The 64,185-nt window shown below is 47.6% G+C and overlaps 1 protein-coding gene and 1 long non-coding RNA gene across 6 annotated transcripts; one reads left to right on the forward strand and one right to left on the reverse strand.

Moving 5' to 3' along the window:
• Positions 1–6,148: 6,148 nt before the first annotated feature.
• On the forward strand, positions 6,149–51,720 carry RASSF2 (Ras association domain family member 2). 5 transcript variants are annotated; one of them, XM_017878054.1, is made up of 11 exons: positions 6,149–6,246; positions 29,162–29,252; positions 32,587–32,662; positions 34,669–34,820; positions 38,167–38,255; positions 40,360–40,520; positions 41,274–41,375; positions 42,686–42,737; positions 43,202–43,323; positions 45,134–45,231; positions 47,391–51,720. In XM_017878054.1, exons 2-11 carry the CDS (start codon positions 29,194–29,196, stop codon positions 47,458–47,460), a joined length of 981 nt encoding a protein of 326 aa, XP_017733543.1. In that variant the 5' UTR covers positions 6,149–6,246; positions 29,162–29,193; the 3' UTR covers positions 47,461–51,720. The 5 variants fall into 5 exon arrangements, with proteins under 5 accessions (XP_017733543.1, XP_017733522.1, XP_017733530.1 ...); XM_017878033.1 differs by having other exon boundaries at positions 6,171–6,246; positions 38,167–38,261; XM_017878041.1 differs by lacking the exon at positions 6,149–6,246 and adding an exon at positions 6,272–6,461 and having other exon boundaries at positions 38,167–38,261.
• LOC108533412 (uncharacterized) lies at positions 16,801–34,690 on the reverse strand. The gene is made up of 4 exons (XR_001886724.1): positions 34,603–34,690; positions 21,642–21,855; positions 20,671–20,795; positions 16,801–17,486 (listed from the first exon to the last, which is right to left on the reverse strand). It is a non-coding gene; the product is annotated as an uncharacterized LOC108533412 (long non-coding RNA).
• Positions 51,721–64,185: the final 12,465 nt, after the last annotated feature.

Below are 64,185 nucleotides of genomic sequence, written 5' to 3' on the forward strand. Positions count from 1 at the left end.
GGGCAAGGGCAGGGGCATAGGGCTGGCAGTGGGGACGAATTCCTAGAGGTAACTCGCACAAGCTCATAAGCAAATCCAGGGGACTTCAGACTTGTATCTGCTCAATACCCTGGTCGTGTCAGCCTTGACTGCAGGATTCTGTTAAGTTCTTTAACAGTTCACTATTGCTATAAAACAAACTACGCCAAACCTTAGTGGCTTAAAGTGACAACCATCTATTTTGTTTATGCTTTTTATCAGCTGGCTATTTGGGCTAGACTCAGCGGGGCTCCCTCATGCATTGGTGGTCAGCTCTGGATTTGGGTATGGGACTTGACAGATCTTGGTTGGGCTCTTTCACAGGCCTAGGGCTTTGGCTGGGACATCTGGGCCCACTTGGCTCTGGGCCATGTGGTCTCTTATCCTCCCGCCAGCTAGCTCAGGCTTGTTCAGTGGTAGAGGTAATGTTCCAATAGACAGAGTGGGAGAATGCACGGCTTCTTGAGGCCCAGGCTCTGAAAAGGCACAACATGACTTCTGCCTCCTTCTATTGGCCAAAGCAAGCCACACTGTCTGCCCAAATTCAAGGTGGAGATGTAGACTCCACTTCCTTATTGGAGGAACTGCAGAGTCATATTGCAAACAGCATGTGTGCTGGGAGCCAGTAGTTGTGACCATTTTGGCAATCAAGCTGTCTCTTTCTAGGTCGTGTTGTCAACATAACAAGCTCTTGAAATAGAGAAGCTGAACAGTGGAGGGTTGGCCCCTTAAGTTTCTTGGGTCTCAGAGTACCTGGAAGTTTACAAAACATCCCCTTCAGTTGTGACCTAAAACCCCTTCTTCTTTCCAGGAGCCCCCTACTGTGTGTCCAAGGGACCAGATTGGGAGCAGAGTTGAGTGACAATCTCATTAACCTTCTGTCAACTCAAGCCTTGTTACCATTTGTTTTCTTCTTTCCTTAGAATGCAAATTCTCTCCCAAGAGAGTCTTTTTTCACCTCTCAAGCAGATATTCAACCGGCATGCCATGCTGGTGCACCAGATGTGTGACGAGGTGGCGGCAGCCCAGGAGTAGACCTCACTTAGGCTTCCTTATTTCTCTATATCTCATTGGATCTTCCTCTGTAAATTCTTACCTCCTGGATAGCAGAGGGAAAAAATATCTGAATATTAGTCTGGTAAATGAAGTCTTATGCAATAATCTAAACAGTCCCTCTGGTCTTCTTATGTAAACACTCTCTCAGAGTTCTTCCTTCCTGCCCAGCTCTTTTTAAGATGCATCTTTGGGAGAAGTTGTACCTTACTCTCATGGTGGCAAGTGAGGCTGGTACTCAGGATCACAGGGAGGCCTCTGGGTCCTCCCTGGGCCCCACTGCAGATGGCCTGCTCTGGACCCTCCCTTGACAGCAGAATGCTGGACGTGCTGGTCCCATTCCTGAGTATTGGGCTGGCATCTATTGCTGACGCCTGCAGCGTGTGCAGTTCAGGATCTGGGTGCTCCAGGCTCTTTCGGATCTCTGCTCCCTGATCTTCACTCTGCCTTCGCTGATGCACCCTCTGGGTCTCCATTATGTCCTCCTGCCAGCCCCTGATTTAGGCAGGGTCTCCCTGCCCCTCTTCATCCTAAGGCTCAGAGCAGATGATTTGTGTGTTCTGTGTCGCATCCCCTCTGCCTATGTCTCATCCCAGCAGAGCAGTGGCAGACGGCTCCACAAACAGGAACTCATTCCACCTTAAGGGACAACGGCTACTGTTTCTCTTTTTTCTTTTTTTTTTCTTCTGATGGATTTTTGTTCTGTCCCTCAGACTGGAGTACAGTGGTGTGATCTCGGCTTACTGCCACTGCAACACCCCGCCTCCCAGGTTCAAGCAATTCTCCTGCCACAGCCTCCCGAGTAGCTGGGATTACAAGCATGCGCCACCATGCCTGGCTAATTTTTGTATTTTTAGTAGAGACGGGGTTTCACTATGTTGGCCAGGTTGGTCTTGAATGCCTGACCAGAGTCTGGTGATCTGCCCGCCTCGGCCTTCCAAAGTGCTGGGATTATAGGCATGAGCCACCGCGCCCGGCCGACTCCTGTTTTTCTGCCTCAGATGTTTCTTTTAGGTCAAGTAAGTCCTCACAAACCAGGAGGTAAGAGGAGGCAAGCTCAACTAGTGGAGAATGAGAGGAGTCAGCGGATGAATGCCCCAATCCTCGGCCTTTAACGAGATAATTCTGAGGTGTGTTCTACACACTTCCTTAGACGGTTTCCAGAGAAGTCAAGCCCCAGTTGCCCATAGCAGTAACCTGTCCAATAATGCACCTTCCCCACTCTCCACTTCCTCCTTCCCTCCCTCCTGCTTTCTGGGTCCTCCTCAGTAAATGATCTGCACCCAAGTCCTTGTCTCAGGCTCTGCTCTTGAGGGAGTTCAAACTAAGATAGGCCCTATTAAAACACCTGTGGCTCACACAACTCAGCTTCCTTCTGAAGCCCCCGGTCCTTGGGAGCAGGTGGGAACTTTGGCATCGCGTCTATGCCACACAGGGATTGTGGGTGACCCCAGGAAGCTGAACCCAGGCCCTCCGTCTGTGTAGCCATGGTGGTTCACTGAGCTGACAGGTATGAAGCTGTCTAGGTTGGAGGAGAAGCGAGTGGGCAGCCGGTGTGGTCATTTTTTTTTTTTAGACAGAGTTTTGTTCCTGCTGCCCAGGCTGGAGTGCAATGGTGCCATTTTGGCTCACTGCAACCTCCGCCTCCCAGGTTCAAGCAATTCTCCTGCCTCAGCCTCCCGAGTAGCTGGGATTACAGATGCCCACCACCATGCCCAGCTAATTTTTGTAATTTTATTAGAAATGGGGTTTCACCATGTTGGCCAGGCTGGTCTCGAACTCCTGACCTCAGGTGATTCTCTTGCCTTGGCCTCCCAAAATGTTGGGATTATAGACGTGAGCCACTGCGCCTGGCCTGTAATCCTTGATTCTATCCCCAGAACTCCACTTAACCCACCAACATACCTCTGCTTTAAGGTCAAAGGTCATAAATCGGGGTGATGCAGCATCCAGGACCTTCTGTCTTTGTCCCTTTCCCCAGAATCCACTGGAAACTGAGGAGTGGGCTTTGGGCCTCCCAGTTCTCTGCATAGCCAGCCTCCTTTTCCCAAGCCACACAGGAGAACTCTGATCTAGTAGCAAGATCTGCCTCTCCAGTTGTTATAGGGGGAGACAAAGAAATGTAGAAGCTCCTTTTTCTTTCTCTGGCCATGCTTGTCATTCACACTACTGTTTTGCTGAGGAAAAAAGGCACTTAGCTTTGACACTCCAAACTCATCAGTGGCCTCCTTGTTCTGTAAACCTGTGCTGTCCCAAGCTGGTAGCCTGTGGTTATTGAACACTTGCAACATGGCGAATACCCCCGAGGAACTGATTTTTTTTTTTTTTTTTTAGACGGAGTCTCGCTCTGCCGCCCAGGTTGGAGTGCAGTAGCGCTATCACTGCTCACTGCAAGCTCCACCTCCCGGGTTCACGCCATTCTTCTGCCTCAGTCTCCCCAGTAGCTGAGACTACAGGCGCCCGCCACCATGCCCGGCTAATTTTTTGTATTTTTAGTAGAGATGGAGTTTCACTGTGTTAGCCAGGATGGTCTCCATCTCCTGACCTTGTGATCTGCCCATCTCCGCCTCCCAAAGTGCTGGGATTACAGGCGTGAGCCACCGTGCCCAGCCACAAGTTGTGTTTCTACTGGAGAATTTTAGACAGTTCTAGACAATGCTCGCCTGTTGCTTCCTGGGCCATGAGCCTCTTGGTCTGTCCTCTGGTGGTAGAAACCTATAAGAAAACATGGTCTGGCTGGGAGTGGTGGCTCCTGCCTGTAATCCCAACACTTTAGGAGGCCGAGGTGGGTGGATCACAAGGTCAGGAGTTCCGGGCCAGCCTGGCTAACATGGTGAAACTCTGTCTCTAAAAAAAAAACACAAAAAATTAGCCGGGCATGGTGGTACATGCCTGTAATGCCAGCTACTCAGGAGGCTGAGGCAGGAGAATCTTGAACCTCGGAGGAGGAGGTTGTGGTGCACCGAGATCATACTGTTGCACTCCAGCCTGGGCAACAAAAGCAAAACTGCATCTCAAAAAAAAAAAAAAAAAAAAGAAAAAAAAAAAAAAAAAAAAAGAAAAAAAAAAAAAAAAAAAAAGAAAACAAGGAAAAAAAAAAGAAAATATGGTTTAAGGGTAGACTTTAATTATTAGTTTAATATATGCAAAATATTATCCCTGTTCAAATGTGTTGCTCTATTCTGCCTTGACGGATGAAGGATGAAGGGCTATTCCTTTCTCTCCTGTGGCTTTGGTAGGCAGAAATTGATGAATGGAAACATGTTTTCTGTTGTCATGCACTAATGAATCCATCCATCAATCAATTTATTCACTAAGATGGAGAATCTAAGTAGAGACAAGTGTGTTCACGGCTTGGCAAGATGGCTTATGCTTGTAATCCCAGCACTTTGGAAGGCTGAAGGGGAGGATTGCTTGAGGCCAGGAGTTTAAGACTAGCCTGGGCAACACAGTGAGACCCCATCTCTACGAAAGATAGAAAAATTAGCTGGGCATGGTGGCACATGTCTGTAGTTCCAGCTACTCGGGAGGCTGGAGGGTCTCTTGAGCCCAGGAGATTGAGGCTGCAGTGAGCTATGATCATGCCACTGCACTCCAGCTTGGGTGACAGAGTGACACCCCATCTCAAATTACAAAACAAAACAAAAACAAAAGTAATGGGTTTAGTTTTAAATAGGGCCTAGGTTCAGGATTTCTGGCAGCCCAGTTTGGACAACCTGAGCTCATCCCCAGCCCCACCATCACAGGAGGGTGAGCTGCTCTTTTGGGAGATTAGATTAGAGAATAAGGGATTCCAGCAGCATCTGTCTGATTTCCTGAGCAGCAGAGCTCCAAGCCCCAGTGACAGAAGTCATGCCCACCCTTCACCAAGTGTCTGGGGTGCAGGGAGGGCCAGTCTGTGATGAAGGAGAAGAAAGAACCCCTCAGGGAAGACTTTCTGGTTACTGGAAGCCCTTTAGGCTCTGGATTTGCCTCTTATACTGACCTCTCCATGCAGTTCTGACACTGAGATTAGATGAGATTATCTAGAAACCACTGCATCTGTAAATGCATTCCCCTAAGTTTATTTCTATTACCTGCAAAGGAAAGAAGCTTAACTAATAGAGTAGTGGGTCCAGATGGGGAAACTTAATGGGAGAGATTTAACTTATTTAATTTATAGTGTTTATAGCTCAAGAAGAAAGAATCAGAAGATACATACATATTTTTTCTACAAATAAAGCGATCAGTGGCCTCCGTTTTCAGGGTAGCTGACACAGTTCTCAGCACCACCCTACAGCTGCATTTTGGGTTCAACAGACTTTTGTGGCTGGCCTGGGAAGCAGATCACCATTTATAACATTGTTTCTAAGGGAGACACATTCCAAGATCCAAACAATGAATTTAGCAAAGAATGCTTGGCTTCCAGGCTGGATGAGCTGGTCTGGTTGTACCTTGGGGGTTGGCCTGAGGCTCCCTTCCCCTTTGGTCCGCAGACACTGCAGGGTTGGGGGTAGGCACGTGAGGGGGAGAGCTCTGAGGAGATAGGGAACCTGCAGCCGGGCTGCTCAAGGGCCTCCTGTGTGCTGGGGGCGCCAGGAGGTCCAGGGATGGAAAAGGAGGAGGTGAGAAATGGACAAAGAAACTTGGCCTCCTTGGCATTGCTGTCACGTCTGGCCGGCCCGCCAAGTCGAAGGGGCCTGTTTAGCCCCCGTCCGGCTCAAACTCTTTTGGAATAAGCTGGGGTGTTAAAAAAAAAAAAAAAAAATCCCACAGCCTCTGCCTGGGGAACCCGGGCCGCTGGAGGTGGGCTTGGTGGGGCAGCGTGTCTGTTCCCTGGGAGTGGCTGTCACAGCGCCGGGTGAACCAAGCAGCTTGGGCTAAGTCTCCATCCCTCTTGGAGAGGGCAGCAGCAAGGAGGTGAGGGGAGCCAGCTCATCCTCCCCAACCCTGCACTCCCACCCCCTCCCCACCCCCAGCCCGGAAGAATCGCTGGCGGCGGGAGCCTGGACGAGCTGGCGGGGAAGGGGACGCAGCCACAGCATTGTCTGGGAGGGAGGGGAGAAGCTCCGCCCCTAGAGGGGAGGGGAGAAGAGGAGGGGGCGGGAGACAAGGGGAGGAAGAAAGGCAAGGCGAAGGGGTGGGGAGTGATATGAAGATCGAGAGAAAAGAGGGGACAGCGGACTAGCAGACTCGGTAGGGGCTGAAAAAGGCCAAGGGGCGGGAGGGAAGGAGAGGAAGGAGGAGGGGAGCGAGGAGGGCGGGGCGCCCGGTCCCTAATCGCGCGGCCACCGCCTGCCCAGCCTGGCTGGATTTGAGCCCGGCCCCCCGATCGCTGGCCGAGGCGCCCCCACTTTCCAACTCCACGATTCCCGCCGCGCGGGCGCGATGCAGCTGGCCCGGGGGTGCAGGCAAGGCGCGGGGCGCGGGCCGGGGCGCGGGCGCGGGGGCGCGGGGCGCGGGGCACTGGGAGCGAGGCACTGGCGCGGGATGCCGGGCGCAAGGTGCAGGGCGCGGGCCGCTCTCTTTCTGCGTCCCCCCACCTCGCCAAAGTTTTTCCACGATGGTCCCTATCCCGGCTGGGTCAGCCCCTTAGTCCTCGCCTGCTTCTTGTCTCCTCTTTCCTCCCCCAGCAGCGGAGCTCCCGGGGCGCGCCGACTCCCCTTCCTCGCCCCCGCGGGGCCGTGTAGGCGCAGAGCCCCAGTCGGCCTGCCTTGTGTCCGAAGAAAGTTGTGGCTTGGAGCTTGTCCTCCTTCTCAGACCCCTGGGGGTGTCCTTACTTCTTTTCGAGCCCGCGATGGGAAGGCGCTCCCACCCCATCCCCGGGGTCTCTGAGACTTCCTGGCGAGGTGGGGCGGCGTGGCAGGTGCAGGGCTCGGGAGGCCCTGACAGACCCAGAGAGTGCCCGACCCCAATCCGCCGCCGTCTTCTAGGCAGATTTCCCCGAGGCGGGTCCTAGTCCCCAGCTCCGGGAGGCGGCGCACTTCAGAAGGGCACAGGGTGAGCGGGGCCCTTGGCCTCCGGGCACTTCCCCTTTGCTGTCTCCCCGCCCTCCTTCGGAGCTGGTGCCTGAGGTCGCTGGGGACCTCAGCCTGGTGTCTTCTCTCGCCCCAAGCGAGGCAGGTGCCGTGGGCGGCCCCGGCTACTTCTGCATTTCCAGCGCTTACTTTGCATTCAGCCCTAAGTCGGAGAGTTCTGGGGACAGCCGAGAGTGCCAGTGGCCTCACAGGGAGACTGAGGGTTCTGTTTCACCTCTGGGGCGCTGCGTGGGTCCGGGCTGTCCACAGCTCCTCTGCTCCTCAGTGACAGGAGAAGCCGAGCACGAGGCCTCTCATCACTGCGTGCACTCTATTTCCCAGGTGTCCGGAATCCCTGCGCCTAGAACGTGTTTTTCGGGAGAGCAGAGGCTGTGTCTAGGGCAGGCTGGGGTTATAGTAAGTACCTTGTAAATGATGAATGAATGTATGAACCCATCAGCTGACAAACAACAATTTGTCCTGGAGGGGGACCCAGTTCCTGCCACAGTTGATCTTAGTACAATGGGAGGAAAGAATTAGAAACAATGACTCTTTTAAACAGCCGGGAAGACAGAGCCAGGGGCCTCCTTTCAGGAACATCTGGATGAGGAATCTGCAGCTAGGCTTATTTTACTAATAAATCCAGATTTACTTACTAGGCACTTTTTCTGCAGGTGATCTGAAGAATTAAAGAAATCTCGCATGGCAAAGATATCGGGTTGTTTGAGGACAGTCAATTTTCAAAAAAACCAAAACACTCGCGTTCAAATGTAGTGTCCCAGGGACACAGTGTGGCATCTACCTGGGTGGTGGCCATTTGGGATCAGAGACCCTTGCGTGGGGGCATTGGGTGTGGGCAGCAGCTGTGTTTTCTCCTCTGGACAGGTCAGCCTGATGCCTAGGGGCTGTGGCAGTCCAGCAGGCCTCACAGGGGTAGAAGAGGGCCTCAAATGATGGCTGAGCTTGGAGAGGGGGTAGTTTTGGAAAGAGTGGGAGTTCTTCCCCTGGGAGAAGGTGGAGGCATAGTGTACAGCCTGCCTGGGCACCTGGAGTGTGGACTGGTACAGCTTGGGATTCCCTCTGCTGGGGAGGCTGGAAGGTGAGTTCCGCTCCTCCTTCAGCAGATGGAAGAGCAGAGGTGGAATATCGGGGAGACACATGGTAAGCCTTGGGGTGCAGCCTAGACATATCCCAAATGCTCCACTCCCCTCATTTTTATGCTGTTGAAATTGGGTTGGAATCATGATGGCCCCTTTGAGAAGCCTGGCTGAGAGGAGACCAGGCATCTGAGGTCCCTTTTCATGCTTTCCTCCAGGGGAAGGGGACTGTGTGCCCTCCGCATCTGGCCAACTGGGGCTGTGCCCGCATCTGCTGTATCTCCAGCCAGCATCATCCCCACTTGCCTGAGCGTGGCCTCACTCTGTCTCTGGTGCTCCACAGCCTACCTCTCTGGGTCTCTACATGGCTTCTGTTTGGAGGTTCAGGTCTTCTCGCCAGTTTGTGTCATCTTAGGAGTCAGTTGGTGTGGTGGACAACCCTATGCCTTGTTTTCAATCCTTTGGATGCTCTGACCCACCTGAGACATCCCAGTTGCTATTGGTTTTGCTTTTACTTCTTGGTCTATTTCCTGGTGCCCCGGAGTCAGGCTTCATGTCTGCGTTCCATGTGTGAGCTGCTTAGGAATGGCTGAGCGACTCGGCTGGAGAGGTGCCCAGGGTGTGCATCTGCTGTCTCAGAGGGCTGGACGACGTTGCTTGCCAGAGAAGGGACCTGTCATCAAAGCACAAAAGAACCTGGGCCTGATTATTGCTTTCAGACCTCTTTAGGATATTTTGGCAGGAAGTGTCCTTACTGAGTGGGAGGTGGGGGCAGAGAGGCAGGCTCAGTTGCCAGAGAGTCTCACAGAGAGGCTGGGAGATAGACTGAGTGACCCCATGAGTAGTCCCAGGACTCATCTCCCCCAGAGCAAGAAACAGGGCAGGTCTCAGCAGTGTGCTTGGAATGGAACAAGATGTTCAGCATCTATCTTCAATCTGTAGTAGCTGAGAGCTGCCACAGCTGGGTTTATAAAGCGAGGGTAGCAATTCCCTCCTGCTACCTCCCTAATACTCTTCACAATGTGGTCCAGTTGTTTACTCCAATGACACACTGTCCTATTTCACTACCTCCCTGTCTACAAGAAGAATTTTTATTTTTTATTTGTATTTATTATTATTTTTTTGACATGGGGTCTCTGTTGCCCAGGCTGGAGTGCAGTGGTGCAATAATGGCTTACTGCAGCCTCAATCTCCCAGGCCCAAACAGTCCTCTCACCTCAGCCTCTTGAGTAGCTGAGATCCCAGGCATATGCCACCATACCCAGTTAAGTTTTTATTTTATTTTTTTAATAGAGATGAAGTCTCGCTATGTTACCCAGGCTGGTCTCAAACACCTGGGCTCAAGCCATCCTCCTGCCTCAGCCTCCACAGCCTACACCTGTAGGATTACAGGTGTGAGCCACTGTGCCTGGCCCAGAAGAATGTATAAATGTCCTCAAGGTGGAGTGAGCTCCCACAGGTCTCACTGCTGGTTTTATTTATTTGGCCTCTTGTGGGTTCCCGTGGACCACGTGGCCGTGTGAAGTGGGTGTTGGGAATGGGGCAGGAAGCACCAGGGAAGGAGGGTGGCACATCCTCTGACTTGGGCTGGGCAGCCAGTGGGTCATTTTTTTTATCATTTCGGGGATGGCAGACTCTAAAATCTGTCATTACAGGTTGATGCAGATGTTTGGGGTGACAGCTTGGGGCTGGGGAACTTCTGCTCAAGGCAGCTGTGGTGGTACTAGAGAGAGACCCTCTCATCCATTCCTGTGGAACAGGCAAAGTGACTTCCAAGAGCTTTTCCTGTTCTGTCAATTGGTGAAAACTGGCAGAGAAATACCTGTGCTTTCTTTGAACATGTCGACCCAAAGTGATTTGGCAAAGTAGATTTACTTCATCAGCCATTGTGCTTTAACCGTCGTTGGCATCCAGTGAAGTGCTCATTTTTATAAATGTCACGAAAAGAGTATTGGATCTGGAGTTTGAATTGCATCTTACCATTTCCTAGCTGTGGGATACTGGATAATGTAATAGATGCTGTCAGCCTCCTGCCCATGTTCCACTGGTCTCAACCAATGACTGATGGGAGAAGGTGTGCAAATACTCCAGATTCCTCGCCTCTCTGTTGGGATAAGTTTGGGGCATGTTCTGTGCTGTCTCTAAGAGTTCCCTTGCAGGACTGAATCCCGACTGCTCATAGTGTTAGCTCGCTCACTTCCTCATCTCACTTTACCACTCCCTTTGTACTTGAACTTGAATTCTTATTTCACGATCTATTTTTGGGTGAAACCGACCTAAGACAGGCTTTAACCTATAGTTAAAAGTCATTAAAAGTTTCAGTTTCAGGCCGGGCATGGTGGCTCACACCTGTAATCCCAGTACTTTGGGAGGCCGAGGAGGGTGGATCACCTGAGTTCGGGAGTTCAAGACCAGCCTGACCAACATGGTGAAACCTCGTCTCTACTGAAAATACAAAAATTAGCCGGGCATGGTGGCGGGCGCCCGTCATCCCAGCTGCTCAGGAGGCTGAGGCAGCAGAATCGCTTGAACCTGGGAGGCAGGGGTTGCAGTGAGCTGAGATCTTGCCATTGTGCTCCAGCCTCAGCAACAAGAACAAAACTTCCTCTCGAAAAAAAAAAAAAAGAAAAAGAAAAGAAAGAAAAGAAAAGAAAAGACTCAGTTTCCCCAACTGTAAGATGGAAATTATAATAACTATCTCACAGCACTATTGTGAGGGTCAAATGAGCTATCATATGTGCTCAGCCTGGCACATAGCAAGCATGTAGAAAACCATTTGCCAACTAGAAGCAGGCTATGATGGATTTGGGAGTGTGTATTATGGTGGAACATAGAGAGTTACGTGCTTGGAGAGAGAGGCTGCTCTTAGGTTAGGTGAGGAAGCTGAGGTCACCTGCACATGGTTTGCATTCCTAGGTTGTGACCAGTGATGTGCTGGTAAATATTTAACACCTGGCTCTTGGTAAGGGTTTTGGGGGAAGCCCTGCTTTGTGGTGTTTTCCAATTTATGTGATATAAATAAATATTCCCACTATGGCTGACTTCACTCTACCAACCTGGTGTCAGTGAACACTCAGTTGGGAAGAGTTGTGCGCCATTGGCACCTGAGAGCCAGTGGGAGCTGGCCCCAGCACACATCTGGCCATGACTAAGTCAGCATGTGACCCCAGTGATTTCAATTTCCAATTGTGTACATAGGAAGGGGAGGATAAGATGTGCACTAGGCATCCAAGACATGGGATATGTTCAAGCGCTGCCCTGAACCGGTTGAACCTCACCCACATGTGAGATACTTCTGGGGTGCATTTAATGATTATAATTATTATTGTTTTTTTGAGATGGAGTCTCACTCTGTTGCCCAGGCTGGAATGCAGTGGCATGATCTTGGCTCACTGCAACCCCTACATCCTGAGTTCAAGCGATTCTCCTGCCTCAGCCTCCCAAGTAGCTGGGACTACAGGTGCATGCCACCACGCCCAGCTAATTTTTGTATTTTTAGTAGATATGGGGTTTCACCATGTTGGCCGGGCTGGTCTTGAACTCCTGACCTCAAGTGACCCACCTGTCTCAGCCTCCCAAAATGCTGTGATTACAGGCATGAGCCACTGCGTCTGGCTAATTATTATTGAAATATTTATGCTGTGAGACTTTCTGACTCTCAGTTTCCCCATCTCCAAGGCAAGGGATTAAATGGTTCCATGTGTCCCTTCTAACCCTTGACCTCTTTCAGAAGAGCCATTGCCTTGTCCTTCTGTCTATACAAGAACAAAACCTTTAAAAACCTTTAATGACAAAAAACCTTTTGTGTGGACTACATATGTGGCACCCACCATGAGACACCCAGCACTGGCCCTTCCTAGAGTCCTTCCTGCTGGGAATTCAGTGGACATTAACCCAGTATAATCCTGCTTGTCTTCTATATCAGTTTCACCTCAGGGCTCCAGCATGGTGTGTCTCCAGAGGAGGACTGGAGAGGTGGGGAGGGAGGGACTGGTTTCTTATGGAATGGACGGTCCCTTCCTTTCTGAATCACTATGCAACATTATAGACACCCGAGTGGAGTCTGCTCATGGTTTGCATTCCTAGGTTATGACCAGTGATGTGCTGGTAAATGTTTAATACCTGGCTCTTTTTAGAAGGAGATCTGGAGAAAAGTCTGTGTAGAGAAAGAGAACTTTCTGTGACAGAATTCAACATCTTGGTATAATTTTACTCTTAATGCTCTGTTGACAACCCTCCCAAACAAGTCCCTGACTCAGCAGTTCCACCCCTAGGAATTCTTCCCCTAGGGATGTAATTGGATAAATGCAGAAAAATATGTATATGGGGATGTCCCTCGCAGCATTATTTATAATAATGACAACACTCCATAGTGACAAATGGAGACCAAATGCCCAACAGTCATACATTAGTTAACCATGGCATATCTATACTTTGGAATACGATGTGGCTACAAAAACATAGGCTGCAGGTGTGTAGCTATTAACATGGAAGAATATGATATATATATTTTTTGAGATGAAGTTTCACTCTTGTTGCCCAGGCTGGAGTGCAATGGTATGATCTTAGCTCACTGCAATCTCCGCCTCCCAGGTTCAAGCAATTCTCCTGCCTTAGCCTCCTGAGTAGCTGGGATTACAGGTGCACCACCACGCCCGGCTAATTTTTTGTATTTTTAGTAGAGATGGGATTTCATCAAGTTGGCCAGGCTGGTTTTGAACTCCTGATCTCAGGTGATCCACCTGCCTTGGTCTCCCAAAGTACTGGCATTACAGGTGTGAGCCACTGGAATATGATATATTTTTAAGAAGCAGGTTACCAAACTGTGTGCTATTTTTACAAACTGTATCACCCATTTATATTAGCATCTGGAAGGATGTATGGTAAAATGTTAATAGTGATTATCTCTGGGTGGTGGAGTTTTGGGAGATTTTGATCTTCATCTTTTTTCATATGTAATAGTTTATTTTTATTTTTTATTGTGATAAAATATGCATACCATAAAATTTACCCTTGTAACCATTTCTGAGTGTACAAATTAGTGGCATTAACTATATTCACAATGTTGTACAACCCATCACCATTATCCATGTCCAGGACTTTTTTGTCATTCCAAACAGAAATTCCGTACCCATTAAACAATAACCCCCTCATTCCTATCTCCTTCCAGTTCCTGGTAGCTTCTAGTCTACTTACTGTCTTTATGAATTTGCCTCTTCTAGCTACCTCATGTAAATGGGATCAAACAATATTTGTCCTTTTGTGGATATTAATCTTTTCATTTATCTATATATATTTTTTGTTTTTGTTTTTGAGACAGGGTCTTACTCTGTTGCCCTTGCTAGAGTGCACTGGTACAGTCATAGCTGACTGCAGCCTCCACCTTCTGGGCTCAAGTCATCCTCCCACCTCACCTCAGCCTCCCAAGTAGCTGGGACTACAGGTGCATGCCACCACACCCAGCTAATTTTTTATTTTTTGTAGAGACAAGATTTTGCCATATTGCCCAAGCTGGTCTTGAACTCCTGCATGCAAGGGATGCTCCTGTCTCGGCCTCCCATATTGCTGGGATCACAGGTGTAAGCCATGGAACCTGACCTGTATTTTAAAAATAAAACAAAAAAATGTTTATTTTACTTATGTAATAGAAAGGAAAGGGAAGCCCTGGCAGACAGTTGTGGTATCTGGCCCCTGGTGATTCCATCTCAAGCTGGGTCATGTGGTCCTGACTATCCTTCCTGGCCCGGGCAGTGTCAGGGTGCTTGCTGCCTCCATCTCAGCCTCACAGGACAAAAGTGGCCAGGGTGCAGGTGTGCAGCACCACTGGCTTGGGAGCTGACCACAGCGTGGCTTGCTGGCTGCTGGCAGCTGGTCCATGGGGCCCAGACCCCCTGCTGCTGAATCTCAGGATTTTCTGTGTGGTGATGGGTTTGGAAGGGTGGGCTCATGATTCGCCACGACTTTGATGGAGCAGCTGCCATGCAGAGAGACAGAGATTCAAACCAGGTAGAAGTGGAGTTGTATGGAGACTAGCTTCCTTGAAGCTCGAGAATGAGGGTCTCTGCCTTTCTATTTCAAGCATCCTTTGTGTGTGCCAAACCCCTGCCCTGTTAAACACCCATCCCAGCGGCTGTAGGGCTGGCTGTTGAATGTTTTGTCCATAGCATGGCATGGGATGCAGGGGGACTTTGGTGGGGTCCACGAGTCCTCAGGTACGCTGGGGAGATGGGTGGTAGCCTCAGACAATCAGTGCCCCTTCCTAAAGTGCCATGTAGGGCCTTACAGCTGATCACACAGACATTTGGGGCAAGGATGGCTCTTTTGTGTACAGTCGGGGCCATGGTGCCACAGAGTGGGGGGCTGGTGAGGCAGTGTGCCCACAGGTCAGCTCAGGAAACTGCGGGACCCAGAACCGGGAAACCAGGTCACATGACTCTCTATTCAGGGGTCACGGGAGTGGGTCAGGTGGCTTTTCTCTGGGACATTTGCTCTGAGGCAAATGCTGTGAGTTCCTTGTTAGGTGAGTTCCCTGAAGTGCCCGCGGCTCCTCCAGTGAGTTGGTAAGAGCAGGAGCCTGGGAGAGCACTCGCGGTCTCTTCACCTGGCCCTGCCTCATGGGCAGCTGCCCTTTGAATCTTAGGCAGTCGTGGGGGTGTACAGAGGTTTGATAGAGCTGCCTCTGTAGGCCGTGTGGAGGAGCAGTTCTGCTTTTCATGGGGCTGACTTTCCTTTAGGGCTGGTCAGCTGTGCCCAGCGTAGACAGAGGAGGGTGTGAATGTGCTCCTGTGGCAAACTTCCCCTGGAAATGGTCTGGAAACCCCCCGATGTGCCATTTCTCCTGGCACTAGGAGGGGTCTGAGATTCGCTGTGAGCGGGGAATTTCCCCACACAGGTTGCTGGGTGCGTTAACTCAAGGTTAAAGGAGGGGGGATGTCAGATGCGCCGCAGTGACTTCTCCCCCCACCACGCCGGAGGGCCTGGGCACACCCAGCACTTCTTTGCTCTTCCCACTCACTGCTTTTCAAGTCCAAGGAACCTGCTGGGATCTGGGGGTGGAGGAGGCCAGTGATCCTAGCTTTTGGGTTTTCAGTCCTATCCCCAGGTGGCAAGTAGAGGAAACCCCAAGATCGCTGCACACAGAGCTCAGAGTCTCAGCCTATAGCACCAAAAAAGGAAGAACGCTGGGGTTCCCTTGAGGAAGGGGATGTGAAGTCAGAGATGAGTCTGAGTGGCCTGTGACTTGGAAACCACTCAGTAAACAGGAAGTGTGGCTACCAAAGAAATCTGAACTTGTAGGAAACAGGGGACCCGGAGCCAGCCCCTCCTTACCTGCTTGGATCAGTCTGTCTCTCTCTCTGCAAAGCTGGGAGAAGAACCCTCAGATAGGCCAGCAGGAGCACTTGGGGACACAGGCCTCGGGTGCTCTCTGCAGGGTGGCCTCCCTTAAATCCCGTAGTTACTGGACAGGAGGAAAGCTTACCTTGCTCTTCCCCAGGTAGACATTAAAACTACCCTATAAACTGGCTTGGCTTTGAGAAATGCAGGCCAGGGAGTATCTCGTCTTATTTGCTTTATTGGGGCCAGTGTTGTCTCCGCCAACTTCCCACTCTCCCTTGGGTTCCACAGCCACAAGGAATTTGTCACTTGGTTGAATTGGAGCCCACGAGGGGCTATGTCTTGGCTGGTTAGCATTCTAGGTCTTTAGTTTCTCTGAGCCAGAGTCTAGTTCTACACATACCAAGCACACACACCATGCATGTGGACACACACATACACACATGCACAGCAATACACCACTCCCCAACCATACCCTCCATACACACACACACACACACACACAGAGAGCAGAGCAATACACCACCCCCCCAACTATACCCTCCATCCACACACTGGACTCTCACTCACACACCGGGAGCTATGCTCACACCCACGCACACACAGCTGCTTCTTTCTGGAGTCTGTGCTTCCTCTACGCTTCCTTTTTTGTCCTGCTTCAGCGCCCTGGCTCTCTGATTAGAGGCTAAGGGCTCTGAGTTTCCTTCTACAACATCCATCCTAAAGGTCAGGCACTTGTGGACGCCGGTGGGGCTTCCCTGTAAACATGTGGCTGCTCCTCTGGCCTGCGAGGCCATTGTCTGGGTGGGCCCAGTGGTGGCCTTCTGGGTCACTCACCTGGCCACCCGCCCACTGGTGTGGAGTTGGAGGCAGGCCTTTCCGGCAGGAGTCCCAGGACTGCTTCCTCCCATCTCTCGCAGTCGCGTCTGGGAACCCAGACTTGGGCAGGGAGGGTTGGGCTGGGCTGCAGTGGGTGGTGGAAGAGCCGGGGCTTTGTAGGCTGACCTGCTTGAAGAAACCCCAGCATGGCCCTTGGTGCATCTCAGTTCCTCCTGTGTCGGTGGGCCAGGCAGGGGCAGCTCCAGGGATGGGAGTGGGGTAGCTTGCCAGGAAGGGCCTGTACCTACCTGTCATTTACCAAGCATCGAGGCTTTTCTGGGAATGGGGTGGGGATGGTCTGTGGGGCCTGTGAGTGGGAGGGGTAGTTCATTGTCCCCTCAGTGTCCCACCCAGTGTGTGCTACGGGACTGAGAGTCGATGGCTCTGTGACTGCAAGTACCCACGTCCTGGACCTGTGGCTCTGGGCCTCTCTCCCTGGCACCTGCAGGGTCTGCTTTTTCCACAGCTTGTCCTCTAGGCTGGTCACTCACTCACCTCCCATCCCCAGGGAGGATCCACAGCCTGCTGTGGGCTGGTAACTGGAGCCAACCTGCTCCTGCTGCTCCATAGCGAGCCTCTCAGATCCAGCGCTCAGCCAGAGAGCCATAGGAGCACTGGGCTTTGTGTCGGCTCTGCCACCTGGGACAAGCCACCTAACCTCTGGGACCTTCTGTTTCCTCGTCTGTAAAATGGCTAAAGTGAAGCCTTCTTCATGAAGTTCTTGGAGGGACTAAGATAAAGCACCTAGAGCCAGCTACCAGCAGCAGCAGCAGCCCTGGGTGCTTATTAGGACTGCACCTTCTCAGACCCCACCCCAGAATTGCTGAATCAGAAACTGGGACAAAGGGACCCGCACTCTGTATTTTAACAAGCCCTCGGAGGGATTCCAATACACACTCAAGAGGGAAAACCACTCCTCCAGAATACAGTTGGGTTGACTGATTTTTGGCTGAAAGCACTTTCTTCCTTACCACCTCAAGAGAAGCTGTAGTCTGTAAGGGTTCCGCTTGGCAGCTGCACCGCCCTGGATTTGAGCCTCAGCTCCGCTCCTTCCTAGCTGTGTGTCTTTGGGCAAGTGGCATTGCTTCTTTGTGCCTCAACTGTTCAACTGCAAAATGAGGATAATAAAGTTTCTTTCTTAATGAGGTTGGTGTAGGGGTTAAAAGAGTCCAAGCAGTGATGGGGCTTCTGTTCCATAATGCAGGAAGGCAGAAGGCAGAGTGGGCCATTTCCTTCTGAGGCAGCCCGCATTTTGCCCATGCCCAGGACAGGCTTGGGTTTGGGATCTGGCATCTCTTACCATCTCTAGGTCTTGGCAGGGCCCCAGCCTGCAGCTCAAGTCTCCTTCCTCATGTGGTGCAATGGGGCTGGGGTTTCCTGTTTGCCATCCACACCGCTTCCTGCCCCACTACGAGGGGTCCGAAGTGCAGAGGGATCAGCACTATCTCCTCTGCCATTGCTTGGTTACAAAGCAGATTCCCTCAGGAGACCTGGCCAGTTGGTCTTTAACAATGTAGTGGAAAACACCGTGTCCAGCAACTTTCTTCTCCAACCCAGGAGATCCAGGGTGTCCTCAGAGGGAGGGGCAGGGCTCAGAGAAGAGGCGTGCACAGGCCCCAAAAGGGGAAGCTACAGGCCCCCAGTGAGCGTTTCCTTTGCATCAGACCTGGGGCCTGGGGCTGGGGTCCGGCTTCTGTGACATGGTGCCCTGGCTTGCAAGAAGGAGCCCTTTGCATCAGCTCAGTGCCTGCACACATGGACCCTGCGGGACGCTCTACACTGTCCACTTTCTCCTTGGAAATATTAGTAGCAGGGAGATGGTGCTAAATACCCAACTCAGTTTGTTTTTAGAAAATTCCACCCCTTCCTTTCTTGAAGGGCTGCTTTGAAATACTTATGGTGATGTCCTCAGTCTACACAGCTCTTTCTCTACAGGTTCCACAGTGGTGCTCAGCCCTGGATGTACACTGGCATGACCTGGGGAGGCTTTGAAAATGCTTCTGCCTGGGCCCCTCCCCTAGAGTCTGATGTAATTGATCTGGGCTGCAATCTGGATGTCAGGATTTTATTTTATTTTATTTTTTAAAGACAGGGGTTCACTCCATCACCCAGACTGGAGTGCAGTGGTACCATCATAGCCCACTGTAACCTCGAACTCCTGTGCTCAAGCGATCCTCCCACCTCAGCCTCCTGAGTAGCTAGGACTACAGGGGTGCACCTCCTGAGTTGCTAGGACCACAGGCATTAACCGTGCCTGGCTAATTTTTTATTTTTTTATTTTTTGTAGAGGCGGGGTCTCACTATGTTGCCCAGGTTGATCTTGAACTCCTGGCCCCAAGCCATCCTTGTGCCATGGTCTCCCAAAGTGCTGCAATTACAGGCAGGAGCCACCATGCCCTCGCTGACATCAGGATTTTTAAAGCAACCCCTTTCTCTACTCCCTCCCTGCCCCTGCTCTGGGAGTTTAATGAGCAGCCAGAGTCAGAATCCCTGTGATGTCGGGTGTCTGTAAGCCACCTCTTCCCACTGCTCCCCATCCTTGGTTTCAGTCAAGGCTTTGGCAAGTGCCCAGCCCTCCCACTGGTCAGGTGGTGGCTCTGTGGGGTTTGCCAGCCCGGGAATTCTCCATGGAAAGCCCTCTCCTCCCCAAGCCTGTTTCAGAGACTGGGGCTGCCTGGATCCTATAGAACAACTGTTGCTCTCCCTCCCTTACCCCCACTGGGAGCTGAGGTGGGGGTGGTTGGGGCGTGGCCCCTGCTCTACAACCAGGAGACAATTCAGAAAACAAAAAGCAAAAGTGACCACCAAAGGGGGCTCTTCCCCTCTCTCACCCTGGACTTTCCTGCCAGGGCTGCCCCTCCCTTGGAGGACTTTCCAATTCATAAATAAGATGAGAGGTGCTGGGTCTCCAGGCTGGAAGTGAAACCATGTAGGGTGAGCCAGGGTCCTGGGGATGCTCTGAGACCAAGGAAAGGTGGCACATTCTCCCGGATCCCTGACCATGGAGCGTTTGGAGGAAGCAAGACCTAAGAGCAGAGGGGATTCTACTATCTTTGTTGGGAGCTCCAGGTGCCTTTCCCACCTCCGAGAGCATCCTGAGGACTTGGTGTGTGCTCTCCTCTCAGGAAGCTGAGCCTGTGAATTTCAAGGGCTTGGCCAGCCCTGCATTTATTCTTGGGGAGGCCTCGTGTGGGAGGCTGGAAACACCTGCGAGTGGGGTCTGTGGGAAGGAAGGGAAAGGATGCTTCGTGCAATTGCTGCAGGGCTTCAACTGGTCCAGAGCTTGGGCGATGCTGACCCTGTTCCTACAGCCTAGGCTCCAGCACGAGGCTGGTCCTGAGTGGGCAGTTGTTTCCTCCCAACTTGAGCGTGGGTGGGGGACAGTGAGGACCCAGTAGTTGCTTCAATCTCAGATATGGAGCAGGTGTAATGGATGCTGCTGTACCACCCAGGGCCCCTTAATCTATGGCATGCTGTGCGTGTTGACGGTGCTGGGTCTTAGCTGCACACATTTCCTGAGAATTCTCTTGCAGGGAAATGCCTAGGGGCTGGCTCTCTGCCAGTAACTGACACGCAGTGGTCTAGAAGCGCCACCTGCCCGCCTCCAAGTAGGACAACTCTGGGGTCCCTTGACACCACAGAGCTCCCCAAGGGATCAGCTGTGGCTGGGCTCCAGCTGAACCCACCTCATTCCTAGCTCCTCCCGCTGTCCCCGTCCTGCCCCCCCAACTCCCTTACAGGTTTCTCCTGAAAACACCTGCACAATAAATCACATGCCAAAGCTTTCTCTCAGGCTCGGCTTCTTGGAATCCCCTGGCCTAAGGCAGCAGGTTAGTGTCCCTGGACAGACTGCTGATCCCATCCCCTTCCTGGAAGCAGTAATCACGATAACCCAGGTGCAGGAGAGAGGCCCAGGCTGGGAGCTGGGGGCTGGGGACCAGAAAGGAAGCTCCAGGCCCACGGGGGGACAGAAACACCAGCGGGTGACTTCTGTGTGGGGTACGTGCTGTGCTGAAGGGCAGGCCGAAGTGGGAGTGCCTGTCCCTGCGTTGTCCAGGGGCCTCAGGGTTCGTTTATAGGGGGAGGTAAGTTTTGATGAGGGTCGAGGCTAGAACATGTGACTCTGGGTCTGAGGGGATGCGTGGGCACACTCACAGAGCATAAAAAGTAGGCTCAGAAAGTTCTCTGTGACTGGGATGTCATCATATTAAACAGCCAGAGGACCTTCCCTTTATCCTGCTAAGACCTTCCCTTTGTAAAGATGTGCTCTTGGGTCTTAGGGAAGGTCTTACCCGCAAGTTGTCTTTCAGGCAGTCAGGAAGTCATGAATGGGTCTCCACGTAAGCAGCTGAATTCCACTGACAAGCAGAATGCATTGCCCAGGCATTTAATGGAGCTGAGGAGAATCTGGAACATTCTGCAGAAGCATGAAGCCAGTGCCAGAGGGAAAACTGACTGGTTGGTAGCCCCAACAGGGTTCCAGCATGACTGGAACCTGGGAGGCTCATGTCTCAACGAGGCAAGCCCAGCTGTATTCACATCTCTAGCTATTTTAGTAGACATGCATTGTGGTCAGTAGACATTCAATATATGCTTTATTTTCTAAAGTGTTGTTTCTAAAAAGAAGTACTGATTTAGAATTCTAGAGGGGGTAAGTAACTATGTTCATAGAGGAAGTTCAGCAGATTTAAATATGTTTTCGACTTCCAAAGACCGGCTCCATATTAAAAATGATTTTTGAGCCAGGAGAGGTGGCTCGTACCTTTAATCACAACACTGTGGGAAGCCAAAACAGGAGGATCGCTTGAGGCCAGGAGTTTGAAACCAGCCTGAGCAACATAGCGAGTCTCCATCTCCACAAAAAATAAAAAATTAGCTAGGTATGGTGGTGTGCACCTGTGGTCCCAGCTACTCAGGAGACTGAGGTGACAGAATCACTTGAGCCCAAGAGATCAAGGCTGCAGTGAGCTGTGATCATGCCACTGCATTCCAGCCTGGGTGACAGAATGAGACCCTGTCTCAAAAAAAAAAAAAAAAAAGGATTTGTGTAAAATCTGCCCCTTCTTTCTTGTCCCCTTTCTGCCCCTCTTCTCCTTTCTCTGTGTGGTAGACTATGAGGTATTTTGGTTCTGTGCCTAGATGCTGGCTGATGTGGGAAGTCCCTCATTCCTCCTTGCCTCAGTTTCCCTCTTATAAGACATAACAACCATTAGTCTGTATTCCCAAGGCACTGTGGGAAGTGATGATCATAAATGGTTCTTACAAGGCGTTTTGGAGCCCAGGAGAGCACCATAAATTCTGGATAATAACAGGGGAGGCAGAAGCGTTGCAACCAGCCAGCTGAACGAATCCCTGTCTCCAAGGCCACAGATACTGGCAGGCACCCTCGGAGGAAGTGTCCAGTTGAATCCAATTGAGTCCACATTCCTGTTCCACCAAGCTTCTTCCTCTGACCTTCCTTGTGTGAGAACAATGCTCTGTTTAAGGAATATCAGAATGAACTGTGAATTTCCGGTCCTCTGTTAGTGTTGCTGCTGCTGCTGCTGCTGTTTGCCCTAAGGTGGATGTGAATGTAGCTTAGTTTTTTTAGCTGGCTGCAGGGAGCCGGTGCTTTGTGAGGGTGGTTGGAAAGTTTGTGAAGAAAGCTGCAGATGCCCTAATGGGCAAAAGAGGGACTGGGTCCTAGAGTCACCTACCTGTAATTTCAGTTCAACTGTGGGGTACCCTATGTAAATACTTTCTTAACACTCTTTTCCCAAGAAATGTAAAAGTAAGAAAAAAGGTGGGGAGAAGTCAGGCCATAGACAAAGATGGGGCAACATGAGCCCATAGGTCAGAGTTATAGCTATGGCTTTCGTGAGATCACCCAACAGGTAGAGAGTGACTGAGCCCTAGAAAATTCCCATAGTTGGGGCCATCAGACTGATTTGTACCCATCTGGTAAGTAAAAAGGAGGGACATGAGGGAAGTTGAACACCTTTTCACAGATTTATTAATTATTGTATTGAGTTTTCCATGAACTATTGTGCATGTCCTTTGCCCATTTTATAAATGAGCATAGGACCTTTTTCTTACTGATTTATTAAAGCCCTTTATGTATTAAGGACATTAGCCCTTTACCATATGTTTTGTAAATATTTTCCCCAGTTTTAATTTGCCTTTTGACTTTGTATAGTGTACTCTTTTTTTCTAAACAGAAGTTTAAAATTTTCGCAGATTGGTATCAATGTCTTCAGCATTTTAGTTTTTAGTGTTTAAATTTTTTATTCAATTATTTCTTTAGGTGGAAGGAGTAAGGTGGTGATTTCGCTTCCCTGTCTTCCCCCTTCCAAAGGCCAGCCAATTCTCTAGTGATAGTTTTAAAAATTAAGCTACCTTTCCCCTGCTATTTAGAACTGCTGCTTACAATCCATATTCCCAGATATATTTGGGTCTATTTCTCTATGTTTATTGTTTTGTTGCTCTATTTTTTTCTGCACAACCAAATAGTTTTAAGAATCAAATTCTCTAACTGGTATTCTCAGTGGATTTAAGAAGACATGGCATCAAAAAGAATTGTCTTAAGAGCAGGATAGATGCAGAACTAAATTACCAAATGATAGGTTATGTTGGAGGCAAAGAAAGAAAGAGAGAGTCCTGGAGAAAATTCAGTGGGTGAATTAGATTAGCTGAAGAATTCTGAGAAAAATAAGGAGATGGAAGGTAGCTGCTGGGATGGATGGATGCATAGTGCTAGAGAAGAGATAGCAGAAGAACCAAGAATGGACTGGGTGTAGTGGATCACTGTAATCCCAGCACTTTGGGAGGCTGAGGTGGGAGAATCACTTGTAGCCAGGAGTTCAAGACTAGCTTGGTTAACATAACAAGACCCTGTCTCTATAAAAGAAAAATTAAGAAAAAAATTATCTGGGTGTGGTGGCCCATGCCTGCAGTCCCTTCGGGAGGCCGAGGCAGGAGGATCACTTGAGGCCAGGAGTTTGAGGCTGCAGTGAGTTATGATGGCTCCACTGTATCCCAGCCTGGCTGACAGAACCAGACACTGTCTCAAAAAAGAACCAAGAATGGGAGGAAGACGGGAAATAATCAAAGAAAGATAGAATAACATTTCCTCTGGCTGAAGAAAGACTCCAGTGTTGAGAGTGAGAAGGGCTGCCGACAGCAGGCGCTGCTCACCTGATTTCCACTCCAACCAGGCTGTGCCATCAGCCTGGTTGAGTTCCCCCATGACCTTTGTGTGGTTTAACAGAGGCTGCTCAGGGTTCCCCTTCCTTGGACTCCGACCACCAGCTCCTGGCTCTGCTGACCTTGGCCTCCTTCTCAAGGCCCCTGGGCTTCCTTGGTTTCCTGGGCTTCCTTGGTACCCTGTCTCCTGTTTTCCCTCTTTCTCCAGGGACTCCTTCCTCTGGCCATGCTGACCCACTGGGTTAATCAGAACCCTGCTCTCAGCCCTGCCCCCTTCGCCCCTTCTGTTCTTTCTTGATGACTTCATCCTCTCCCCTGACCTCACGTGCCAGGAATCGCTCTCTGGGGTCCCAGGCCTGCTGTACTTCTGGTTATCTGCACTGGAAGTTTCCATGGGCCTGCCTGAAACTCAGTCTCGGTCCTCACATCAGCAACTGTGAAGGTGGCACCTCTGCCTACATTGCGGTCCTCGCCAGGAGCCGGTGTATCACCAGGACTCTGCCTGTCACCCCACGTTTCACCCTGCAGCACACCCGGCACACCGGCAGCACAAAAGGGTGTGCTTTCCACATCACGACTTTCCTCTGCCTCTTCCAACTCTCTAGAGTCTGTCTCTCCAACTCGGGCTCCGGCCTTGCAACTGGTCCCCTGACCGCTCTTCTCCTGGATTATTTCTCCACAAAGCAAGGCGTTGGGTGGGCGACCTTTCCAAAATGCGCATCAGATCGCATCCCTGCCCTCGGAATTCCCCTGGTTTTCCTCTTGCTGCTGAGAAAAATGACTATGGTCTTGGTGGTTTGAACCAACAGAAATGTAATACTCATACTCTGGAGTCCAGAAGTTTGAAGTCAGTTTCTCTGGGCCAAAACTGAGCCGGTGGTAGGGCTCTGCTCGCACCCGGGGCTCTGGGGCAAATCTGTGTCCTTGCCTTTCCCGGCTTGTGAGCTGCCTTCAAGGTTCATGGCCCCTTCCTCCGTCTTTGTCCACAGTGCAGTGTCTTCAGATTTCTCCCTCTGCTGCCGTTGTCATGTCGCCTTCCCTCTGCTGGGGCAGAGCCTCCCTCTTATAAGGACACTGGTGGTTACATTTAGGGTCCCCCAGCTAATCCAGGATAGTCTCTTCATTTCAAGATCCTTCATTTAATCACACCTGCAGAGTCCCTGTTACCATATAAGGTAATATTCACAGGCTCCAGGTTGGGACCCGGGTGTCTCTGGGGGCCATTCTTCATCCTCCACACCCACATGGCCCAGCATTGCCCACCAGATGAAGTCCAGACTCCTCTCCAGGTTGGGGTTCTGCTCATGCCACCCCATCTCGCACAGTTCTGAGCTGCCTGCTCTTTCTGCCTGGACCCACTTGCCCCTCATCTTTGCCGACACTGAGGTCTCAGTTTAGAGGTCTCTTCCTCCAGAGAGTCCCCCAGGACACCACCCTTATCCGTAGGTGTCCTTCCTGTTTGCTACCATAGCACTCACCCTCCCTTGACAGAGCCCTCTGCCCCCACACATCCCTCTCCTCCTGCACCATGTACCAGTGCTGGGATTACAGGTTTCCTTGGCTGCTGAGCCACCATTGCGAGCATGACGCTTGGCACGTTGTAGACACACAATAAATGCTTGTTGAATGTATAAATTTACACATGCGTAGAAGGGGCACCTTTTTACAAAAAGGGGCACTGACTAGTTATGGGTAATTGTCATTTAAAAAAGAAAAGCTTTGGCTGGTGTGGTGGCTCACGCCTGTAATCTCAGCACTTTGGGAGGCTGAGGCGGGCAGATCACTTGAGGTTAGGAGTTCAAGACCAGCCTTGCCAACATGGTGAAACCCCATCTCCACTAAAAATACAAAAAATTAGCTGAGCTTGGTGTCACATACCTGTAATCCCAGCCACTCGGGAGGCTGAGGCAGGAGAATCGCTAGAACCTGGGAGGCAGGGTTTGCAGTGAGCTGAGATCGTGCTACTGCACTCCAGCCTGGGGGACAGAGCTAGACTCCGTCTGAAAAAAAAAAAAAGAAACAAAAGGCTTTCTCACTAGCTTGACTTTCCTTTTTCTGCATTACATGTGTACTCCGGTTTTCATGATCAGATTCTTCTTCTTTTTTGGAAAAGTAAAAAAAAAAAAACATAAAATGTAAAATTTAGAGAGACCAATTGTGTTCTCAGGGTACCACTTTTGGGTACACTGGTAGGGTCTGAGTTTTCTTTTTTTTTGAGACGGAGTCTTGCTCTGTCGCCCAGGCTGGAGTGCAGTGGCATGATCTCGGCTCACTGCAAGCTCCGCCTCCCAGGTTTACGCCATTCTCCTGCCTCAACCTCCTGAGTAGCTGGGACTACAGGCGCCCGCCACCACACCTGGCTAATTTTTTGTATTTTTAGTAGAGTCGGGGTTTCACCATGTTAGCCAGGATGGTCTCGATCTCCTGACCTCGTGATCTGCCCTCCTTGGCCTCCCAAGGTGCTGGGATTACAGGTGTGAGCCACTGCGTCCAGCCGGGTCTAAGTTTTCTGAATGGAATCAGCCCATGGTAACTTGCAGTAACAATTTATCAAAACTTAGTGGCTTAACACTAATTCATTTTTATTTTATTTTATTATTTTATTTTATTATTTAATTAATTGATTTTGAGATGGGCTTACTCTGTCGACCAGGCTAGAGTGCAGTGGCATGATTGTGACTCACTGTAGCCTTGACCTCCTGGGCTCAGTTTATCCTCCTGCCTCAGCCTCCCTAGTAGCTGGGACCAGAGGTGCACACTACCACATCTGGCTAACTTTTTATTTTTTGTAGAGATGGGATCTCCCCATGTTGCCCAGGCTGGTCTTGAACTCCTGGACTCAAGCAATCCTTCCTCCTTGGCTTCCCGAAGTGCTGAGATTACAGGTATAAGCCACTGCACCTGGCCTTATTTTATTGTTTTTTTTTTTTTAAGAGACAAGGTCTTACTCTGTTGCCCAGGCTGGAGTAAAGTGGTGTGATCATAGCTCACTGCAGCCCTGAGCTCCTGGGCTGAAGCAATCCTCCTACCTTAGACTCCCAACTAGCTATAGGACCACAGGTGTGTGCCACCACATCCAGCTAATTTTAAAATTTTTTTGTAGAGACGGGGTCTCCTGCCGTTGCCCAGGTTGGTCTCGAACTCCTCCTGCCTTGGCTTCATGAAGTATTGCAGTCATAGGCAGGAGCCACCATGCTTGGCCAACACTAACTGATTATCTCACAGTTCTGTAGTTCAAAGGTCTGACACGAATCTCACTGGGCTAACATCAAGGTATCAACAGGGATGTGTTCTTCTCTGGAGACTCTAGGACAAGTCCATTTTCTTGCTTTTCCGGCTTCTAAAGGCTGTCTGTGTCCCTTGGGTCATGGATCCTTCTTCCAGGAGGTTGAATCCTTCTCACATTGTGTCACTGTAATACTGGTTCCCATGCCTCCCTCTTCCACTTAAAACATATATTGTGGAGTGGGTGCAGTGGCTCACACCTGTAATCCTAGCACTTTGGGAGGCCGAGGTGAGCAGTTTGCTTGAGTCCAGGAGTTCAAGACCAGCCTGGACAACATGGCAAAACCCCGTCTCTACTAAAATTCAAAAAACTAGCTGGGCATCGTGGCACATGCCTTTAGTCCCAGCTACTTGGGAGGCTGAGGTGGGAGGATCACTCGAGCCTGGGGAGGTCGAGGATGCAGTGAGCTGAGATTATGCCACTGCACTCCAGCCTGGGTGACAGAGTGAGTCTCTGTCTCAAAAAAAGAAAAAAAAAAAAAAAAAAAAAAAAAAAAATATATATATATATATATATATATGTACACACACACACATATATATGTATATAGTGGTAAAATACACATAAAGTTTACCATCTTAACCATTTTAAAGTGTCCAGTTCAGTGGCATTAAGTACCTTCACATGTTGTAGAACCATCACCACCATCTATCTCCAGAGCTCTCTTCCTCTTGCACACTCTGTTCCCATTAGGAAACTCTCCATTTCCCCTTCTTCCCAGCCCCTGGCAACCACCGTTCTATGTTTTGAAGCATCACCATTCTATAAAATCAGTCTCTGATTTTGTCTTCTCTAGGTACTCATAAAAGTGGAATCATGCAGTATTTTTCATTTTGGGTGTGGCCTGTTATAATGTCTTCAAGGTTCACCCATGTTCTAGCATGTGCCAGCATTTCCTTCCTTTTTAAGGCTGAATAATAATCCACTGGATGCATATACTCCGTTTTGCTTATCTGCTCATCCATCAGTGGACACTTGGGTGGCTTCCACCTTTGGGCTGTTGTGAGTAATGTGATTTTGCCCCTGAGGGCACTTAGTAGTGTCTGGCAATAGTTTTGGTCGTCATCACTGGGGTAGTGCTGCTGGCATCTAGTGAGTAGAAGCCAGAGATGCTGCTAAACATCTGCGATGCACAGGACAGTCCCGCGCCAAAGAACAGTCCCAGGCCAGGGGCGGTGGGGCACACCTGTAGTCCCAGCTACTCGGGAGGCTGAGACAGGGGGATCGATGCAGCCCAGGGATTTGAGGCTGCAGTGAGCTATGATCATGCCACTGCACTCCCAGCCCAGGTAACAGAGTGACATCCCATCTCTACAAATAGAAATAAAAAAAGAATGGGCCAGGTCCAAATGGTAATAGTGCTGCTGGGCGTGGTGGCTCATGCCTGTAATCCCAGCACTTTGGGAGGCCATGGCGGGTGGATCACCTGAGGTCAGGAGTTTGAGACCAGCCTGGCCAACATGGTGAAACCACCCCCCCTACTAAAAATACAAAAAATTAGCCAAGCGTGATGGTGGGCACCTGTAGTCCCAGCTACTTGGGAGGCTGAGGCAGCAGAACCTGGGAGATGGAGGTTGCACTGAGCCGAGATCACACTACTGCACTCCAGCCTGGGCGAAGAGAGCGAGACTCCTTGTCAAAAAACAAAACAAAACGAAACAAATGGTAATAGTGCCAAGGTGGAGAAATCTTGACATATATATACCTATCTGAATAAATATTTATACATGTAAATGTGTGTATGTATATGCATATTTTATACTTACATAGATTTTAAACAAAATTGGACCCATAGTTTTGTTACCTGTGTTTTTGTAATGTATGGTTAAATTGTCTTTCACATTGTCATATTTTAGTGGTGTCTGTAGACACACACTGTGATTTCTCACACTTGGCTGTATTTGGGCATTTTTAGGTGGTTTACCCATCCTCAGTAGACCTCAGTAGAATCGGGCTGTCCCTGAGATAACTCTCTATTCTGTGTTGTGGTGGTCTCTTCAGAGAGGAAGACTCATCAGTCATCCTTGGAGCCAACATGGGTGTCAGTGTGCTCTGTGGCTGGGGCATTCATGCTTGGATTGTCCAAGGGTTGTCGTCTTTCCTTTGGATGTTTATTCTCAGAGGCTGTGGTAAGCCAAGGCAGCAGCCAGCAGTGTTGCCTCTCACAGCCTTGGGGCCGTGTTAGCTGTGGATCTGGGTGGGGAGGAACAGAGAGCCATGGCGTCCAATTTTGTGCCCACTCCCCACCCCAGGTTCTGCTGAGTTCCCAAGGACACAACCTGACTTTAACCTCTGTCTTCTCCTTCCAAATATAGGCCTCTCCTTCCAATGAAAAGAGAAAGGAAGAATGGACTACAGTCACCAAACGTCCCTAGTCCCATGTGGACAAGATAAATACATTTCCAAGTAAGACGTTTTGCTAGAGAGTTTTGTCCCCAGTGACCAGTCCCATGCTGGGATATTGTGGGTGGACCGCAGCCGTTGGCACAGGGGCCTCCCCTGTGTATCAGACTGGCGGGGCTCCTGTGTGTGGGAAGGAGTCAAGCGGCTGAACTTGGACTTGTGAGAGTATCAGGGCGGCTGCTATAGATAAAAACATGCCACCAGAGCCTGGCCTGGAGGTGAAGTAAAGGGGATGTCAAGACGCAGTACCTTTGGGGGCTCAAAAGATGTGGTGTCTTGGAAGGCTTCCAGGAGGAGCAGTTGGCTGGTGGTAGTTTGCTATCTTCTGAATGTTTGTGTCTCCCCCAAATTCCTATGTGGAAACTTCAGCCCAAGGTGCTGGTATAAGAGGTGGAGCCTCTGGGATGGGATTAGGTCTAAGTACCCTTATAAAAGGCCAGGGGAGCTTGTTTTTCCTCCACGGTGTGAGGACGCAGTAAGAAGGCACTGTCTGTGAGGATAGGGCTGTCACCAGACAGTGACTCTACCTTAACCTTGGACTTTCTGGCCACCAGAGCTGTGAGAAATGAATTTCTGTTGTTTAGAAGCCATCCAGTCTATGATCCAGCAGCCAGAACGGACTCAGACACTGCTCCCCGTCCTGTCTGTGGTGTTCCTGGGGAGTCCTGGCTGGGGTAATGTGTCCCTGGGCTTCTCTGGTTCGCGCTGAATTTGGCACAGGTGCCTTCTGAATAGAAGGGGACAATTTAGTTGCTTTCTATGCACTAAAGTCTCTTCAGCTCAGGCTTTTTGCTAATGTGACTGGGCTTGAGCCAAAATGGACCCTTGAATTGGAAGTTCAAGGATGTATTTTTATGTCCAGCATAGAGATTTCTCTATCTTTTTTTTTCTTTCTTTTCTTCTTCTTCTTTTTTTTTTTTTTTTTTAGAAGGAATCTCCCTCCTCACCTAGGCTGGAGTGCAGTGGTGTGATCTCAGTTCATGGCAACCTCTGCCTCCTGAGTTCAAGTGATTCTCCTCCCTCAGCCTCCTGGGTAGCTGGGATTATAGGCATGTGCCGCCACACACAGCTAATTTTTAAATTTTTAGTAGACGGGGTTTCACCATGTTGGCCGGGCTGGTCTTGAACTCCTGACCTCAAGTGATCCACCCGCCTCAGCCTCCCAAAGTGCTGGGATTACAGGCGTGAGCCACCATGCCCAGCTAGAATTTCTCTCTCTTAATGAAATATTTAATTTATCTGAGATCAAATTGTTTGAAGTCCTTAGACACACTTGACACATGTTTTGTAACATCTGACCATTCTTACCTCTTTATGGACAGATTTCCCCAGGGACTTCTACCAACCAGTGATTTTCTATCCCGGTTCAGATCTGTGTGTTCAAAAGTACCAAACAGCCTTTCGTCTTAGGTTATTTGGAATCACATTTTCCACGAATTCATTTCAGCTTGCATAGAACCACATTGATTTATCTAGGTTTAACTTGTCAGGAGTTTCTTGGCATTTCCAGTGGGTTTTGACTCCTGGCATGGTCCAAAATCTCTCCACTGAATGGTTGGGTTCAGAGAGACTGAATTCTGTTACCCCTTACTTGAGACTAGACAAAAGCCCGCAGCGGCCCCCTCCACCTCTCTCCACTCTCATGCCACCTGGAGTGCAAAACACGCACTTTCAGATGAAACTTGACTCATGCATTCTCAGGGTTGATGAAGGCTTTCCCTGATCACAAAGTGGGTGAAATCTCCTCTCTGGCCATGTGCAGTAGAGCTGTGTACTCTCAGGGCAGCCACTTGGAAAACTTGATGGCTAAGGAGGTCCAGTACTGGGCTTCAGAACAGGAGTTTCTAAGGATTTTATTTTTTATTTAAAAAATTTTATGAACTAAAAGTATTGCCAGGGCCCAGAAGCCACCTCATGCCCACTTCTTGTCACTACTCCCCAAGGTGAACCACTATCCTGAATTCTAACACTCCATTTTGAACTTTGTATCAATGGAATATGATCTGTGCTTTTTTGTGAAAGAAGCTAGACACAAGAAAAGCACAGATCCTGTAATTCCCATGAGTTACACACATGCGTGTAGTTCATTCACATTCTCTTCGCTGAGAGTTTTCCATTGTGTAGCTATTGTTTCCTTTATTCACCCATTCTGACGCTGATGGGGGTTTGCAATTTTTTTTTTTTTTTTTTTGAGATGGAGTCTCGCTCTGTTGCCCAGGCTAGAGTGCAGTGGCACGATCTCGGTTCACTGCAACCTCCACCTCCCTTGTTCGAGCAATTCCCCTGCCTCAGCCTCCTGAGTAGCTGGGATTACAGGTGCATGCCACCATGCCTGGCTAATTTTGTGTGTGTGTATTTTTAGTAGAAACAGAGTTTCACCATGTTGGCCAGACTGGTCTCGAATTCCTGACCTCAGGCAGTCTGCCCATCTCAGCCTCCCAAAGTGCTGGGATTACAGGCGTGAGCCACTGCTCCTGGCCACAAGTTTTTAAACACGTGATAAGGTCATGTCTATGAAGCATAAGTTAGTGTGGCTCAAACCTGTCCCATTTCACTTCTAAACAGCCCGGAAACTTCTGAGTCTTTTATTTTTTTTCTGAGACAGAGTTTCACTCTGTCGCCCAGGCTGGAGTGCAGTGGCATGATCTCAGCTCACAGCAACCTCTGCCTCCAAGGTTCAGGTGATTCTCCTGCCTCAGCCTCCTGAGTAGCTGGGAATACAGGCATGCACCACCATGCCTGGCTGATTTTTTGTATTTTTATTAGAGATGGGTTTGCACCATGTTGGCCAGGCTGGTCTTGAACTCCTGACCTCAAGTGATCTGCCAGTCTTGGCCTCCCAAAGTGCTGGGATTACAGGCACGAGCCACCGCGCCTGGCCAGCTTCTGAGTCTTATGAAGGCCTGTCATTATTGTCCTTTCCTCACTCACAGCGTGCTTGAGGGAGAAGAGGCCACAGCCAGGCAGGAGAATGGCTGTCTGTGGGCTCTGAAGTGCTTGCCTCAGTGACTCCATGGCTTATTAACATCTGCTCATTCAGCTTGAGTTTGGGAGTATTGTCAGCACACGAGGCCTGCCTTGGTGTCCTGGAATTGCTCTTTACATTCAGCATTGTTCTGGGGTGGTGCTCACTCTTGACTTGGATCCTGGGGGAAGATGGTTATGGGGTGGTGGCGGCAGAACTCTGTGTGCATGTGCATGTGTGTGTATGTACATGTGGACAAACACCAAAGTGCGGTGACTTTAGGCCCGGTGAGAGGTGAGAGAAAGAGGGAACAACTGCATTATAAGTGGCTTCGGCTGATCATGTTATATCTCTTACATTTTTCTCTCTAAGAAATGAACTTCTTTTGCATCTGAAGACCTACAACTTGTACTATGAAGGCCAGAATTTACAGCTCCGGCACCGGGAGGTAAGGAGTCTCCAGGGAAAGCCCTGACTGGCTAGTCCAGACCTTGTCACCGTGTGTCCTGAATCTGAAAGTCCCTGAGGTCCCGAGAGATCCCTGCCTCTCCTGCTTCTCATTTAGGATGCTAGTGAGGGTCTTTGGGGTTCTTTGGAAGAAGACTCCAGGCCCAGTTTTGTTGTAAAAAGGGTGAATGTTTCAGAGATGTGCTCCAGAGACATTCCTGTAGAAGTGTGGCTGGGCTAGCGCAGTCTCATGGGGGAGATTCTCCAGAGGGAGCTTTCATGAAATGACCTTTCCAGGTGGCTCCCAAGCAGACGTCCTCTCATTGGGCAATTCGGGAACCCCACCCAGTCCTCTGTGTTTAAACATTTGGGCCCAAGTCCTGTCGCTGCAGTGACCTGGGCAAAGCACATAAGCTCTCGATGGTAGCACTTGGCCCATCCCCAGACCTAGTCATCCTAGTTTGCTTTTGTTATTCATCTGGTTCCCATCCCGAAACCGAGCTTCCTCATCCTGTATCCATTTCTCTAAAGCCTGTTATCAGATAGATGAGTTATAAAGGAGTCTGGTAGGGTACTTTATACCCAAGCACTCGTGACTGATAAAAAGGTCCATATGTGTAATGCCCTTTGAAACACATTTTCAGGTTATCAGGCTGTGGAGATTTAATCCATAGAAACAGATAACAGATGGTGGAATTTCAGCTGCTAGGGCAGGTTGCTTGGGGACAGTATGTGGGATGTAGTGGCCTATTCTGTCCCTCAAACCACCCCACTTAGATAAAATCCTGTTTTGGGTTAAATTTTGACCTACAGTTGTGTAAAGTAATGATGCTCACCTTGACCAGGGGAAGGCCATGTAAATTGCCAATGTTTACCTAAAGCCTTCCTCCCTGGGACTCCTAAGTGCCCTAAAATTGTTTCATTTCTCTCCTTCCCTCTTGTATTCCTTCCTCCCTCTTTGAGGATGATTTTGGGCCTCATTGGGCTGATGTCATTTTCACCTATGGGGCTTGTCCTGAAGATGTGGCCCATGACCCAGATCTACCACTTGATCAGCCCATAAAACATGGCTTCAAAAAGGTTCTTCTGAGACTGGAGGGAGGAGAACTGATTCTTTTAGGGATTGCCCTTCAAGCTTTTGCTAATCAGCAGATGGGCTATGCAAGATTTTAAATAGTTCGTAAATAGCTTTCCTGGGTTATGTCCTATCGAGTAAATGATTAAAAGTGCTCCATGATTAAAGGATTTCATAGTCATAAGCGAGTCCCAAGTCTTTGGGATAGAATATGTAAATGCCTTTAGAATGGTTTTACATTTAACGTCTAATTAGTCAGCAACCTTGAGAATAAACTGGGGACTCCTGCAAGATTTATTCACCTGTTGCAGAGTTGTCATTTAGCCCATTAGTTGATTACAGAACCTGGGATGTTCTGCTGTTTGGAAATCTGATTAACACAGCCTCTCCCAGCTCATGATCACTTGACACCCTTTTAAAGACAACAGTTCATCTGCTAGAGGAGGTGGTGTTCTGTAGAATAAACTTCGGCAAATGTTGCTTTAAATTTCCTCCAACCACCAGGTTGGATTGCTAAACATATGTTACAGCTACAGAGACATCGTTTTCCATAGTAGTGGATGGGACGTAGCTAACTCCAGTTCTTGCTTCTGTTAGCAAGGCTAATCTCACTTATTTTAAGAGATGTATTCTGCTTTCTTTAAAAGTCATTAGGATAAAAGAAAACAATGCTTTTATAATTTGCACCTATATATTTGAATTTCACAGCAACTTTTGTGCTGACCTGTGAGGTCAGCTTCAGGATCTAGGGTAGTTTACCTTAGAAAGTATCTCAGAGCTGGGGTGTAAACTGGGCAGCTACCCCCATCCTGTGAATAGAATCTGGGGCACCCAGCTAGGACATATGAAGAATGTGTCATTTGTACCTCAGCTTGGTCTTGGCTTCTGTGGGGGCTTTTCCAGGCTCACCACTCTGATTGCTTTGTGGGCAGGAAGAAGACGAGTTCATCGTGGAGGGGCTCCTGAACATCTCCTGGGGCCTGCGCCGGCCCATTCGCCTGCAGATGCAGGATGACAATGAGCGCATTCGGCCCCCTCCATCCTCCTCCTCCTGGCACTCCGGCTGTAACCTGGGGGCTCAGGGGTGAGTGAGAAGAGAAGAGATGGGGCGGGGAGATGATCGCGATGCCTGGGGGTTCTGTATGTTCTCAAGCAGATAAATGCTGCCTTCTTCCAGCCAGCCCTGACCCTGGCTCCTCCTCCTGCCACCTCTACTGCCCACCTGCCTTGGCCTTGGAATGAGGAACAAGGGGCAGACATGGTTGTGTTTGGACCCCCTTCCTGCCACCGCAATCACCGATGAGGTCACAGGAGGGAGCTGCTGAGTCATAGGAGGGGAGCTGCTGAGTCACAGAGTTCTCCCTTAGGGAGAACTCAGGAGTCTCTGAGTGGAGTTGCTAGTGGCTAGTGAGGGTCAGTCTGCAGATTTCTAACAGAGCGCCCCATGCCCCAGCATCCTCCCGACTAGGACCACTCCTCATAGAATGGCCCCGCTCCAAGGCATTTACGACTTGAACCTTCTGATCAAAGCTCCCTGAGTCTTAGGAGAACCTGGAAGAGGAAAAAAGAATGTCAGGCTCTGTCAGAGTCAGCTAAGTGAGATCAGCCAGGGGTCTGCTCCCTGCAGACCACATGGGGAGCCAGGGTGTGGTGTGATGGTGGGTAGTCCAAGTCCCCAACAGAAGGGCTGGGAAGACCTAGTCCATCCCTCCTTATCCTCCATGGCTGAATAAGCCGCCGAATGCACCGCCAGATGCCTCTAGCAAGGCATGCCTTCCTCATTGTCTTTCTGGGACTTGAGTTTTAGGATCAAGCGACTAGCCTGGCTCCATCCTGAAACCTGCTAATGCTGACTGCCTTCGGCCCCAGCCTGGGTGGAGTGTGCTCGCCTCTCAGCCAAAACCACAGTGACCTTTTTTTTTCTGGTTTAAATGAGAACCAAGCCCTCTCTGTTGGTCACATTGAACATTTTGCTAAACTCCACAGCCAAATCTATGTTTCTCTACAATTGAGAGAAACCTAGTATGTGGCCAGACCCTGGGGCTGGTCTGGTTTCTTTCCAAGGGGATTTAAGGAGGAGCATTGTTGCCTACCCCATAGGCGCTAGGATGTCTGGTTAACGTTCTTTGGTTTCATCTAACTTTGCTGGTTTCATGCTCTGCTTTTCAGCACTATCACCACATTTTTGTTTTGTTTTGTTTGAGACAAGGTCTCACTCTGTTTCCCAGGCTGGAGTGCAGTGGCTTAATCACAGCTCACTGCAGCCTCAACCTCCTAGGCTCAAGTGATCCTCCCACCTCAGGCTCCCCAGTAGCTGGGACTACAGGTACAGCCCCCACCCCTTTTTTCTTTTTCTCTTGCCCAGGCTGGAGTGCAGTGGTGCGATCTCAGCTCACTGCAACCTCTGCCTCTCGGGTTCAAGCGATTTGTGCCTCAGCCCCCTGAGTAGCTGGGATTACAGGTGCCCACCACCAAACCCAGTCATTTTTTGTATTTTTTGGTAGAGAGGGGATTTCATCATGTTGGCCAGGCTGGTCTTGAACTCATGACCTCAAGTTATCCACCCTCCTTAACCTCCCAAAGTTCCGGGACCACAGGCGTGAGCCACTGTTCCTGGCCCTACCTGGATAATTTTCATATTTTTTGTAGAAATGGGGTCTCACTATGTTGCCCTGGTTGGTCTCAAACTTCTGGCCTCAGGCAATCCTCCCACCTTGACCTCCCAAAGTGCTGAGATTACAGGTGTGAGCCACCATGCCCAGCTGTATTTTTTACACTGTACTGTATTTGTTATATTATACTGTATTATTGCTGTATTTGATTTCCAATGGCCAAGCCCATTTCACAGCCTGACCCTGACCCCCACACTATTCTATTCCCTAAGTAAGATGATTTTTAAGATTTCATTTGACCCTGTGGCCTTTGGTTTGGGCTGCTAAGGGGTCCTTCACTCTGCCTGCTTTTTCTCCCTTCTCTGTGGCCTCAAGCTGGTCTTGGTTGACTCTTGAAACCTTCAAAATACTTTGGTAGAATTTTCAGGAATGGTAAATGATGTCTTTTAGATGTTACCTATAATACAGTGAATGCCTAGACTACTGTCTTAAGAAGGATCCTGAGGCTGGGCACGGTGGATCATGCCTATAATCCCAGCACTTTGGGAGGCTGAGGCAGGCAGATCACAAGCTCAGGAATTCAAGACCAGCCTGGGCAACATGGTGAAACCCTGTCTCTACCAAAAAAAAAAAAAAAAAAGGCACAGTGGCACGTGGCTATAATCTCAGCTACTTAGGAGTCTGAAGCAGGACAATCACTGGAACCTGGGAGGCAGAGATTGCAGTGAGCCAAGACCACACCACTGCACTCCGGCCTGGGTGACAGAGCAAGACTCCGTCCCCTTGCCCCACCAAAAAAAAAAAAAAAAAAAGAAGAAGAAGAAGAAAAAGGATGCTGAGACCGGTTCCTGCTTCAGCAAGAATGAGTGGGGTGGCTACTCTGGGTGCCAAGTGTTCACCATTCCCTAGAAGCTCTGACCAGGCCCATTCTGTGCCTCAGAAGTATATGAGTTAAATTACAATAGGAAGTTCTTTCAGATTTTCCATTTTAATTGTCCTTCCTTAAAACGATCCTCCCCAGAACATGAGGTTTATCTCTACTGGGTCCCAGGGAGCCCATGCTCTTCTCATCATGGGTTGGTCCTAATTGGTCAAATATGATTCTTCCTTACAGCCAAATCCTCTGTTGATTTTGGATGTTTTCATGAGCTGCTCCCTTTGTCCTTTTTGGCTTTGAGAAGTTATTTGCCAGTTATGATGGCAAACGAGGGTCTCAGCTTGGACTGCCTTACTTGTAACCCTTTCTTCAGCTTGGATGAGGCCTCCGTCCTTGCAACCCTGAGAACACTGTCAGTGCCCCTTCCAAAGCTGCTCCTGCTCTTGTGGTGGCCAACCTCCTGCTTTCCATCCCTTTTAAATGCCAGAATCAATTATGAGTTATTTCTTCAACAGCAATGAGTCTGAACTGGAATCTTACCCTGCAAAACAAATGGCCATTATTAGAGTTTTCCAAATAAGCTATAGAACCCATACATGCTTAGAAGCAGTGCAGGCAGCACATGGGTTTCTCTCCTTGGTATTCTCCATCCTGTGCTTGATGAATTAGATGCTTGTGTTGCTGCAGATGCTGGAAAAGAACATCTTCCCCCTCCAGAACTCCCCCTGCACCACCCACTGCTTGACCTGGGAGCTGGGCCAGCCTTTCATGGGATGCTCAGCGTGGCCCATCTGTACCTTTCATCGCCTGATGTGTGCCAGTACCCAGCCTGGCACTAGCAAAGTGCTCCCCTTGCAGGAGTGGGGTCTGGCAGGTGCAGGGCATCTTTCCACAGGGATTAAACTAGTCTCCCCCCTCCCCTTTGTCTTCTCCACCGCCAGAACCACCCTGAAGCCCCTGACTGTGCCCAGTGTTCAGATCTCAGAGGTGGATGCACCGCCGGAGGGTGACCAGATGCGAAGCCCCACAGGTACATGTGAGTGGAAGGTACTTCCAGCTAGGGACCGACTGTGTCAAGACCGCTGTGATAGATGTTATCAACTGTTATTTATTTTTGAGAATGTAAAATGTATCTGGTTCAAGATACAAAGGGAGAGAATTAAGTCACCTACCTCATCCACCCACCTAGAAGCATCCCAAGAACATCCTTCATGAGATGGTCCATGCAAATATAAGCAAAACACACTCACATACCTTTATGGGTGGATGTAGTTTCTTTCTTCCTCTTCCCTCCCCTTCCCTCCCTTCCCTTCCCTTCCCTTCTCTCCTCCCCTCCCCTCCCCTCCCCTTCCCTCTCTTCCCTTCCCCCCCCCCCTCCCCCTCCCCTTCCCTCTCTTCCCTTCCCTTCCATTCTCTCCTCCCCTCCCCTCCCCTCCCCTCATCTTCCCTCTCCTCCCCTCCCTTCCCTTCCCTTCCCTTCTCTTCCCTGACTTTCCCTTCCCTTCCCTGCCCTTCCGTCTCCCTCTGTCACCCAGGAGGATGCAGTGCAGTAGTGCAATCTTGGCTCTGCTTCCTGGGTTCAAGTGATCCTCCCACCTCAGCCTCCTGAGTAGCTGGGATTAAAGGCATGCGCTACCATGCCCAGCTAATTTTTGTGTTTTTAGTGGTGACGGGTTTTTGCCATGTTGACCAGGCTGGTCTTGAACTCCTGGCCTCAAGTGATCTGCCTGCCTCAGCCTCCCAAAGTGCTGGGATTATAGGCATGAGCCACCACGCCCAGTTGGATGTAGTTTCTTTTCTTCCCCTAGTTATACAAGTGGTAGCATTGTGCAGATCCCAGTTTTTATTTATCAGTTTATCTGGGGAATTTTTCCATATAAATTTGTAAGGAACTTCCTTATTCTTTGCAGTTCTGCATTATTTCACTGTATGGAAAAAGGATAATTCATGTAATCACTCCCTATTGGTAGCCATTTAAGTCATTTTCAGCCTCTGCTATGACAAACAAGTTTGCAGTCGGTGGCCTTATACATGTGTCATGCCACACATTTGTCAGCATGTAGGAATCTTTCAAGTGGAATTTCTGGGTTTAAGGCCATGTGCATTTTTAATTTTCATAGATACTGTCAATTTGCAAAATCTTTTTAATATTACATGGATTAAATATATTTTAATAAGAGCAGATTAACCTACTTGTGATTAATGTCAATATTTTATATTTATACACATATAAGGATAGAAATATGCCATGGGAACCGCATATATTTTTAGATATATGTTCTATTAAGCATTATTTTTTCTAATTTTTTTATTGCAGTAAGATACACATAACGTAACATTTACCATCGTAACCATTTTAAGTGGTACAGTTCAGTGGTATTAAATACACTCATAATGTTGTGCAACCATCACCACCATCCATCTCCAAAACTCTTCCCATCTTGTGAAACTGAAACTCTGTACCCATTAAACTCCAATAACTCCCCATATCCTTCTCCCTCTAGCCCCTGGCAACCACCATTCTACTCTCTGTCTCTGTAATTTAGAATGTACCTAGAATATACTTAGAGTGTACCTCAATTATATGAGATACACTTATATGAGGTACACTCTAAGTACCTTATATAAGTGGAATCATTCTATATTTGCTGTTTTGTAATTGGCTTGTTGCACTTAGTGTAATGTCATCAAGGTTCATCTGTGTGTAGCATGTGTCATAGTTTGTTTGAAGTATCTTGTTAGCCCTTATATCATGTTTATTCTGTGCCAGGCACTATTCTAAGTGCTTTATGTATATTAACTCATTTAAACCCTCAGCAACCCTCTGAGGTGGGTGTTACTATTATCCCTATTTTATATATAAAAACACTGAGGCACAGAGAGGTTACTGATATATGGCAATCATGGAGCTGAGATTTGAACCCAGGGAGTCTGGCTTGGAAGGCTGTGCTCTGAACTTATCACCGTACAGCTTCTTTGTAAATTCTGCATTATGTTTTTCCCCCAGCAGAAAATACTATTTGTATAAAATATATATTTTTGGAGACAGTGGGTGCTGTAGCACTGGGCACAAAGTGGGGACCATGTGCCATGTCGCAGGTCCAGACAGAGTTCATTTCCCTCTCCTCTCTCAGACTCCAGGGGCCTGAAGCCCCTGCAGGAGGACACCCCACAGCTGATGCGCACACGCAGTGATGTTGGGGTGCGTCGCCGTGGCAATGTGAGGACGCCTAGTGACCAGCGGCGAATCAGACGCCACCGCTTCTCCATCAACGGCCATTTCTACAACCATAAGGTAAGGTGGACAGGGGGATAGGGGAGGGGGGAAGACCTCTTCCCGGGTAGATGCCACCTCAGGGCTACAGCTATATGGTGGGTGGTGTGATGCCTGGGCAGCCAAATGTTTGCTGCTGTTTAGTCTTAGGGTTATGGGTGGGCTGCAAGCCCTGGTGGCTTCCTGAGGGCTGAGGGACCCCAAGTCAGAAGGCTCAAAGTCCTTCTGTGGGTCCCCCTTAAGGTGGTGGGTGAATTCAGTGGGGCTGTACAAAGCAGTCCCTGCTGTAGCCCTGAAGACCCCATAAACACAGCTCATCAGTCTCTCCCAAGAAAATCCATGTGTTAACCTCTCCTGCACACTGTGCCCCCAACTGGTGTATGGTCTGGCTTTTCCCAGAGCTGAAGCAGAGCTGCAGGTCTCAGACCTGGGGTGTCAGTGCACCGTCCACCCCACCCGAGCTTGCTGATCCCTCCCTTCCTCCTGCTTTGTTCAAATCCTACCCCAGGAAGCAAGTGCATGGTGGGAGAGCAGTCAGAGACAGCCTTGTGCTGAAGTCCCAGAGGAAGGGTCTTTTTGAGTGTGGAGCATGAACTGAATTAAGCAAACCCTGAGGGTTGCTTTGTCTACAAAGCCTGCTGCTTGCCAGGCTGCCGGGGGCTCTCAGGAAGTACATTTTGAGTATCATTGTCATTGTGCCCTGTACCGCACCTGGATTTTAGCACTGGGTCCTTGTTCCCACTCCCACCCTGAGCTGGATCCTTCTATTGACAGACGTCCGTGTTCACGCCAGCCTATGGCTCTGTCACCAACGTCCGCATCAACAGCACCATGACCACCCCACAGGTCCTGAAGCTGCTGCTCAACAAATTTAAGGCAAGTTCCCATTGCTGGCTGGCCACAGATGGGGTCACAGGTGTGCCTTGGGCCCCTAGAGTGGTTGTGCGAGGAGCTATGGAAGTTGCGTGGTTTGCGGGATGCTGAGCAGAGGGCTTGGGTTCTTTAGATCCTCGTGATCCAAGACAGAGTCCACAGCATCAGCATCACCTGGGTGCTTGTTAGAAATTCAAATTCTCAGGCCCCACCCCAGACCCACTAAATCAGAAATTTTGAGGGGTAGGCCAGGGACACCGTCTAACAAGCCTGCAGGGGATTTGGATGCCTACCGAAGTTTGAGAAACATCAACCCTCAAATCCTTTATGGTCTACTTTAGAAGGACCCTGGGGCCTGCTGACTGGTTTTGGGCTCAGTGTGAAGATTGACTTCTGGGGCACAGTTGGGAAACCTACTTTGAAATATGACACTTTGTGCAAATTATAGTGCAGGAGTGCTTTTAAAGTTCTGTTGCTCTGTGTTTTCCACAATCTCTTGGAGAACAGAGATCTTTTGGAGACCAGGTATTCTTACTTTTAATGGAAGCCAGTGTAGCCTAACAACCTAAGAACACAGGCTCTGGGTTCAAATCTCCATTGAGCACATGCTAGTTGGATGAATTGGGCAAGTTACTTAACCTGCCCCTGCCTCTGCTTCGTCATCATAAAATGAAGATAATGGGGCCTCGCTACAGTATTGTCGTGAACATTAGATGGGATGAAACCTTTAACATTTGTAGAACTATGCCTGGCACATTGCGATAGATGATAGCTATTATCCATCCTAGTTGTGTGCTACAGAATGACCAGTTTGGTCAGTGACACACCACATATATGACTGTGGTCCCATGAGACTATAATCCTTTTTTTATGGTACTTTTTCTGTGTTTAGATATGTTTAAATCCACAAATGCTTACCATTGTGTTACAAGTGCCTACAGCATTGAGTACAGGAACATGCTGTATAGGTTTGTAGTCCAGGAGCAATAGCTATACCATATGGCCTAGGTGTGTAGTAGGCTATGCCATCCAGGTTTCTGTAAGTACACTCTATGATGTTTGCACAACAATGAAATTGCCTAGTGATCTATTTCTCAGAATGCATCCTTGTGGTTAAGCACATGACTATATTATTGATAAAGTCATCTACCTTCTCGATCTTCTCATCAATTCCGAGAGTTGTAGATAAATAGCTCTCCCCTCAAAACAGCCTAAAATTGACTTAGCTTTGCATTGTTAAAAAAGAGGAAAAGCCTCGAAGTTGGGATGTTTAAATAGATACTTTCAACAAGTATCTTTTGCTCCTGCTTCAGATTGAGAATTCAGCAGAGGAGTTTGCCTTGTACGTGGTGCATACGAGTGGTGGTAAGTCTGAAGACCACAGTGTACTTTCAAACTTCTAATTAACTCAAAATAGCAAGTTAAAAAAATACCTCTGCCTCCTTTGCTTGTTGTTTGGGTTTCAGAAACTTCCAAATGTTGTTTGCCTTCAAGGCTGATGGGCTTGCTGTGTGAGTCCACTAGGGATTGTTTTATATGGCCAGTAAACAAATTCTAAACCTGTCTAGAATTTTCTCAAGAGACAGATAAACCCAATTCCTCCAAGGGGTTGGAGGCATGGTGGTACTGTTGAGGGGTGGGGAGTGAGTGGGAGGAGGTTGCTTTTCACAATACCTATGGAATAGTTCATTTATAAATCAGTCTCCTGACTTATATGGTGGCATCTCCTAAGGTGCCTAGTCCATTTGGACCCCTGCATTGACCACTACTTAATGTGAGAAAGGCCTCTGGCCAAACTCAGGGCTGCTCCTGGTTGTGTGTGGTTGCAGAGAAACAGAAGCTGAAGGCCACTGATTACCCGCTGATTGCCCGAATCCTCCAGGGCCCATGTGAGCAGGTCTCCAAAGTGTTCCTAATGGAGAAGGACCAGGTGGAGGAAGTCACCTATGATGTGAGTTCCCTTTGGGTCAGGTGGTCTGTCCTCAGGAGGGTGGGGATTTGGTTGGATCACCTGTAACTGGGGTATAGAATGACTTTTTTGACCAATGACCATGCCCCCTTTTACTTCTTCAGTGCCAGGTTCTCTTGAAGCCAGGTTGAAGGTATGCCCTGAGGGAGTTGCTGGAGGAATGCCCAGGCAGAAAGTGATTTCCATAGAAGGAATAAATTGCTTGAGCCTTCCTAGGGTACTGTCAGAGGGATGGGAAGTGTCTGCAAACACTCTTTTAGCAATGCTAGGAAGTTAGCAGTTGGCTGGTCGCAGTGGCTCACTCCCGTAATCCTAACACTTTGGGAGGTCGCTGCAGGACGATTGCTTGAGGCCAGTGATTTGAGACCAGTCTAGGCAACAATGCGAGACTCTGTCTCTACAAAAAAAAAAAAAAATGTTTTAAGTAACTGAGCATGGTGGTGTGTGCATGTGGTCCCAACTACTTGGGAGGCTGAGGTGGGAGGATCACTTGAGCACAAGAGGTTTAGGCTGCAGTGACCTGTGATGGCACCACTGCACTTCAGCCTGGGTGATAGATACAGCAAGACCCTGTCACAAAAAAATAATACAAGAAGTAAGCCATGTAATAGTCAGCTTTTGCTACAGTAACAAACATCTCCAAATCTTAGTAGCTTACAACAGCAAACACTTACTTTTTCCCCATGAGTCTATGGTCTAGTAGCAATGGCTCTACTCTAAGTGTGGGCTGAGTTCAAGTCTGCATTGTGTGACTCACCCAGAGGCCCAGGCTGTTGGGGCAGTACTTACTGCTCATGGCTGTGCTCCTCATGGCAGATGGTGGAGCACGAGAAATCAGGCCAAATCATGTATGCATATTTGAAGCCTCCACTCAGATTTGGTGTGTCATGTCCACACACATTCCACTGGCCAAAGCCAGTCACATGGACAAGCTCAACATTAAAAGTGTGGAGAAATGCACTTCTCCCAGGGAGAAGAGTTGATAGAGCAGGGTGGGGATTCTGGTGGGGAAAGGAAAGCCATTTTTTAACTTTTTTTTTTTGTGTGGGGCAGACAGAGTCTCGCTCTGTTGCCCAGGCTTGAATGCAGTGGCACCTCCCTGGTTCAAGCAATTTTCCTGCCTCAGACTCCTGAGTAGCTGGGACCACAGGTGTGCATCACCATGCCTGGCTAATTTTTGTATTTTTAGTAGAGACAGGGTTTCACCATGTCGGCCAGCTGGTCTTGAACTCTTGACCTCAAGTGATCCACCTGCCTCAGCCTCCCAAAGTGCTGGGATTACAGGCATGGACCATGATGCCTGGTGCTGTTTTTAAACTTTAACTCACCCCAGAGCCACCCACAGCCTCTCCAAAGCAAGTTCATATTTGGATGTTTGTTTGAACCTTGAGACCCAAATCATCATTCTGAACCCTGATTCCTTCCATTCTCTTAGGGGAGAACAAAGGGGTTTATTAGACATAACGGGTTCCGTTCTTTCTCTGCATCACTGTATCAAGAGAAAGTACTTTTCTGTGTTTGGCGTCACCTCATCATTAATTGAATGCATGACATGAAAAATGAAAAGTTTTGAGATGGTGTCATGTAAGTGAAGTGATCGTCGCAGACTCCTTCCCAGCCTGGTGAGGAATGAGGCTTGGCTCCTGCCTTTAAGGAAATCCTGGGTTTCTGAAAAAAATAGACTTTCCAAGACTTTGTGCCAAGACTTTGTGCCTTGTATGAGGACAACCCTGAAAGGAATTGGAGTCATGCTGGGAAGGGCATTCAGCCAGACTTGCTTCTTTCTCCCCAGGTAGCCCAGTATATAAAGTTCGAGATGCCGGTACTTAAAAGCTTCATTCAGAAGCTCCAGGAGGAAGAAGATCGGGAAGTAAAGAAGCTGATGCGCAAGTAAGCGTGGCCTCTGGGGCGCTGGGTGCACTTCTCCCGGGGCCTCAACAGAGGGGCCCCTGCTGGGTCCTCGCAGGGACTGTGCTGAGCTGCTGCATGGGCCTGGGTCTCTGGGCTTTCTTTGGGGGGCTGCCCATTGACAAACCTGGATTTCAAGTGGGGCATGATAGTTAAGTGTGTTCGTCTACTTCTTGTGTCAGCTTCTCATTTTGATGTGGGACATCAAAGTGTCTCCTGTCCTCCCTCTTATGGAAAGACTCTGAAGAGAAGGTGTTGGTTTAAAATTTCTTTGGGGTCTAGATTCAGAAATAGGGGAGGTGACTGTACTCTGGTTTCTTAAGTATATGATCAGGCTCCCAGCAGGAGACTCCGATGAGGGTCTTTGAGGGGTGTTTGAAGAAGGGACTATTTACAAAGACTTGGGCAGAGTCTGGGGTAACCTCAAGGGATAGTGCAGTCCCTGGGGCTAGTGTTACCACCCCTTGCCTGAAGGGGTGAGGGCAAGGAGTGCTAACCAAGACCCAGAGGTTCCAGGGATTTCAGGAAGGCTGTCTTAGCAGTGGGTGTAGCCTGAGCTACTGGTCTCTAAAATCCTTTCTTCTCCCATTTCCTCCCTTTGTGACATTTATCTTCTGGAAATTGCATTTGGATTGAAAAATAAAGCTTCTGGCTGGGCGCGGTGGCTCAAGCCTGTAATCCCAGCACTTTGGGAGGCCGAGACGGGCGGATCATGAGGTCAGGAGATGGAGACCATCCTGGCTAACACGGTGAAACCCCGTCTCTACTAAAAAATACAAAAAACTAGCCGGGCGAGGTGGTGGGCGCCGTCCCAGCTACTCAGGAGGCTGAGGCAGGAGAATGGCGTAAACCCGGGAAGCGGAGCTTGCAGTGAGCTGAGATCCGGCCACTGCACTCCAGCCCGGGAGACAGAGCGAGACTCCGTCTCAAAAAAAAAAAAAAAAAAAAAAAAAAAAAAAAAAAAAAGAAAATAAAGCTTCTTTCTGGGAAGGATTTTGTGATTACTTTGCTATGTTTAGTCATAGAAGAGACTACCTTTCATCGATATGGTGGAATAAATGATTCCTTTTTGCCAATGGAGAATAAAGCCACTGCTAGATCTGCTGTATCGATGATCATAACTAGTCTGATAACACACTGAACACTTACTATGTCCTAAAGTTTTGGGTTTTTTTTTTTGTTTTGTTTTGTTTTGTTTTGTCATGGAGTCTTGCTCTGTCGCTCAGGCTGCAGTGCAATGATGCGATCTCGGCTCACTGCAACTTCCACCTCCCAGACTCAAGTGATTCTCCCACCTCAGCCTCCGCAGTAGCTGGGATTACAGGCACGCACCACCACATCTAGCTCCTTTTTTTGTGTGTTTTTAGTAGAGATGGGGTTTCGCCAAGTTGGCCAGGCTGGTTTTGAACTCCTGACCTCAAGTGATCCACCCGCCTTGGCCTCTCAAAGTGTTGGGATTACAGGCATGAGCCACCATGCCCAGTCAACTATGTCCTAAACTTTAAAAACAGATTTTTCTGTGTACCACAAAGTCCCGAACGTAGGGAATATGTCCATTTATCCCTGCACAACAGTGCCCACTCCTGTAGCTGCAGTGCCACAGCTCAGGGAAGTCGTGGGAAAACCGAACTTCCCCCAAGCCACGGACCTCCATGCCTAGTAGCTGCTATGGCCTCTTCTGCAAAACGCAGGTTCTAAGGTTGCCATTTTTGTCGGATCCCCAAGAGGGTCAACTGTTACCAATTTTATATTATCTAGCCTCGGTGAGGGTTCATGAGCTACTGTGCATATGAAGTACTATGCATAGTGTCTTGGACAAAGTAAGCAAACACACAGAATTCGTAGTATGCTTATTATTGCTGTTGTTTTTTTTACCTTTTTGATTTTTTTTTGGCCAGATGTTCTACCCATAGTAAAATAATCTAATTTGGATTTGGCCTCTTTATTTCTCACATTGTGTTGTAGGAATGAACATAAGCAACAAAGTAGCTAAAGAGGGGTCAGTAATGGAAGCAAAGGAGCAGGGCGCTTGACCGCACTGTTACCTGGTGTGACCTTGGTGTTACCCAGGTGGCCGGGAAGGTCCTGGGGAGGGGTGTGTTGCTGGCTGCTCTCCACCTGAGCTTGTTTCTTGTCTCCAGGTACACCGTGCTCCGGTTAATGATTCGGCAGAGGCTGGAGGAGATAGCCGAGACCCCAGCAACCATCTGAGCCACGAGAACGAGGGGATCCGAGCATCCCAGGAGCCGCCATTGCCATAAAACCCCCAGGAAGCTGCGCACTTTCTTTCCATGGAAACATTTAGACACAAACTTCCCCAGCTCCGGCCAAGCCATCATTTGTTACCTGGAGCTGGATATAGAAGTCAACAGACAGCTCCCCATCCCTGGACCCCTGCCCTCCTTTCTTCCACTCACAAGGACTTTTGATTTTAGTTATAAGGAGGACCCAAAATGTGTGTGTGTACATGTGTGCGCACGCATGATACGTGTCCATGTGCCTACCTGATACTTTCACATGTAATTAAATTCCAGGCAACCAGCACAAGAGCCTGAGCCTGGCGAATATGCAGCTCCTGGGCAGGGAAATCAGAGGAGCCACTGATCTGAGTGGTATTTAGGTTGAAGGAACGATTTCTCCTCTCAAGTGCCAGGGAGCAGCCACGTGTCTGCCTGTGTTTAGAAAGGGAAGAGGGTTCTCCAGGTTCACCATTTGGGTTGTTTATATGTTAGTAGAAACTCTCCCTGTATGCCTAGAAGGATCAGTGAATGTGAGAGCCTTGGAAATTAACAAAGTAACAGCCACATAACTTGCGGCAAGTCTGATGGAAAGAAAAAGATAGACCATCCATAGGGTAGATGCAATAAGCCCACATATTTTTACACTGGAAACCTTGATTGTTTTAAGTGACAAAGACATATGTGACGTTCTCTGTGGAAACCTGTGAAGAGTGGATTCTGCCTCCATCCCTGCCTCCATGGCTACCTTTAGGAGTCAGAGAGGATCCTGTGTGTTTCTCTGTACCCAGCTGACAACCCATCTCTCCGGCGCTTCCTTGAGTGGAAGGAAAGGTCTCAAGAAACAAAGATCTCACTGGTGTGCACACAGTGCTGACCAGCTAGTGTGTCCAGGGCCTGGTGGCCAGGAAGTTCCAGGTTGAAGGGAAATGTCAAGGCTACCTGCAGAAATGACAGGTGCCTTGAACCCAGCCCGTCTTCACGTCATCAAGGGTCTTCCTGCACTTGAAGCTGGGGCCATGGTTGCAGTCAAGACTTCATTCTTTCTAACCTCCGGGTTCTTGCAACTTGCCCTCACCTTGTGTGTGGAGATGCATTCCAAGAATGAAGCCTCATCTTGCTGCTGAGTGTGGCGTTCAGGAAAGCTCTTTAGGCCACCTGGTGAAGGTGCATGGGGAGGATGGAACTTCTCCTCAGCTTCTCTGAGCAGCCACCTAGGTGATCTTTAGAGCCAACCCCAATGAGGGAGAAAGGGCGAGAACGGTCTGTGCCCTGGGACTCCCATCAGGAAGCTTGCCAGACAGCTGGGCATCAGTGCGGCTGATACAGTCTGAGGCGGGAGACAGATGCTTGGACCTGGGTGCCTGGCTGTGGAGATCGACCAAGCAACACCAGCGGCTCCTAAGAGTGGGTGTCTCTGAGCCTAGCTGAGGTAGAGACACTGCCCGTCTCTTCTCCACCTTCTCTCCACGGAAGGTTTGCAGAGCTGGGCAGTTGAGGAAAGGACAGTCCCTGGTTGGTGTCTCCAAAGGAAGGTGGGCCTTTTTGGTGGAGATGTTTCTGGCCCAGGCACCCTCCTGCCCCACATTCATACCTATGGCTTCTTTAGAAGGCTCACAGCTGTGGTCTCGATGTAGACTGCAAAAAGATGGCACGCTGCCCCTGGCATTTTGCCGGGGGTTTTATAGCAAGTCTCCTTCCTCCATAGGGACAGCAGCACCAGTCCTGTGGGGCATGGAGTGGAAACTCAGAAGGGCTTCTGCAAACTGCACAGAATTGGGGTAAGAAGACAAGGAGTGGGCACCGGGAGAGGCTTCCTTTGTTACAGCTGGGAAAGAACAGTTCTGTGAATGCAAACACCTGAATCTTGCATTTGAGAAAATGATATGGGGAACTTCTCTTCTGGTAATTCTTATTTTGAATGTTCAAAGCCTCAGTTGGCTCCAGTAATTCTCCTTGGAGGACTTGGAAGAAGAATTTCCACAAGGCAAACTACTAACCACTGGCTCTTGTTGGACAGCGATTTCTGGCTTATAAGAGTTCTCTTTGATTTGCACTAGCACTATGATAGTGTTAAATGTGGAAATACTGCAACATGTCCAGTTGGCCAGATCACTTTCGAAGGGAGCAATACTAAGGCAGACTCACCTTTTTAAAGATGGGAGGTCAGGAGGTGGAAGTGAGAGGAGATCCCATTTTACACAACACACTTCCACGTAATGCAGACCACACTTTTCCATTTTGTCCTGCCCTGTTTAGAGGTCATTTCTCACATCCTAAGAACCTGATCAGAAATTTTGGACAGGTTCTTTGAAATAGCAGCAGTTGAAATAGAGATGCTTTGCCACAGTGTGGAGCAGATTTTCTCACTGGTATCACATGCTCTTGCAGTTTTGAACTTTTCAACCGATTTGTGGGAGTTTACGTAATTGTGTGCAATGAACCTGAAATTGCGTAAAGAACAAAAGACCAGTTTATAGGGTTGGATTTTTTTTTTTTTTTCCAACTTGTGAAAAGCAGTTTAGCTGCATCTGGCTCTCCCCGCCACCGCCCCCCGCAATCCCCCGGCAGGGGCTTATGTTACAAGGTGATCAAGTGAAGGAAAAACCTGAGCCCATCTGGCTGGGATGGTGGAATTAAGCACAAGGTCACATTCTCTGTGATCACATGACAGGGAAGGTGATGTCTTAAATGGCAAAGGGGTTATCTTGGGGAGATGCTGAAAAGCACAAAAGATAGTCTTGCCTGTACGTGTTGGTGAAGAATGTGCACATTGGTCTCCAGGCTAGACGGACTTCAACTTGGAGTTGAGTTGAAGCAAGAGGATTTCAGGATATTAGCCACCCATCTGCAAGAAAAGTGCTGAGGCCTCGGGTCAAGATTTTGATCTGAGACATGCTGATGCTTCAAGGAAAAATATTTTCACCATCCTCTCTTCCCTCACCAAAAGAAAACAGTACTCTCTCCTAGAAACCTCTAGGTAAAGACATTTTATCCTAATATCGGTGGCATATAATGCCCCCCGCAAAGAGATCTGTTCTCCATGCAAAAAAGTCTCAACGAGAATTCTGTGGGGTTGAGTGGTTATTTCAAAGTGTCAGGAGGGTGGAGAGAGAAATTGGCCACAGAAGAGCAAGAAGCTCTCTTAAGAAAGGGAATTCTCTTTAAAGAAACCACCACCGACAACAAAACAACCAAAACCCACGTTTTATGTCAAAGCTCTGTAGCACAGAGAATGTGGTGTCGTAGATACATCGCCGAGAGAGATTTCTCTTTTGTTTTTTTGAGACGGAGTCTCGCTCTGTTGCCCAGGATGGAGTGCAGTAATGCAATCTCAGCTCACTGCAACATCCGCCTCCAGGGTTCAAGCGATTCTCCTGTCTCAGCCTCCTGAGTAGCTGGGATTACAGGGACCCACCACCACGCCCGGCTAATTTTTTTGTGTGGTTTTAGTACAGATGGGGTTTCACCATCTTGGCCAGGCTGGTCTTGAACTCCTGACCTCGTGATCCACCCACCTAGGTCTCTGAAAGTGCTGGGATTACAGGCGTGAGCCACAAAGCCCAGCCAAGAGAGAGATTTCTACATGAACAAGGCAATTTCAGTGTCTTACAGCGGCCAAACCATGACGTGGAGAACGAGATAGGAGACAGGAGATCACCATGAGCATCCCTGATATAGCAGCACACATTTTCACGTTTCCACTTCAATCGTTTTGCACAAAGTCTTGCTTCACTCAGATGAAATGAGATATGATTTCCTAGAGATGTAAAAATAAGAATGAATGTGGCACCCCTTCTTCCAGATGTAATAGAAAGCTTTGCCCTATCCCAAGGGGGGTGTTTAAGTGCCCCTTGTGTTTTAACTGTATTCAACTGAGCACAAGATGCACAGGCTATGATGGGAAACCCTCAGTTTACCTTTGGAGTCTTCCCTGCAGATCGCAGACCTGTTTCCAGGCTGATGTTTCTGGTGTGTAATTGCTAGTGTTTCTGAAGGGTTTTCCGAATTGTTTCAGCCTTGTGAAGTATTCTTTTCTTAATTATAACTTGCCTTTCAGCAATGGTACATGACTTGGTTCAACGTTTGGTTCTGAACTTATACACTGATGCATTTACTCATCTAACATAATCTGACAAGGCCTCAGTAGGGAGCCATACATTTTTGTAACATTTTGATATGTTTTAATGCACCTGACTTAGATCTTACTGAAATAAAGCACTTTTCAAAGAGATGTGCCCGGTGGATGGGTCTGTGTGTGACTGCTGGATGCATGAGCTCTGTGTTGTGAGAGGGTGGTTGCAAGGTGGGTGACAGGAACAGAAAGGAGCACCCACCAGATAAGTTAATTTTCTTCCCTGAGTTTATGGTTTGAACATGCTTGGGCCTGGCTGTTATGTCCCAAATAAGAAGTGAAATGAGAAGGTCATCTTAGGAGCTCCCAGACGAGGACTCTGGAGAGCCAGGAGTTGCAGAAGAAAGAGCTTGGAACTTCTACTCAGTGAGGCTGGATTTCCACTCTGACTCCACCCCCAGCTCTTGGACCCTGGGACCAACTCAATGATCCTTTCTCTAGGACTTGGTTTTCTCACCTGTAAAATACCTAAGCCACCCTGCAGGGTTTGGGCACCTGGGCTTGCTTCTGTAGGAAGCATCCCCCCCATGGTCCCCAAGTGTAAGATTTTCAGACTAGGACCCAAGTTTCACCCTATGGTATGGGGAAGGTATGATATCTAATTTTATATGTCAACTTGGCTAGGCCATGGAGCCCAGATATTTTGTCAAACACTAGTCTAGGTGTTACTGTGAATTTGTTTTTTTTAAATTGAGATTAATATTCAAATCAGTAGACTTTGAGCAGTCTGCCCTCCATAATGTGGGTGGGCCTCACCCAATCAGTTGAAGGCCTTAAGAAAAAAGACTGAGATCCCAGAGAAGAAGGAATTCTGCCTCAAGACTGCCTTTGGACTTGAATTACAAGATGAATTATGTGAACCAATTCCTTAAGCTTTGTCTCCCCACACCCGCACCTCTCTTTCTCTTGCTCTCCACGCACACACACACGCGCGCGCGTGCACACACACATCTTTGGAGAACCCTGACTAATACAGAGAAATAATTTCATTGGTTCATAAAGTTTAATATGAGATTTGACAGTTGTCTTCCTAAGAAACCTGGCCATGGAGCATAAATAGTGACCATCATAATTTGGCCTCTAGAAGAAGGTAACAACCAAGACCAGATTTTTAATGATGCTTCTGTAAACAATGCATATATAAGTATGAGAGAGAGAGATGGGGAAGGAGCGAGAGAGAGACAGAAAGAAAGTGTGGATAAGTCACAGTTCCCTTTGAGTGTTGTTCCGATTTCCCATATTTAGAGTTTTTAATTCAAAGAGAGCTTTTCAGTTGCTGCATTTAAGTTGGGGGAAACAGATGAGCAGGCAGTTAACCCTTCCAAGGTAGTGAGACTTTTGTACAGTGCATCATGTAGATGTAGATGATATAGACTGAAGATAAATGGCTCATTTGGGGTCTAACCATGAACCCCCAAAAGGCAGTAAGCCTTGTAGGAGTTACAGTGCCTAAAATAACCAAAAAAATTCTAATAGCCTTCTGCCAAAGGTGCTGGCAGTTCTTGGCTTGTTTTATGGAGACAGATTTTATGAAGTAATTTGGTATTATCTATTTTAGGTAATGAAGTTATTACTGAATGAAGTTTGCTGTGAGTACAAGACTTCACTGTCAAGTTTTGAAGACATTTGAATAGGTTGCTGAAATGTTTAAATGCAAGAAAACACTGCTGAAAATTGAACTTGAGTAAAATTAACATTACTATTTTCAGTTTAAAACCATGCAAAATTTTCTGTGGATTATATGGGGGCAGAAAGAAGAAAGAAGAAATAATGCAAAATAGAAATTGTGACTTACAGTTTAAGTATATGTTATATAAGTGATATATATATATATTAAGTGATAAATTGTAAGTATATGCTTTACAAGTATATAAGTTAACTTTAGAAGTTTTCAAATGGTAAGTAGCCCGACTGGTAGAGACCATAAGTCCTGGTTTGCTTGGGACAGTTCCACTTTATTCTGTGGTTTATGTAATTATTAACAGCATCCCCCTTTACTCTCAAAATGATCCAGGATGGATGATAAATATGATCACCCTATGAGTTGGCCAGAGAGCAGCTTATCATAATTTTGATGAGAAGTCTATAAGCAGCAGCCATAAGTTGGAATTTAAGCGTTAAGTTTAAACTTTAGGAAAAACGGAAATCTAAACACATGTTTTGGCATAATGCAGAATATAATATGGATTTTTATATATCAGTGTTTTATTAACCCTGATTTAATTGTTCTTGCATTAGAGCAAGACACATTTTTCTTATTGGAGTTTTAAGCCTGGACTTACTAATTCATACGCCATAAACATGAATGTTATTTTTTCATTGAAAAGTATTTATTTTCAGTTTTATCGTGGTATAATTGACAAATAAAAATGACATATATTCAAGGTGTACAACCTGATGATTGCTGTACATATACATTGTGAAACGATTACATCACATTAACACATCCATCATCACACAGTTGCCATTGTGTGCGTGTGTGTGTGTCTGTGTGTGTGTGTGTGCGATGTCAGGACACTTCAGATCTACTGTTTTTTTCTTCATCCAGCCCAAAATGTCAAAGATCTACTTCCTTAGTGAATTACAAGTAAACAATACGGTACTGTTAACTATAGTCACAGTGCTATATATTAGATCCCTAGAACTTACCTTGAAACTGAGCATTTGTTGCCTGATTTTTAGGAAATGACACCAAAAGCACAGGCAACAAAAGCAAAACTAGGCCAAGTGTGGTGGCTCATGCCTGTAATCCTAGCATTTTGGAAGGCTAAGGTGGGTGGATTGCTTGAGCACAGGAGTTTGAGATCAGCCTGGGCAACTCGGCAAAACCCCATCTCTACAAAAAATACCCCCCAAAATTAGCTCGGCATGGTGGCATGCACCTGTAGTCCCAGTTACTTGGGAGGCTGAGGTAGGAGGATCGCTTGAGCCCAGAAGGCTGAGGTTGCGGTGGGCCGAAATCACATGCACTCCAGTCTGGGTGACAGAGCGATACACTACCTCAAAGAAAAAAAAAGGCAAAAATAAACAAGTGGGACTATGTCAAACTAAAAAGCTTCTACACAGTGAAGGAAACAATGAAATGAAAAGACAACCTAGAGAATGGAAGAAAACATTTGCAAATCATGTATCTGATAAGGGGTTAACATTCAAGATACATAAGGAATTTCCACAACTCAATAATTCATGACTTTGAATGTCCCCTGCTAGTCACTAAGCCCCTCTAAGCTGCCCTTGATACCACCTACCCTCACCTGCAGAGTCATCTATGGTGTCAACAGCACCAAGATTGGGGTATCTTACAACATCCTTCCCTGGGACAACCCAGGGGTTCTGAGAGGGTAGTTGGTGCCAAATACTGGGACAGAGGGAACATGACAGCATGGGTATATCTTGCTGATGGAAAGTAATTATGCCTCAGCGATGTCTAGGGTATAATTTTGGGAACAAACTACTTAGAACTCCCACACATTGTGAATATTGAATGTCTGGGACTACAAAGAGCCTTGATTCCAAAATGATCCCAAGGAAAGATCTTAACTGATACAGACGTGCTGGGAAGGGAAGAGCGTGGTCCCTTTAAATGATACAGAAGTGGGGAAGTGAAGTGCTGGGTAGAGGAGGGCGTGGTCCCTAGCTAGGGCTCTACCCCCACGGACCTAGGTGAGGACAGGCATTTTTGCTTTCCTGTCCAAATGTTGCATTTCCCAAGACCACCCTGGCCTGCCATGCCCCATCCTATGCCTATAAAAACCCGGGACCCTAGCAAGGCAGGGACAGAAGCTGCTGAAGGTCGAGAGGAGCACATCAGCGGAGGAACACATTGGGGGCTGGACATGGAGAGGAGCGCATCAGCGGGCACTGGCATGCCAGTAGGCACTGGCATGCCGGCGGGCCACCGACTGGCCGAAGGGCATGGAGTTTGGCTAGGGGAGTTGGAGGAGAGCCCAGGGGACCAAGTGGCCTGACTCTAGGTGAAAATCATCTCCCTTCTGGCGCCCCCCATCTGCTGAAAGCTACTTCCGCACAATGAAACTTTGCACTCATTCTCCAAGCTCACGTGTGATCCGATTCTTCCGGTACACCACGGCAAGAACCCTGTGATACAGAAAGCCCTCTGTCCTTGCGACAAGGTAGAGGGTCTAATTGAGCTGGTTAACACAAGCTGCTTATGGACGGTTAAATTAAAAGAGCATCCTGTAACACACGCCCACTGGGGCTTCAGGAGCTGCATTCACCCCCTAGACACTGGGGTGGGGTCGGAGCCCCACAGCTGCCCGTCTGTATGCTCCCCTAGAGGTTTGAGCAGCAGGGCACTGAAGAAGCAAGCCACAGTCTCTGTCTCACGCCCTGCGAGGGGAATAAGGGAACCTTTCCCATTTCTTAATGTAGTGTTCAACTTCAATCGTTAAAATTCCTTAGCCAAATGTTGACTATAACACAAGTTGTCACAAAAATCACTAAGCAAAAAAGCAAATTATAACATCTATGACCCATTAAAAGAAACCAACAAATAAAAGTTGAATTCGAGTTGGTTATAATAATCTAGAGATAAATTATTAGAAATATGAAATGAATTTTGCAAGGTTGCTAAAACAAGGAAAATATATAAACATTTATTTCTATGTATTTCTAGGTGCATAATCTAATAAAAGATTAAAAATAAGATTTAAAATGGAAAGATATATCTCATTTATGGATTGAAAATTTAGCAGCTCTCCCCCAAATTATCTATATATTCAAGTAATCCTAATAAAAAGCCAAGTATATTTTTTTCCTTGCTTTCCTCCTTCTTTGTGATAATGGTATAGGTAAAATAAAAAACATAAGCGTGAATATTATTCTGCTACTGGAAGTATAATTATCAAGTTTATGTAGAAGGCCAGGCGTGGTGGCTCACACCTGTAATCCTAGCACTTTGGGAGGCCGAGGCGGACAGATCACCTGAGGTCAGGAATTTGAGACCAGCCTGGCCAACTTGGTGAAATCCCGTCTCTACCAAAAATACAAAAATTAGCCAGGTGTGGTAGTGGGTGCCTGCAATCCCAGCTACTCAGGAGGCTGAAGTGGGAGAATTGCTTGAACTGGGAGGCGGAGGCTGCTGTGAGCCAAGATTGTGCCACTGCACTCCAGCCTGGGCGACAGAGTGAGGCTCAGAATGAAATTACGTAATAGTTTATGTAGAAACCTGGAAAATATTGTTATGTAAAGTAAATAAAATAGTATGTTTAATATGATTGCAGGCCTACATGTAAAGGCCTATGAAAAAAGTTATATTGGGGTGGTGCCATTAGATTTTCTTAGTGCTTCCATTACACTGGCTTTAAAATTAAAATTTCCTGCTTAGTAACTCCAAAAATATTGAGAATCCAAAAACATATAAACACATACAAAACAAAACAACAACAACAACAACAAAACAATGGCCAGAAGATTAAAGCCAGCCAGGCCTTTGTGTCCCTGGTAGGGTCAGTTTTTCCAAGCGCTAGGCTTCAGAATTCCGAGAAGAATAAGAGGCCCATTATGCAACAGAAATGCAATCCCATATATGAAATATCATATATACACACACACATATGTGTATATATGTGTAATGTAAACACACACGTATGTAATACACACACAAAATGGAAGGATTGCACCAATAGTTCTAGGGCCTTTGAGAAAACCAGCCACCAATCATGCCATCTTGAGTATGCAGGAGCCTGAGGATGGAGACCCCATGTGAGGAACTGGGAAATTCCTTGTGTTTAGGGTCAGTCACCCTGGATACCAAATGCACTTTCAAACTGTACTCTCAATTCTCCTTTCAGAAATTGGACACACACAAGTTTTCAAAAGGAGAGAAAAATACACACCATAAATCCTGGAAATCTGAAGTTAGCCAGAATGTGCTGTCAGACAGTTCCACTTTCAGTTTTTTACATTCTGAAGTTCTCTTGATTAGGAATTGGGTACCAGATGCAGTGCCTGATTCACAAATCAAGCCCTTTGCTTGGTGTCTTCTGGATAAACGTGTGCCTTGCCCCGCCTGGCCACATGGGACAACCCCCACTCCCCCAGCCCACCCTGCCCACCCCATGCACCTGAGGCCTGAGCTAGGAGCTCAGGAGCTGCTCCGATCTTCGTTCCCATAGAGGCCAGGACACTGGCAGTAAGCGTGATTTCTGGGCTGACTCAGATGATTATCAAATAAACTGAATTTAAAAATTGTTCACTCAGGTGCCTACTGGTACCTTCTCAGGATACACACACTAAGTAGACAATAAACAACCCTAAAATAGCCCAAATGACTCTAAGGTTCTTAAAATGCCCTTAGAACACCCCCACCCTAAAAAACCTCAAGGATCCTGAAGAGCCCTGTAAACTTCATGCTAGTGGGGTTGACCTCTAGGAAGCATCAGAAGCAATCAGGGTTCCTGTTAAAATGCAGACTGCCAGGCCCCAACACCAGAGTTCCTGATTCAGCAGATGGAGTAGGGCCGAGAATCTGCATCTCTAATAAAGTTCTCAGGTGATGCTGATGTTTCTGGTGCACTAACTGTTCTAAACGAGCCTAAGGGGAATACTGCAATCACCCAGGGAGTTTTTTAGAACACTGATGTCTGTATTCCACACCAAGAGATTGTGGTTCAATTCTTCTGGGCTGTGGCGTTGGCAGCAGAGTTTTTAACACTGCCTTTTTCTTACTAACTGATTTGGTTTGGCTGTGTCCCCACCCAAATCTCATCTTGAATCCTAATGTGTTATGAGAGTGACCTGGTGGGGTGGAGAGTAATTGAATCATGGGGGCAAGTCTTTCCCATGCTGTTCTCTTGATATTGAATGTCTCATGAAATCTGATGGTTTTAAAAAGAGGAGCTGCCCTGTGCAAGCTCTCTTTGCCTGCTGCCATCCATGTAAGACTTGGCTTGCTCCACCTTGCCTTCCACCATGATTGTGAGGCTTCCCCAGACACATAAAACTGTAAGTCCAATTAAACCTCTTTCTTTTGTAAAGTGTCCAGTCTCGGTTATGTCTTCATCAGCAGCATGAAAATAGGCTAATACACTAACCTCCTCCCCGATTCCCATATGCACTGAATTTGAGGACCACTTCACCAACCTTAAAAGATCCTGAATGAGTCCAAATAATCCTTAACAATGAAACACGATCCCCTGTAAAACAGTTAAAGGTGATAGACAATTAAAATGACAAGCAATAAAATGACACTAAGATTCCTAAATGCTATTAATCAACTCTAGATGATCCCAGAGGACCCTAAAAGATGCGAAATAACTTTTAGTGACCATAAACTCTAGAAAAAAATTTAAATGCTGTAATAATTGAAAAAGATCCTAAATAACCTTAATGAAGTCAAGATATAATAAAAAGGTCTAAATGATAGCAAATGCTACATGACCAGCCAGGGTCCTACCAACTGTAAACCTAAAAACTTTAAAACCAAATCCTTGACAACAGTAACCCTAAATCATCCCAAATGAACTTCAAAAATCATAAATAATAGTAAAAGATCCTAAATAGCCACAAAATATTCTAAATGACCTTTGGTGGCTCCTGACATCCCTAGAGGTTCCTAAACCTTGAATGAGCCAACTTTAAAAACAAAGAACCCAAATGATATTCAGTGACCTAAATGACTGTAAACCTTTTTCAAAAAACATCCCAAGTCCTCATCTAGCCTGCCTGGACCTGCTACTGAACCACCAGAGGTTCAGTCTATGTCCTACTGCTTGCCTCCCAGAAAGCCAATGACTGAGACAATGAGCCTTGCCAAGGAAGAAGGCTTTAATCAGGTGCTGCAGCTGAGAAGATGGAAGATCAGTCTCAAATCCATCTCCCTGAGGGACTAAAATTAGAAGTTTATATAGCAGGAAAGAAATGTAACCATGTGTGGAGAAACAGGAATTAGCAAGGGATAAGCAAGAGGAGTTGGTCAACTGGAAGCAGGTGGTCATTTAGGCAACCATGATGGGTAAGGGGGTCTCGCCTTTCATTGTCCAGATGCAATGATCTGGTGAGTGTCAGATCCTTGATGCTATCTAGAAGGCCTGATAGTTGGTTTCCTGAGAAAGGAACTCAGATAAGACAAGTGTCATTTTCTCAGGTTTTAAGACTGGGAGGATCAATTTCTCTGTTTATTCAAAGAAACCATAAACATCAGCTCTATGGAACAAATGGGTCGGTTTCAGACCTACATGGTCTACCTCAGGCCTCTTCTTGGGACCAGCTACACTGGCCTGCTGCCCTTCAAGCATGTCCAGACCTGTCCTGCTTCTGGTACTTGCACTTGCCACTTGGGCTTTTTGGGTTACTCTTCTCCCCAGCCCATCACATACTTGCCTCCTTTTTGATTCAGATCTCAGATCAACTCTTCCTTCCGAGCAAGGCCTTCCCCGAACACCCAAATCAGCTGCCCTCCTGCCAGCTATCCTCTGCTTCCACTCTCTTCAAAGTGGTTTTTGCAGTCTGAATGTATTTGTTGATTTATGTATCTCCTCCACTAGAACCTAAGCTCTGTGAAGGCATCCCAACCACCTAGAGCAGCACCTGATCCTTGGTAGACACTGTGAAAGGAAAATAAACCTCAGGACCCCCAACTCACTAAGCCAAAGGGAAAAGTCAAGTTAGGAAATGGGTCATGCAAACCTGCTTCCCATGTTGTTCAGGAAAAGATAGCTACAAAGATAAAAAGAGCTACATACTTCTCTCACGACGTGCCCACAAGGAAATTCCTTGTGGGTCCCAAGATCTTTACCTTAAAACAGTTCTGTTGAATTTCACCCTGATCTTCACATGCACAGGACAAAGGACAGAACGAAAAGTCATCTCTCTGTTCACCTGAGACAAATGCGTAACTGCTTCCTCTGCCCTATGTTTGTTTTATCTTATGTAAAAATGCCGATTCACTGAGCACCAGACGAATGCATAAGTGACTATCCCTCTGCCCCTTTCTCACAGGTATAATGTATATTCAGTGAATGCTGATAGAAGAAGACTCAAAAGAATGCAACTGCTTGCCTTTCTTATTGCCCACCCTTTTAAAAGTCCCTTCCTTTTTCCCACAATAGTTGCTTTTCTTGCCTTTAAATATTGAGGTCTCCAGATGCTCTTTGGAAAAAGCAAGGACCACAGATTATTCCTGAGCTTCTGTATTCTTTTCCTGGTTGTGTGCTTAACCTTGACAAATAAACCTCTTAAAATGATTGAGACCCATCTCGGTCATTTTCTTCGATTTACAACACCTTGATAATATTTGTGTAATGAATGAATAAATATCTGAATGTACCATAAACACCAAGACCTCAAACAACAAGTGTGCCAATGCTAACAGCCTCTAAGTCCTGAACCAAACTCACTAACAAGTGTAATCCTTCTTAAAATGACCTTATATGACCCCAAGCTGTTGAAATCACCTCAAATTGTCCTAAGTCCTTTGTGATCCTAAACTACCCAAAGTGGTATAAGACTTCAGACCCTCTTAGAGATTCTGAAGAGGTATAAATTACTCAAAACAACTTTAAATGCTAAATAATCTTCATGACTATAAATGATTCTAAGTAACACAAACCACCTGTAAAAAGCTCTAAGCCATCCAAATAGAATCTAAACCTTAAAAATCTCTATAAGACTTTCAAGACGTTTGAACCCGAAATAATCCTAACTCTAAATGCATAAATATCCTGAATGAATAATTTCAGGATATTTTTAGAGTCTAAGCACTCTAAAGAGTTCAGTCATTTAAATGACCCTATGGTAATGTGTCTAACAGCCTTACAGACCTAATACCTGGAAGTGGCCTGAGATGCCTGTAAACTACCACAGAACTTGAATATGCAAGTTTTGTGATTCTGGAGAGGATCTTGTTAGAACGTTGACTCAGATTTAGCAGACCTGGGGCGCAGTTTGAGACACTGCCTTTCTACCAGCTCCCAGGGGATGTGGATGCTGCTGATCCACAGGCCACACTTGGAATAGCAAAGCTAGAAGCTATATAAACCCAAAGGATCTTAAGTAAATTAAAACTACCCTAAATTCTAAAACACCCTCAGAGATCCCAGACAATCCTAAATCCTAAACAACTCTAAACATGCTAAAGTTTTTAAAATGATGCTTAAAACCTTAAGCCCCAGATTATCTCACATGACCCTAAACTAACCCAAACAACTCTAAATGACCCTAAGTATCTCAATAGACTCTAAGAGATCTTAAGCCTTATACCTCCCTAAGGGCCCTTAAAAATTTAAATGTGTTTGAAATGACTCTATACCCCAACAGTCCAAAAGACTCTAAAAGATCCAAGAAATCATAATTGCACCTAAAATACCCCAAGTATTCTAAACTATTCTAATTGATCCAAAATTATCCTAAACCCAAAGTGACCTTAAATAGTTTCAAAGGAATCCAAGTCTAATGAGCCCAACCTTCTCAGCCTCAACAACATCAATGCTAACTCCAGCGCCCTTGACATTAATGACTCAACAATCCTAAACCCTAACAGGCAATGGAACAGACACCTCGTCAGTGACCTGTCCTGACCCTCATTATCCCATACCTCAATAACTCATCTGTTACCCAAAGAGCAGAGCTCTGCTTGTATACTTGGACTTTAACCCTGCCTTAGGGATCTTGTTGATGTTGCACCAGAAGACCGCAACTTCCAAATGATGATAAATTAATGGATGCTTGACCCTGACCCCCTTGACAATGACAACCCTAAAAGCCTAATTACCATAAACCAATGATCCTGAGCTCTAAACTCTGTGAAGAAGTTGGAGCAGAACCACATACACCCTGACCAGAACCTGAACCCTACATCTCTCTTCTTAATGATCAGATACCTTCACCCTAATAATCCAAATGATATAAGAAGAGTGACAGAGACTACCCTGAGACTTTCTTGTCTCAAATGTAACTTTGATCCCAAGGGCTCTAAACTCTAATAACTCCAATCTTAAACCCTAAACCCTAAATAATGATAAAGCATTATTAAGATACTCATCTGTGGCCAGGCGTGGTGGCTCACGCCTGTAATCCCAGCACTTTGGGAGGCAGAGGTGGCCCGATCATGAGGTCAGGAGATCCTGGCTAACACGGTGAAACCCCGTCTTTACTAAAAATACAAAAAATTAGTCGGGCGTGGTGGTGGGTGCCTGTAGTCCCAGCTACTCAGGAGGCTGAGTCAGGAGAATGGCGTGAACCCAGGAGGCGGAACTTGCAGTGAGCCGAGATCGCACCACTGCACTCCAGCCTGGGTGACAGAGCAAGACTCTGTCTAAAAAAAGAAAAGGATACTCAACTGTGAGGCTAACTCTGATACTCCTGATGAACATCATCAGACTCTTCACCACAGCACTCCCTACCCTCAGCCCATGTGCATGCCCATCACCTGAGGATGCTATTATAAATTAATATGAACTCACATTTCTAAAATAAATTTATTCCACTTTTGAACTGAGATCCAAAAATCCATTTGAGGACCACGAGCCATGTTTTTCTCATTTTAATCACCAAAATTCACCCTGAATTGAGGTAAAAAATAATGCAGATTTGGGGCTTTATGAGATGAAATATAAATTACCCCTGCAGCAGTAAAGTTGCTCTTCAGGCCAGTGTGACATTCAACATGTTGAAAAAGAGGGGGAAAGAGTCCCAGGAGTAGCTACTTAAAGAATAAGAATTCATGTGGGATATTATACATGAATTATGCTGAGGGATAATGACTTAAACTGCTTTATACCCTTAAGGAGGATGCTCCAAAAATGCATTTCCCAGAAAATTCAAGATCCATAATACTATCTTTCTTGGGGGGACATATTGAAAGATAACATTTTAGTTTCAATGGACTACATAAATGAGATTCAAGTCCTGGTAATAAAGATGGGTCTGTGTAATAATTTCTTTATTCAGAATTTGTAGAGGAAGGATATTAAAGCCTACAGACCTATCACCACACCAATTCCACTAGCTAAAAGCAGATGACAAGATATAATGTTAAATGAAAATAGATAGTTGGTGAAAGATACATACAGGATGATACTATTTATGTATCATATACACACAAAAGTTAATCTTTATATATATATATTCCTTACATATATTAATATATAGGTAGATAGCTCTCAATAGACCCTAAGAGATCTTAAGCCCCCCACCCCCTTTTTTTTTAGATGGAGTTTCACTCTTGTTGCCCAGGCTGGAGTGCAATGGCGTGATCGCGGCTCACTGCGATGTCCGCCTCCCAGGTTCAAATGATTCTCCTGCCTCAGCCTCCCGAGTAGCTGGGATTACTGTTGTCTGCCACCATGCCCGGCTAATTTTTGTATTTTAGTAGAGACGGGGTTTCACCATGTTGGCCAGGCTGGTCTTGAACTCCTGACCTCAGGTGATCCACCCGCCTCAGCCTCCCAAAGTGCTGGGATTACAGGCATAAGCCACTGCACCCAGCCAGATCTCAAGCCTTATATCTCCCTAAGGACCCTTAAAAATTCAAATTTGCTGTAAATGACTCTAAACCCCAATGGTCTTTATATATATATATATTATATATATAAATATATATAA

The sequence above is a fragment of the Rhinopithecus bieti genome, unplaced genomic scaffold, assembly GCF_001698545.2.
Source record: "Rhinopithecus bieti isolate Rb0 unplaced genomic scaffold, ASM169854v2 scaffold_65, whole genome shotgun sequence".
Classification (NCBI taxonomy): Eukaryota; Metazoa; Chordata; class Mammalia; order Primates; family Cercopithecidae; genus Rhinopithecus; species Rhinopithecus bieti.

What these genes read in the sequence shown, in the direction of transcription:
- RASSF2 (XM_017878033.1), top strand. Translation starts at nt 29,194, where the DNA reads ATGGACTACAGTCACCAAACGTCCCTAGTCCCATGTGGACAAGATAAA. An exon ending in CAAGATAAATACATTTCCAA is followed by an intron (nt 29,253 to 32,586) that starts GTAAGACGTTTT and finishes TTTCTCTCTAAG; the next exon opens with AAATGAACTTCTTTTGCATC. An exon ending in GTAAAGAAGCTGATGCGCAA is followed by an intron (nt 45,232 to 47,390) that starts GTAAGCGTGGCC and finishes TCTTGTCTCCAG; the next exon opens with GTACACCGTGCTCCGGTTAA.